The 72,089-nt window shown below is 40.2% G+C and overlaps 2 non-coding genes across 2 annotated transcripts; one reads left to right on the forward strand and one right to left on the reverse strand.

Annotated features, from left to right (window-relative positions):
* Positions 1–20,464: 20,464 nt before the first annotated feature.
* On the forward strand, positions 20,465–20,572 carry LOC130937319 (small nucleolar RNA R71). The gene has a single exon (XR_009068541.1). It is a non-coding gene; the product is annotated as a small nucleolar RNA R71 (small nucleolar RNA).
* A 27,992-nt stretch (positions 20,573–48,564) lies between these two features.
* Positions 48,565–48,668, reverse strand: LOC130938325 (small nucleolar RNA R71). Its single transcript, XR_009069495.1, has one exon. It is a non-coding gene; the product is annotated as a small nucleolar RNA R71 (small nucleolar RNA).
* Between the last annotated feature and the right edge of the window lie 23,421 nt (positions 48,669–72,089).

Consider the following 72,089-nt stretch of genomic DNA (forward strand, 5'->3'; position numbering starts at 1 on the left):
TAATCTTAAAACAAAGGAATATAAAACCTGGATCGAGAGTCACTCTTAAAAACAAAGAGAAGTCCTAAATCCTAAGAGAGAGAGGAGAGAACCTCCCTCAAAACTAAATCTAAATCATGAAAAGTGAATTATGAAAAGCCCTCCTCATGAATGGATGCATTCCCCCACTTTATAGCCTCTAGTCTATGCTATCTGAACTTGGATCTGGGCCAAAAAGGGCTTCAGAAATTGCTGGGGCGTATTCTGTAAATTCTGATTCGTGGCCTCTGTCACGCGTCCGCGTGGGTCACGCGGTCGCGTCATTCGGAGCTTTTCCTTGCCACGCGGTCGCGTCAGTCACGCTTCCGCGTCGTATGCGTTCTGCTTAAGGCGCGCAATCGCGTCAGTCCTGCGGCCGCGTCGCTGCATCTTCGCTTCTGGCACGCGATCGCGTCGTCCATGCAGTCACGTGGATGCCAGTTTCCTTAAAGCTCCTTTTTGCTTTCTCCTTCCATTTTGTATGTTTCCTTTTTCATCCTTTAAGTCATTCTGCCTTAGAAAATCTAAAACTACTCAACACACTAATCACGGCATCGAATGGAAATAAAGGTAATTAAAATAATTAATTTTAAAGCCTAGGAAACATGTTTTTCGCATACATCACGTAATAAGGAAGGAAAAGTAAAACCATGCAATTAATGTGAATAAGTAGGTGAAGGATTGTATAAATCACTAAAATTAAGCACAAAAGAACTCATGAAATACGGGTTTATCAACCTCCCCACACTTAAACACTAGCATGTCCTCATGCTAAATCCAAGGTAAATAATTAAGGTTAAAGTGATGGAGTGTCATGCAATGCAACCTAATTTAAATGCAACTACCTAAATGAATGATGCATCATGCAACTCTAACTTATTCACTCATATATAAAGCTTACATGTAATCAAGTTAGTTCACATTCTTAAGGAGTCATGTATATATATATGGCTAACCCTTAAATAATGAAGAATTTTAGTAAATGAGATGGGAAGGGAAACATCGTACAAACTTGCAAAATAATTAGTAAATATAAGCACAGATATATGTTGATGAGTTATAGAACCCTCACTAGATTTTGTGTTTACTCTCTAGTCACTCAGTGTTTATTGGGTTTATCCACTCTATTTTTCTTTTCATTCTTACTTCCTATAGCTTTGTTCTTCATCTAGCCAATCAACAATTATAGAATATAGTCATACCAAAAAGTCATGAGGTCTTTAATTGAGGTTGTAATGGGGTCAAGGTAAAGGTAAGGATTTATGTATAGGGTCAAGTGAGCTAATAAGCGAATCCTCAATTAGACTAAGATCTCACCTAACATACATATTTAGCAAGATAAAACTTCTTTACCTATTCTCCCATATTACCCCACTTATTGTTACATGCTCATGTTTCACCTTCTCTTTTCTATTTTTTATATATATATATTTTTTTGACTTTTCTACCTTTTGTTTCTGTCATTCATGTTCCCAAGAGGTTTTCCACAATTTACTCTATTTATAATTTTCTATCTTAAGCTAACCAGGGATTCACTTGGGGTTTTCTTTTGTTTTTCTGCCTAAGGCTAGTAGTTTGGCTAAATAGAATAAAGGGATTTTAAAAGGCTCAAGGGGGGCTAACAAGGGTGATGTAAAAGGTAGGCTATTTTTGGGGAAGTGAGTTAAAATCAAATAAGGCCTCAATCACTCTCTTGGTATGTATCTATATTCTATAACTGGACATATAGATTAAAACAAAGCAAAGAACATCAGAATAAAAAAAGAAGGGTGGAACACACAGGAACAGAATATTATGGTTTAAATGTAACCATACAATTAAGCTCAAAAACTCGCAGGCTGTATGTTCTCTAACTCAAGCATCATATATCATTTATAAATTGTATGCAGGTTTAGTTAAAAATTCCCATTATTCTCATAAAAAAAATTATTTAGGGTAGCTTTTAAAGTTTTAATGTTCCTCCTTGATGAAATGTTGTCAGCTTAACTACATCATGTAATGCTATATACAAGGTTTATGGATTGGAATCTGTTATGTTCACTTTCTTAGCTTACTTCCTTTTTATATTTTTCAATTTAGACTATGCTATCTTATATGTAAAAAAAGTAAACTATACTAATTAATCCACTAATAAGTTAGAATTGCAAACTAAACTAAATAACTAAAATATGAACTAAAAATGCAAAATGCAGAAATAGAGTAGAAATACATCAAAGTAGCAATGTATAAGTACTCATAAAATAACAATAAAAAGGAAGAATACAGAAAAATATCCAAAATAAAAGAAAAGAGATGTAGTGGTTCACCAAAATAAAAAACGCCAGAGATGGCGACCTCCCCACACTTAAAATGAAGCATCGTCCCTAATGCTCAATCAAGCTGGGTGTGAAGGGGTCTCATCACTGGTAGGGATGGTAGCTGTAGGCTCTGTGGAGGTGGTGGGCTGAGGGTCTGGCTGCTCTAGAGGAGGCGGACTGGATCAGGATCTCCGAAGTTGCAGCCTCAATCTGATGGAGAACCTCTGCCTGGGGAGCGGCCCGCTTTGTGGCTGCCTGCTGATGGATCTCCTCCTGGGAAGGAATCGCATCCTCGTGCTCATCCTCCTCCTCCTCTGATGGCTCTGATGGTGTGTCGGTGGTGCGCGAAATTATGATCACTACAACTTCGCACAACTAACCAGCAAGTGCACTGGGTCGTCCAAGTAATAAACCTTACGCGAGTAAGGGTCGATCCCACGGAGATTGTTGGTATGAAGCAAGCTATGGTCACCTTGTAAATCTTAGTCAGGCAGACTCAAATGGGTATAGTGATATACGAATAAAGCATAAAGATAAAGATAGAGGTACTTATGTAATTCATTGGTAGGAACTTCAGATAAGCGTATGAAGATGCCTTCCCTTCCGTCTCTCTCTGCTTTCCTACTGTCTTCATCCAATCCTTCTTACTCCTTTCCATGGCAAGCTTATGTAGGGTTTCACCGTTGTCAGTGGCTACCTCCCATCCTCTCAGTGAAAATGTTCCTATGCTCTGTCACAGCATATGGCTAATCATCTGTCGGTTCTCGGTCAGGCCGGAATAGAATCCAGTGATTCTTTTGCGTCTGTCACTAACGCCCGCCTGCTAGGAGTTTGAAGCACGTCACAGTCATTCAATCATTGAATCCTACTTAGAATACCACAGACAAGGTTAGACCTTCCGGATTCTCTTGAATGCCGCCATCAGTTCTCGCCTATACCATGAAGACTCTGATCTCACGGAATGGCTGGCTCGTTTGTCAGGCGAGCACTCGGTTGTCAGGCGATCAACCATGCATCGTGTATCAGGAATCCAAGAGATAAACACTAGAGCCTTGTTTGCTTGTAGAACAGAAGTGGTTGTCAGTCACCTTGCTCATAAGTGAGAATGATGATGAGTGTCACGGATCATCACATTCATCAAGTTGAAGAACAAGTGATATCTTGGACAAAGAACAAGCGGAATTGAATAGAAGAACAATAGTAATTGCATTAATACTCGAGGTACAGCAGAGCTCCACACCTTAATCTATGGTGTGTAGAAACTCCACCGTTGAAAATACATAAGAACAAGGTCTAGGCATGGCCGAATGGCCAGCCTCCCAAAGAGGGTTCAATCATCAAAGCATGATCAAAAGCTCTTAATACAATAGCAAAAGGTCCTACTTATAGAAAACTAGTAGCCTAGGGTGTACAGAGATGAGTAAATGACATAAAAATCCACTTCCGGGCCCACTTGGTGTGTGCTTGGGCTGAGCAATGAAGCAATTTCGTGTAGAGACTCTTCTTGGAGTTAAACGCCAGCTTTTATGCCAGTTTGGGCGTTTAACTCCCATTTTGGTGCCAGTTCCGGCGTTTAACGCTGGAATTTCTGAGGGTGACTTTGAACGCCGGTTTGGGCCATAAAATCTTGAGCAAAGTATAAACTATCATATATTGCTGGAAAGCCCAGGATGTCTACTTTCCAACGCCGTTGAGAGCGCGCCAATTGGGTTTCTATAGCTCCAGAAAATCCACTTCGAGTGCAGGGAGGTCAGAATCCAACAGCATCTGCAGTCCTTTTCAGTCTCTGAATCAGATTTTTGCTCAGGTCCCTCAATTTCAGCCAGAAAATACCTGAAATCACAGAAAACACACAAACTCATAGTAAAGTCCAGAAAAGTGAATTTTAACTAAAAACTAATAAAAATATACTAAAAACTAACTAGATCATACTAAAAACATACTAAAAACAATGCCAAAAAGGGTACAAATTATCCGCTCATCACAACACCAAACTTAAATTGTTGCTTGTCCTCAAGCAACTGAAGATCAAATAAGATAAAAAGAAGAGAATATGCAATGAATTCCAAAAACATCTATGAAGATCAGTATTAATTAGATGAGCGGGGCTTTTAGCTTTTTGCTTCTGAACAGTTTTGGCATCTCACTCTATCCTTTGCAACTCAGAATGATTGGCTTCTTTAGGAAATCAGAATCCAGATAGTGTTATTGATTCTCCTAGTTAAGTATGATGATTCTTGAACACAGCTACTTTATGAGTCTTGGCCGTGGCCCAAAGCACTCTGTCTTCCAGTATTACCACCGGATACATACATGCCACACACACATAATTGGGTGAACCTTTTCAGATTGTGACTCAGCTTTGCTAGAGTCCCCAATTAGAGGTGTCCAGGGTTCTTAAGCACACTCTTTTTCCCTTGGATCACAACTTTATTCTTTCTTTTTCTTTCTTTTTCTCTTTCTTTTTTTTTCGGTTATTTTTTGTATTCACTGCTTTTTCTTGCTTCAAGAATCATTTTTAATGATTTTTCAGATCTCAGTAACATGTCTCCTTTTCATCATTCTTTCAAGAGCCACATTCATGAACCACAAATTCAAAAGACATATGCACTGTTTAAGCATACATTCAGAAGACAAAAGTAATGCCACCACATCAAAATAATTAAACTGCTGTAAAATTCAAAATTCATGCAATTCTTTCTCTTTTTCAATTTAAGAACAAATTTTTTTTATTTAAGAAAGGTGATGGATTCATAGGAAATTCATAACTTTAAGGCATAGACACTAAGACACTAATGATCACAAGACACAAACATAGATAAACATAAGCACTAAAATTCGAAAAAAACAGAAAATAAAGAACAAGGAGATTAAAGAATGGGTCCACCTTAGTGATGGCGGCTCATTCTTCCTCTCGAAGATCCTATGGAGTGCTTGAGCTCCTCAATGTCTCTTCCTTGTCTTTGTTGCTCCTCTCTCATGATTCTTTGATCTTCTCTAATTTCATGGAGGATGATGGAGTGTTCTTGATGCTCCACCCTTAGTTGTCCCATGTTGGAACTCAGTTCTCCTAGGGAGGTGTTCAGTTTCTCCCAATAGTTTTGTGGAGGAAAGTGCATCCCTTGAGGCATCTCAGGGATCTCATGATGAGAGGGGTCTCTTGTGTGCTCCATCCTTTTCTTAGTGATGGGCTTATCCTCATCAATGGGGATGTCTCCCTCTATGTCAACTCCAACAGAATAACAGAGGTGACAAATGAGATGAGGAAAGGCTAACCTTGCTAAGGTAGAGGACTTGTCCGCCACCTTATAGAGTTCTTAGGCTATAACCTCATGAACTTCCACTTCTTCTCCAATCATGATGCGATGAATCATGATGGCCCGGTCTAGAGTAACTTCGGACCGGTTGCTAGTGGGAATGACTGAGCGTTGGATAAACTCCAACCATCCTCTAGCCACGGGTTTGAGGTCATGCCTTCTCAATTGAACTGGCTTCCCTCTTGAATCTCTCTTCCATTGTGCGCCCTCTTCACATATGACTGTGAGGACTTGGTCCAACCTTTGATCAAAGTTGACCCTTCTAGTGTAAGGATGTTCATCTCCTTGCATCATGGGCAAATTGAATGCCAACCTTACACTTTCCGGACTAAAATCCAAGTATTTCCCCCGAACCATAGTAAGATAATTCTTTGGATCCGGGTTCACACTTTGATCATGGTTCTTGGTGATCCATGCATTGGCATAGAACTCTTGAATCATTAAGATTCCGACTTGTTGAATGGGGTTGGTAAGAACTTCCCAACCTCTTCTTCGGATCTCATGTCGGATCTCCGGATATTCACCCTTTTTGAGTGAAAAAGGGACCTCGGAGATCACCTTCTTCAAGGCCACAACTTCATAGAAGTGGTCTTGATGCACCCTTGAGATGAATCTTTCCATCTCCCATGACTCGGAGGTGGAAGCTTTTGCCTTCCCTTTCCTCTTTCTAGAGGTTTCTCCAGCTTTGGATGCCATAAATGGTTATGGAAAAATGAAAAAGCAACGCTTTTACCACACCAAACTTAAAAGGTTTGCTCGTCCTCGAGCAAAAGAAGAAAGAAGAGAGTAGAAGAAGAAGAAATGAGGAAGAGGGAGTGGCTTTGTGTTCGGCCAAAGAGGGGGAGAAGTGGTGTTTAGGTTGTGTGAAAATGAAGGGGTGAAGAAGGGTTTATATAGGAGAGGGGGGTCATGGTTCGGCCATTGATGGGTGGGTTGGGAGGGAAAGTGGTTTGAATTTGATGGTGAGGTAGGTGGGGTTTTATGAAGGATGGATGTGAGTGGTGAAGAGAAAGATGGGATTTGATAGGTGAAGGGTTTTGGGGAAGAGGAGTTGAGGTGATTGGTGAATGGGTGAAGAAGAGAGAGAGAGTGGTGGGGTTGGTGGGGATCCTGTGGGGTCCACAGATCCTGTGGTGTCAAGGAAAGTCATCCCTGCACCAAATGGCATTCAAAATCACGTTTTGAGCCATTTATGGCGTTAAACGCCGGGCTGGTGCCCATTCTTGGCGTTTAACGCCAGGTTCTTGCCCTTTTCTGGCGTTTAACGCCAGTCTGGTGCCCTTTTCTGGCGTTAAACGCCCAGAATGGTGCCAGACTGGGCGTTAAACGCCCAACTGCTAGCCTCACTGGCGTTTAAACGCCAGTGGGTTCTTCCTCCATGGTGTGCTATTTTTCTTCCTGTTTTTCATTCTGTTTTTGCTTTTTCAATTGATTTTGTGACTTCTCATGATCATCAACCTACAAAAAACAAAATAACAAAGAAAATAGTCAAAATATAACATTGGGTTGCCTCCCAACAAGCGCTTCTTTAATGTCATTAGCTTGACAGAGGACTCTCATGGAGCCTCACATTTTCTCAGAGCAATGTTGGAACCTCCCAACACCAAACTTAGAGTTTGAATGTGGGGGTTCAACACCAAACTTAGAGTTTGGTTGTGGCCTCCCAACACCAAACTTAGAGTTTGACTGTGGGGGCTCTGTTTGACTCTGATTTGAGAGAAGCTCTTCATGCTTCCTCTCCATGGTGATAGAGGGATATCCTTGAGCCTTAAACACAAAGGATTCTTCATTCACTTGAATGATCAGTTCGCCTCTATCAACATCAATCACGGCCTTTGCTGTGGCTAGGAAGGGTCTGCCAAGGATGATGGTCTCATCCATGCACTTCCCAGTCTCTAGGACTATGAAATCAGCAGGGATGTAATGGTCTTCAATCTTCACCAAAACATCCTCTACAAGTCCATGAGCTTGTTTTCTTGAGTTGTCTGCCATCTCTAATGAGATTCTTGCAGCTTGCACCTCAAAGATCCCTAGCTTCTCCATTACAGAGAGAGGCATGAGGTTTACACTTGACCCTAAGTCACATAGAGCCTTCTTGAAGGTCATGGTGCCTATGGTACAAGGTATTGAAAACTTCCCAGGATCTTGTCTCTTTTGAGGTAATTTCTGCCTAGACAAGTCATCCAGTTCTTTGGTGAGCAAAGGAGGTTCATTCTCCCAAGTCTCATTTCCAAATAACTTGTCATTTAGCTTCATGATTGCTCCAAGGTATTTAGCAACTTGCTCTTCAGTGACATACTCATCCTCTTCAGAGGAGGAATACTCATCAGAGTTCATGAAAGGCAGAAGTAAGTCCAATGGAATCTCTATGGTCTCATTTTGAGCCTCAGATTCTGATGAGCGGATAATTTGTATGCTTTTTGGCATTGTTTTTAGTATGTTTTTGGTATCTTTTAGTTAGTTTTGAGTATATTTTTATTAGTTTTTAATTAAAATTCACTTTTCTGGACTTTACTATGAGTTTGTGTGTTTTTCTGTGATTTCAGGTATTTTCTGACTGAAATTGAGGGTCCTGAGCAAAAATCTGATCCAGAGACTAAAAAGGACTGCAGATGCTGTTGGATTCTGACCTCCCTGCACTCGAAGTGGATTTTCTGGAGCTACAGAAGCCCAATTGGCGCGCTCTCAACGGCATTGGAAAGTAGACATCCTGGGCTTTCCAGCAATATATAATAGTCCATACTTTTGCCCAAGATTTGATGGCCCAAACCGGCGCTCAAAGTCACCTACAGAAATTCCAGCGTTAAACGCCGGAATGGCATAAAATTTGGAGTTAAAACGCCCAAACTGGCATGAAAGCTGGCGTTTAACTCCAGAAAAGGTCTCTACACGAAATTCCTTCATTGCTCAGCCCAAGCACACACCAAGTGGGCCCGGAAGTGGATTTTTCTGTCATTTACTCATTTCTGTAAACCTTAGGACACTAGTTTACTACTTATAGGATCTTTTGACATTGTATCCGGACCTTATGACCTCATAACATTTTTTACACGTTCTTGTATACTTCCACAGCATGAGTCTCTAAACCCCATGGTTGGGGGTGAGGAGCTCTGCTGTGTCTTGATGGATTAATGCAATTACTACTGTTTCCTATTCAATCATGCTCGCTCCGATTCTAAGATAACACTTGTTCTTAATCCGGATGAATGTGATGATCCGTGACAATCATCATCATTCTCAACTATGAACACGTGCCTGACAACCACCTCTGTTCTATCTTAGATTGAGTAGTTATCTCTTGGGTTCTTTAATCGGAATCTTCGTGGTATAGGCAGGACCTGATGGCAGCATTCAAGAGAATCCGGAAGGTCTAAACCTTGTCTGTGGTATTCTGAGTAGGATTCAATGATTGAATGACTGTGACGTGCTTCAAACCTGTAACCTACTGGGCGTTAGTGACAGACGCAAAAGAGGGATTCTATTCCGGTAGGGGAGGGAACCAAACCGGTGATTGGCAGTACTGTGACAGAGTGCGTGCATTAGCTTTCACTGCGAGGATGGGAGGTAGCCATTGACAACGGTGAAACCCTACACGAGCTTGCCATGGAAGGAGACTTGCGTGTTTGATGAAGAAGACAGTAGGAAAGCAGAGATTCAGAAGATGGAGCATCTCCAAAACCCCAACCTATTCTCCATTACTGCAAAACAAGTAACCATTTCATGTTCTTTTACTTTTTACAATCAATCCTGATAATTTCTGATCTCCTGACTAAGATTTACAAGATAACCATAGCTTGCTTCAAGCCGACAATCTCCGTGGGATCGACCCTTGCTCACACAAGGTATTACTTGGACGACCCAGTGCACTTGCTGGTTAGTTGTGCGGGATTGCAAAAGTGTTATTGCAATTTCGTGCACCAAGTTTTTGGCGCCGTTGCCGGGGATTGTTCGAGTTTGGACAACTGACGGCTTATCTTGTTGCTTAGATTAGGACTGTTTTCTTTTTGTTGGTTTAGAGTCTTTTAGTTGAGTCTAGTTTCACATTCTAAGTTTGGTGTCAATTGCATACTTTTATTTTTCTTTTAAAATTTTCGTTTTTGCATAGTCTTAGTCCCTTTTTGATTCATAAAAATTCTAAGTTTGGTGTCCTCTTTGTGTTTTTCTCTTAAAATTTTCGAAAAAATTAGTGTTTGATTTCTAAAAATTTTAAGTTTGGTGTCTTTTTGTGTTTTTCTCTTTCCACTTTTTAAAAAAAATCAAATCTTTTTCATAAAAATTTTTCAATCATATCTTTTTAATTGCTGTTTTCAAAATCTTTTTTTTTTACTAATTGATTCAGTTCTCAATTTGCTTTGATCTCATTTTCCCTTTGATTTTCGAATTTTTTTTATTTTAGTTTCCTTTTGTTTTATTTTATTTTATTTTAATTTTTTCGGTTATTTCAAAAAAAAAAATAAACAAAATTTATCTCTTTGCAATCATTCTCATTTCCCTTTTGTCCATTATGGACTTAAGTGGAATTAATCAGTCCAAGAGGACTCTGGGGTCTTATGCTAACCCCATTACAGCTGCATATGGGAGTAGCATCTGTATACCTCCCATCAAAGCAAGCAGCTTTGAGCTAAATCCTCAACTCATTATCATAGTGCAGCAAAATTGCCAGTATTCCGGTCTTCCACAGGAAGAACCTACTGAGTTTCTGGCACAGTTCTTACAAATTGCTGACACAGTACATGATAAAGAGGTAGATCAGGATGTCTACAGACTATTACTGTTTCCATTTGCTGTAAAAGATCAAGCTAAAAGGTGGTTAAATAACCAACCTACAGCAAGCATAAAAACATGGAAACAGTTATCAGACAAATTTCTGAATCATTTTTACCCTCCAAAAAGGATGACACAGCTAAGGCTGGACATCCAAGGCTTTAAACAAGAGGATAATGAATCCCTTTATAATGCCTGGGAGAGGTATAGAGGTATGCTAAGAAAATGTCCCTCTGAAATGTTTTCAGAGTGGGTACAGTTAGACATTTTCTACTATGGGCTTACAGAAAAAGCTCAGATGTCTTTAGACCACTCAGCTGGTGGATCTATACACATGAGGAAGACAATTGAAGAAGCTCAAGAGCTTATAGACACTGTTGCTAGAAACCAATATCTGTACTCTAGCAATGAGTTCTCTCCAGAAGAGGAAGTCATGACAGTAGTCACTGACTCTAATCCTCAAGAACAGATAATGGAGCTTAATCAACAACTACTCCTGATGACAGAACAGTTAGCAGAATTTAAAGAGATGCTCCATGAAACTAAAGTTGCTAATAAAAGCATAGAACTACAGTTGAATCAAGCAAAACAGCAAATATCTAAACAGATAACAGAGGAGTGTCAAGCAGTTCAATTGAGGAGTGGGAAGACCTTGAATAACAATGCTCAAAAGAGCAAAAAGCCAAACAAGGAACAATTGACAGAGGACAACCAACCCACTGTTCAAAATCCCTCTGAGGACAGCAAGAGCCCAGAGAGGAATATTGGCGTTCAAACGCCAGAAAGGGAAGGAAAGCTGGCGTTAAACGCCCATTCCTTGCCCAGTTCTGGCGTTCAAACGCCAGAAAAGGGGGAAAAGTTGGCGTTAAACGCCCATTTTCCACCCATTCCTGGCGTTCAAACGCCAAGGGAAGATCAGACACCTGAGAGTGCTGACAGTAATCCCTCTAAAAAGGCTTCTTCAACCACTTCTGTAAGGAATAAACCTGCAGCATCTAAGGTTGAAGAATATCAAGCCAAGATGCCTTATCCTCAGAAACTCCGCAAAGCGGAACAGGATAAGCAATTTGCCCGCTTTGCAGATTATTTAAGGACTCTTGAGATAAAGATTCCGTTTGCAGAGGCACTTGAGCAAATACCTTCTTATGCTAAGTTCATGAAGGAAATCTTAAGTCATAAGAAGGATTGGAGAGAAACTGAAAAAAGTGTTCTCACTGAAGAATGCAGTGCAGTCATTCTAAAAAGCTTACCAGAAAAGCTTCAAGATCCTGGAAGCTTTCTGATACCATGCACATTAGAAGGCACTTGCACCAAGACAGCTTTATGTGATCTTGGAGCAAGCATCAATCTAATACCTGCATCCACTATCAGAAAGCTTGGGTTGATTGGAGAAGTCAAACCAACCAGGATATGCCTCCAACTTGCTGATGGCTCCATTAAACACCCATCAGGCATAATAGAGGACATGATTGTTAAGGTTGGGCCATTTGCCTTTCCAACTGACTTTGTGGTGCTGGAAATGGAGGAGCACAAGAGTGCAACTCTCATTCTAGGAAGACCTTTCCTAGCAACTGGACGAACTCTCATTGATGTACAAAAGGGGGAAGTAACCTTGAGAGTCAATGAGGATGAGTTCAAGTTGAATGCTGTAAAAGCTATGCAGCATCCAGACACACCAGATGACTGCATGGGCGCTGACATTATTGACTCTCTGGTAGAAGAGATCAATATGGCTGAAAGCCTAGAATCAGAGCTTGAGGACATCTTCAAAGATGCTCAACCTGATCAAGAAGAACTAGAGGAAGTAAAGGAATTTTCGAAAATTCCTCAGGAGGAGGATAAACCTCCCAAACCTGAACTCAAACCTCTACCACCATCTCTGAAATATGCATTTCTAGGAGAGGGTGACACTTTTCCAGTGATTATAAGCTCTGCTTTAAATCCACAGGAAGAGGAAGCACTGATTCAAGTGCTAAGGACACACAAGACAGCTCTTGGGTGGTCCATAAGTGATCTTAAAGGCATCAGCCCAGCTAGATGCATGCACAAGATCCTGTTGGAGGATAATGCCAAACCAGTGGTTCAACCACAGAGGAGGCTAAATCCAGCCATGAAGGAGGTGATGCAGAAAGAGGTCACTAAATTACTAGAGGCTGGGATTATTTATCCTATTTCTGATAGCCCCTGGGTGAGCCCTGTCCAAGTTGTCCCCAAAAAGGGAGGCATGACAGTGGTTCATAATGAAAAAAATGAACTGGTTCCTACAAGGACAGTCACAGGGTGGCGCATGTGTATTGACTACAGAAGACTCAATACAGCCACCAGAAAGGATCATTTTCCTTTACCATTCATAGACCAAATGCTAGAAAGACTAGCTGGTCATGATTACTACTGCTTTTTGGATGGCTACTCAGGCTACAACCAAATTGCAGTAGATCCTCAAGACCAAGAGAAAACAGCATTCACATGCCCTTCTGGCGTGTTTGCCTATAGGAGAATGCCTTTTGGTCTGTGCAATGCACCTGCAACCTTTCAAAGGTGCATGCTCTCTATCTTCTCAGATATGGTAGAGAAATTTCTGGAAGTCTTCATGGATGACTTTTCAGTATATGGAGACTCATTTAGCTCCTGTCTTAACCACCTATCACTTGTCCTGAAAAGATGCCAAGAGACTAACCTGGTTTTAAACTGGGAGAAATGTCACTTTATGGTGACTGAAGGAATTGTCCTTGGGCACAAAATTTCAAGCAGGGGAATAGAGGTGGATAAGGCAAAGGTAGAGGTAATCGAAAAATTACCACCACCTGCCAATGTTAAGGCAATCAGAAGCTTTCTGGGGCATGCAGGATTCTATAGAAGGTTTATCAAGGATTTTTCGAAAATTGCTAAACCTTTGAGTAACCTGTTAGCTGCTGACACGCCATTTGTGTTTGACACACAGTGTTTGCAGGCATTTGAGACCTTGAAAGCTAAACTGGTCACAACACCAGTCATCTCTGCACCAGATTGGGCATTACCATTTGAACTAATGTGTGATGCCAGTGATCATGCCATTGGTGCAGTGTTGGGACAGAGGCATAGCAAACTTCTGCATGTCATTTATTATGCTAGCCGTGTTCTAAATGATGCACAGAAGAATTACACAACCACAGAAAAAGAATTACTTGCAGTGGTCTATGCCATTGACAAGTTTAGATCCTACTTAGTGGGATCAAAGGTGATTGTGTACACTGACCATGCTGCTCTTAAATACTTACTCACAAAGCAGGATTCAAAACCCAGGCTTATAAGATGGGTGTTGCTTCTGCAAGAGTTTGATATAGAAATAAGAGACAGAAAAGGGACAGAGAATCAGGTAGCTGATCATCTGTCCAGAATAGAACCAGTAGCTGGGGCGTCCCTCCCTTCTACTGAGATCTCTGAGACTTTTCCAGATGAGCAACTCTTTGCCATCCAGGAAGCTCCATGGTTTGCAGACATTGCAAATTATAAGGCTGTAAGGTTCATACCCAAGGAATACAGCAGTGTGCAAAGAAAGAAATTAATTTCAGATGCCAAGTACTACCTTTGGGATGAACCATATCTCTTTAAGAGATGTGCTGACGGAGTGATCCGCAGGTGTATACCCAGAGAAGAAGCACAAAGGATCCTATGGCACTGCCATGGATCACATTATGGAGGACATTTTGGAAGTGAGCGAACAGCCACTAAAGTTCTCCAGTGCGGCTTCTACTGGCCTACTCTCTACAAAGATTCCCGAGAGTTTGTGCGTAACTGTGACAGTTGCCAAAGAGCTGGTAATCTGCCTCACGGATATGCCATGCCTCAACAAGGGATATTAGAGATAGAATTGTTTGATGTATGGGGAATTGACTTCATGGGGCCATTCCCACCATCATACTCAAACACTTACATTCTGGTGGCAGTGGACTATGTATCTAAGTGGGTAGAAGCAATTGCTACACCCACTAATGATACCAAGACCGTGCTGAAATTCCTCCAGAAAAACATTTTCAGCAGATTTGGCGTCCCCAGAGTGCTAATCAGTGATGGGGGCACTCATTTCTGCAATAAACAGCTATACTCTGCTATGGTTAGATATGGAATCAGCCATAAAGTGGCAACTCCGTATCATCCACAGACAAATGGGCAAGCTGAAGTCTCTAACAGAGAGCTAAAAAGAATCCTAGAACGGACTGTGATAGCCTAAAGAAAGGATTGGGCAAAGAGCTTGGATGATGCTCTGTGGGCATACAGAACAGCATTCAAGACTCCTATAGGAACCTCTCCATACCAATTGGTGTATGGGAAGGCCTGTCATTTGCCTGTGGAACTGGAACACAAAGCCTACTGGGCAACCAGATTCCTAAACATGGATGCACAGTTAGCTGGTGAGAAAAGACTGCTCCAGCTAAATGAGCTAGAGGAGTTCAGACTCAATGCCTTTGAAAATGCAAAAATTTATAAGGAAAAGGCAAAGAAGTGGCATGACAAGAGATTGTCAACCAGAGTCTTTGAGCTAGGACAAAAAGTTCTGCTCTTCAACTCCAGGCTCAAATTGTTTCCAGGAAAACTCAAATCCCGGTGGAGGGGTCCGTATGTGATTACAGGAGTATCACCATATGGATATGTTGAGCTTCAGGATATTGATTCTGACAAGAAGTTCATTGTTAATGGACAGAGAATCAAGCACTATCTTGAAGGAAATTTTGAGCAGGAATGCTCAAAACTGAGACTTGAGTGATTCTCAGTGAAAGACCAGCTAAAGACAGTAAAGAAGCGCTTGCTGGGAGGCAACCCAGTCATTAGAAGGTTGTATGAATTGTTCTTACAAAGGCAAGTATCAAAAATGAAGGAATTCACAGAGTTACAGAAGGATTCAGCTCAAAAAGCAGAGAAAATGAGCTTACTGGCGAAAAAATGCCAGTAAGGGGCATTTTGGGCGTTAAACGCCATAATGGGTACCATTCTGGGCGTTTAACGCCAGGAATGGTGCCATTTTGGGCGTTAAACGCCAGAATGGGCACCATTCTGGGCGTTTAACGCCAGGTGTGCAGCATCCTGGGCGTTTTGGAAAAACGCCCAGTGACAAAGGATTTCTGGCGTTTAACGCCAGCCAGGGCACCTGGCTGGGCGTTAAACGCCCAAAAAGGGTAGCAAATGGGCGTTAAACGCCAGAATGGGTGCCATTCTGGGCGTTTAACGCCAGAAAGGTGGGGGGACCACATTTTTGTTTTCAACTCAATTTTTTTCAAACTTTCCTCTTTTTAACCATACTCTTCTACATAAATGCACTTCAACCCTTCATCATTCACTTTCAAATCTTCACAAATCAAAACCATTCTTCAAATCTATTTCAAATTAATCCCAAATCTTCTTCAAAAACTCACCCTTTTCTCAATTTCTTTCCATATCTTTTCAAATCTCTCTCTCTTTTTTCGAAAACTCCCCCTCCCCACCTTATAAATTCTCGTTTGGCTCCCTCATTCCATCACACCATTCGAATTTCCTCTTCCTCCCCCTCTCTTCTCTCTTTTCTTTTGCTTGAGGACAAGCAAAACCTCTAAGTTTGGTGTGCTTTTCCGTGATCACTAAGCCAAGATTCATCAATATCATGGCTCCTAAGGGAAAACAAACCAATTTAAGAGGCAAGAAAGAGAATAATCCAAAGAATCTTTGGAATGAAGAGAAGTTCTTAACCAAAGAACATGAAGACCATTATCATAAAATAATGGGTCTGAGGTCAGTGATCCCGGAAGTTAAATTTGATCTGAAAGAAGACGAATATCCGGGGATCCAAGAGCAAATTCGAAACAGAGGATGGGAAGTTCTAACCAATCCTGAGACAAAGGTTGGAAGGAACATGGTTCAGGAGTTCTACTCTAATCTGTGGCTGACAGATAAGCAGAGAATGACTGGAACCGCTTACCATACCTATAGAACCATGGTCAGAGGGAAAGTTATGTACTTCCATCTGGACAAAATAAGAGAAATCTTCAAGTTACCTCAACTGCAAGATGATCCTGATTCCTTTAATAGGAGGATGGTGAGAGTAGATAAGGGGTTGGATCAAGTTCTAGAGGACATATGCCTCCCTGGAACTAAGTGGATAACCAATTCTAAGGGTGTACCAAACCAACTCAAGAGGGGAGACCTCAAACCAATTGCAAGAGGTTGGCTAGACTTCATTGGGCGTTCCATATTGCCCACTAGCAACCGTTCTGAGGTCACCATCAAGAGAGCAGTGATGATTCATTGCATTATGCTTGGAAAAGAGGTGGAGGTCCATCATGTGATTGCTTGTGAGATCTACACAATTGCAAATAAGAATTCCACTGAAGCCAAATTGGCTTATCCAAGCTTGATTTCCTTGCTCTGTAAAGAGGCTGGGGTGAAGATGGGAGTAGATGAGTTCATACCCATTGAACACCCAATCACCAAGAAGTCAATGGAAGGACAAGTGCAAGACAACTCCATCAAGAGGAGGGCGCAGGAATTCCTCTCTGAATTCCCAAGAATTGACTACTGGTCCAGTCTAGAAGCATCTATCACCAAGTTGCAAGAGACTATGGAGCAACTGAAGGAAGAACAGTAGAATCAGAACTGCATGCTCTGCAAATTGCTGAAGGAACAAGAGAAGCAGGGGCGTGAAATTCAAGAGATGAAACGCCAAAAGTTCTCCTCTCAAGCTGAGGGAGCATCCACTTCTCAAAATCAAGGTTGTTGAGTCCTAACTCTGTGAAAACCTCTATCATTAGGAGCCTATTTTTTTTCGTTTTCTTGTTTTGTTTTCTATTTCTATTTTTTTTTAGTCTCATCTTATATCTATATTTGAGTCTTATTCTTAGTTCATAATTAATAAAATTTATGCCTTAGAGTTATGAATGTCCTATGAATCCATCACCTCTCTTAAAAGAAAAAATGCTTTAATCACAAAAGAACAAGAAGTACAGGGTTTCGAAATTTATCTCTGAAACTAGTTGAATTAGTTTGATGTGGTGACAATACTTTTTGTTTTCTGAATGAATGCTTGAACAGTGCATATGTCTTTTGAATTTGTTGTTTTAAGAATGTTAAAATTGTTGGCTCTTGAAAGAATGATGGAAAAGGAGAACTGTTATTGAGGATCTGAAAAATCATCAAAATGATTCTTGAAGCAAGAAAAAGCAGTGAATAAAAAAAAAATTTCGAAAAAAAAAAAGAAAAAAAGAAAGAAAAAGAAGGAAATAAAAGGTGTGAACCAAGGCAAAAAGAGTGTGCTTAAGAACCCTGGACACCTCTAATTGGGGACTTTAGCAAAGCTGAGTCACAATCTAAAAAGGTTCACCCAATTATGTGTCTGTGGCATGTATGTATCCGGTGGTAATACTGGAAGACAGAGTGCTTTGGGCCACAGCCAAGACTCATACACAGGCTATGTTCAAGAATCACTATACTTAACTAGGAGAATCAATAACACTATTTGAGTTCTGAGTTCTTATAGATGCTAATCATTCTGAACTTCAAAGGATAGAGTGAGATGCCAAAACTGTTCGGAGGCAAAAAGCTACTAGTCCCGCTCATCTAATTGGAGCTATGTTTCTTTGATATTTTGGAGTCTATAGTATATTCTCTTCTTTTTATCCTATTTTGATTTTCAGTTGCTTGGGGACAAGCAACAATTTAAGTTTGGTGTTGTGATGAGCGGATAATTTGTATGCTTTTTGGCATTGTTTTTAGTATGTTTTTGGTATCTTTTAGTTAGTTTTGAGTATATTTTTATTAGTTTTTAATTAAAATTCACTTTTCTGGACTTTAGTATGAGTTTGTGTGTTTTTCTGTGATTTCAGGTATTTTCTGACTGAAATTGAGGGTCCTGAGCAAAAATCTGATCCAGAGACTGAAAAGGACTGCAGATGCTGTTGGATTCTGACCTCCCTGCACTCGAAGTGGATTTTCTGGAGCTACAGAAGCCCAATTGGCGCGCTCTCAACGGCATTGGAAAGTAGACATCCTGGGCTTTCCAGCAATATATAATAGTCCATACTTTGCCCAAGATTTGATGGCCCAAACCGGCGCTCAAAGTCACCTACAGAAATTCCAGCGTTAAACGCCGGAACTGGCATAAAATTTGGAGTTAAACGCCCAAACTGGCATGAAAGCTGGCGTTTAACTCCAGAAAAGGTCTCTACACGAAATTCCTTCATTGCTCAGCCCAAGCACACACCAAGTGGGCCCGGAAGTGGATTTTTCTGTCATTTACTCATTTCTGTAAACCTTAGGACACTAGTTTACTACTTATAGGATCTTTTGACATTGTATCCGGACCTTATGACCTCATAACATTTTTTACACGTTCTTGTATACTTCCACAGCATGAGTCTCTAAACCCCATGGTTGGGGGTGAGGAGCTCTGCTGTGTCTTGATGGATTAATGCAATTACTACTGTTTCCTATTCAATCATGCTCGCTCCGATTCTAAGATAACACTTGTTCTTAATCCGGATGAATGTGATGATCCGTGACAATCATCATCATTCTCAACTATGAACACGTGCCTGACAACCACCTCTGTTCTATCTTAGATTGAGTAGTTATCTCTTGGGTTCTTTAATCGGAATCTTCGTGGTATAGGCAGGACCTGATGGCAGCATTCAAGAGAATCCGGAAGGTCTAAACCTTGTCTGTGGTATTCTGAATAGGATTCAATGATTGAATGACTGTGACGTGCTTCAAACCTGTAACCTACTGGGCGTTAGTGACAGACGCAAAAGAGGGATTCTATTCCGGTAGGGGAGGGAACCAAACCGGTGATTGGCAGTACTGTGACAGAGTGCGTGCATTAGCTTTCACTGCGAGGATGGGAGGTAGCCATTGACAACGGTGAAATCCTACACGAGCTTGCCATGGAAGGAGACTTGCGTGTTTGATGAAGAAGACAGTAGGAAAGCAGAGATTCAGAAGATGGAGCATCTCCAAAACCCCAACCTATTCTCCATTACTGCAAAACAAGTAACCATTTCATGTTCTTTTACTTTTTACAATCAATCCTGATAATTTCTGATCTCCTGACTAAGATTTACAAGATAACCATAGCTTGCTTCAAGCCGACAATCTCCGTGGGATCGACCCTTGCTCACACAAGGTATTACTTGGACGACCCAGTGCACTTGCTGGTTAGTTGTGCGGGATTGCAAAAGTGTTATTGCAATTTCGTGCACCAGATTCCCATGGTTCCTCATTGGGGAACTTAATGGAGGTCAGTGCATGCCCACTGAGGTCTTCCTCAGTGGCGTTCACTTCCTCTCCTTCCTCTCCAAATTCGGCCATGTTGATGGCCTTGCACTCTCCTTTTGGATTTTCTTCTGTATTGCTTGGGAGAGTACTAGGAAGGAGTTCAATAACTTTCTTGCTCAGCTGTCCCACTTGTGCCTCCAAATTCCTAATGGAGGACCTTGTTTCAGTCATGAAACTTTGAGTGGTTTTAATTAGATCAGAGACCATGGTTGCTAAGTCAGAGGGGTTCTGCTTAGAATTCTCTGTCTGTTGCTGAGAAGATGATGGAAAAGGCTTGCCATTGCTAAACCTGTTTCTACCACCATTATTGTTGTTAAAACCTTGTTGAGGTCTCTCTTGATTCTTCCATGAGAAATTTGGGTGATTTCTCCATGAAGAATTATAGGTGTTTCCATAGGGTTCTCCTAGGTAATTCACCTCTTCCATTGAAGGGTTCTCAGGATCATATGCTTCTTCTTCAGATGAAGCATCCTTAGTACTGTTTGGTGCATTTTGCATTCCAGACATACTTTGAGAAATCAAATTGACTTGTTGAGTCAATATCTTGTTCTGAGCCAATATGGCATTCAGAGCATCAATCTCAAGAACTCCTTTCTTCTGATTAGTCCCATTGTTCACAGGATTCCTTTCAGAAGTGTACATGAATTGGTTATTTGCAACCATTTCAATTAGCTCTTGAGCTTCTGTAGGCGTCTTCTTCAAATGAAGAGATCCTCCAGCAGAGCTATCCAAAGACATCTTGGATAGTTCAGAGAGACCATCATAGAAAATACCTATGATGCTCCATTCAGAAAGCATGTCAGAAGGACATTTTCTGATCAATTGTTTGTATCTTTCCCAAGCTTCATAGAGGGATTCTCCATCCTTCTGTCTGAAGGTTTGGACTTCCACTCTAAGCTTACTCAATTTTTGAGGTGGAAAGAACTTTGCCAAGAAGGCATTGACTAGCTTTTCCCATGAGTCCAGGCTTCTTTTAGGTTGTGAATCCAACCATGTCCTAGCTCTGTCTCTTACAGCAAAAGGGAATAGCATAAGTCTGTAGACCTCAGGGTCTACCCCATTAGTCTTGACAGTGTCACAGATTTGCAAGAATTCAGCTAAAAACTGATGAGGATCTTCCAATGGAAGTCCATGAAACTTGCAATTCTGTTGCATTAGAGAAACTAATTGAGGCTTAAGCTCAAAGTTGTTTGCTCCAATGGCAGGGATAGAGATGCTTCTCCCATAGAAGTCGGGAGTAGGTGCAGTAAAGTCACCCAGCACCTTCCTTGCATTGTTGTTTTCGGCTGCCATGTCTTCTTTTTCTTTGAAGATTTCTGTTAGGTCCTCTATAGAGAATTGTGCCTTAGCTTCTCTTAGCTTTCGCTTTAAGGTCCTTTCAGGTTCAGGGTCAGCTTCAACAAGAATGCCTTTGTCTCTGCTCCTGCTCATATGAAAGAGAAGAGAACAAGAAAATGTGGAATCCTCTATGTCACAGTACAGAGATTCCTTTAGGTGTCAGAAGAACAGAAAAATAGAAGAAAGAGGTAGAAGAATTCGAACTTAATCAGATAGAGTTCGAATTGTGCATTGAGAAGGAGTGGTACTCCATAAATAGAAGCATGTGGGAAGAGGGGAAGAGAATTTTCGAAAATTAAGTTAAAGAAATTGAAAACATTTTGAAAAACACTAATTAATTTTCAAAAATAAGAGTGGGAAAGAAATCAAGTGATTTTTGAAAAAGATTTTGAAATTAGAAGTCAAAAAGATTTGATTGAAAGCTATTTTGAAAAAGATGAGGTTAAGAAGATATGATTGATTTTTAAAAAAAATGTGATTGAGAAGATATGATTTGAAAACAATTTTAAAAAGATTTGATTTTAAAAATTAATAACTTGGCTATCAAGAAAAGATATGATTCAAACATTAAACCTTTCTCAACAGAAAAGGCAACATACTTGAAATGTTCAATCAAATCATTAATTGTTAGCAAGTATCTTTGAAAAAGGAAAGAAATTGATTTTGAAAACATTTGATTGAAAAGATATGATTTGAAAAAGATTTGATTTTGAAAAACTTTGAAAACTTGAAAAAAAAAATTGATTTGAAAACAAAATTCTCCCCCTTGTGCCATCCTGGCGTTAAACGCCCAGAATGGTATCCATTCTGGCGTTTAACGCCCAAAATGCTACCTTTTTGGGCGTTAAACGCCCAACCAGGTACCCTGGCTGGCGTTTAAACGCCAGTCTGTCCTTCTTCACTGGGCGTTTTGAACGCCCAGCTTTTTCTGTGTAATTCCTCTGCTGCATGTTCTGAATCTTCAGTTCCCTGTACTATTGACTTGAAAATAGACCCAAGATCAAATAAACAATACATGCAAGACACCAAACTTAAAATTAGACACTAGACTCAAACAAGAAACATAAAATCTTTTTGGTTTTTATGATTTTGAAATTTTTTTGTGTTTTTTTCGAAAATTGTATGGAAATAGAAAATAAAAGTTTCAGAATTCTTAATTTGGATTCCAGGAATCATTGCAATGCTAGTCTAAGACTCCGGTCCAGGAATTAGACATGGCTTCACAGCCAGCCAAGCTTTCAAAGAAAGCTTCGGTCCAAAATACTAGACATGGCCAATGGCCAGCCAAGCCTTAGCAGATCATTGCTCCAATAGCAAGATTGATAGAGATCAACAAGCTCTTGTGATGATCAGTTGAAACCTCGGTCCAATAAGATTAGACATGGCTTCTCAGCCTGCCAGATTTCAACAGATCATCTTGAAACACTAGAATTCATTCTTAAGAACTCTGAAAAAAAATACCTAATCTAAGCAACAAGATGAACCGTCAGTTGTCCATACACAGAACAATCCCCGGCAACGGCACCAAAAACTTGGTGCGCGAAATTGTGATCACTACAACTTCGCACAACTAACCAGCAAGTGCACTGGGTCGTCCAAGTAATAAACCTTACGCGAGTAAGGGTCGATCCCACGGAGATTGTCGGTATGAAGCAAGCTATGGTCACCTTGTAAATCTTAGTCAGGCAGACTCAAATGGGTATAGTGATATACGAATAAAGCATAAAGATAAAGATAGAGGTACTTATGTAATTCATTGGTAGGAACTTCAGATAAGCGTATGAAGATGCCTTCCCTTCCGTCTCTCTGCTTTCCTACTGTCTTCATCCAATCCTTCTTACTCCTTTCCATGGCAAGCTTATGTAGGGTTTCACCGTTGTCAGTGGCTACCTCCCATCCTCTCAGTGAAAATGTTCCTATGCTCTGTCACAGCATATGGCTAATCAGCTGTCGGTTCTCGGTCAGGCCGGAATAGAATCCAGTGATTCTTTTGCGTCTGTCACTAACGCCCCGCCTGCTAGGAGTTTGAAGCACGTCACAGTCATTCAATCATTGAATCCTACTTAGAATACCACAGACAAGGTTAGACCTTCCGGATTCTCTTGAATGCCGCCATCAGTTCTCGCCTATACCACGAAGACTCTGATCTCACGGAATGACTGGCTCTTTTGTCAGGCGAGCACTCGGTTGTCAGGCGATCAACCATGCATCGTGTATCAGGAATCCAAGAGATAAACACTAGAGCCTTGTTTGCTTGTAGAACAGAAGTGGTTGTCAGTCACCTTGTTCATAAGTGAGAATGATGATGAGTGTCACGGATCATCACATTCATCAAGTTGAAGAACAAGTGATATCTTGGACAAAGAACAAGCGGAATTGAATAGAAGAACAATAGTAATTGCATTAATACTCGAGGTACAGCAGAGCTCCACACCTTAATCTATGGTGTGTAGAAACTCCACCGTTGAAAATACATAAGAACAAGGTCTAGGCATGGCCGAATGGCCAGCCTCCCAAAGAGGGTTCAATCATCAAAGCATGATCAAAAGCTCTTAATACAATAGCAAAAGGTCCTACTTATAGAAAACTAGTAGCCTAGGGTGTACAGAGATGAGTAAATGACATAAAAATCCACTTCCGGGCCCACTTGGTGTGTGCTTGGGCTGAGCAATGAAGCAATTTCGTGTAGAGACTCTTCTTGGAGTTAAACGCCAGCTTTTATGCCAGTTTGGGCGTTTAACTCCCATTTTGGTGCCAGTTCCGGCGTTTAACGCTGGAATTTCTGAGGGTGACTTTGAACGCCGGTTTGGGCCATCAAATCTTGGGAAAAGTATGGACTATCATATATTGCTGGAAAGCCCAGGATGTCTACTTTCCAACGCCGTTGAGAACGCGCCAATTGGGCTTCTGTAGCTCCAGAAAATCCACTTCGAGTGCAGGGAGGTCAGAATCCAACAGCATCTGCAGTCCTTTTCAGTCTCTGAATCAGATTTTTGCTCAGGTCCCTCAATTTCAGCCAGAAAATACCTGAAATCATAGAAAAACACACAAACTCATAGTAAAGTCCAGAAAAGTGAATTTTAACTAAAAACTAATAAAAATATACTAAAAACTAACTAGATCATACTAAAAACATACTAAAAATAATGCCAAAAAGGGTACAAATTATCCGCTCATCAGTCGGGCTCGGAGGGGATGTCAGTACCCTGTCAGATAAGCAGCTTCAGATGCGAATAGCGTCACCTGCTGCGACGCTCCAACCTCTCATACCGGCGCCGGTTACGGCGCTCCATCTGATCAAGTTGTCGGAATAGGCGGTGCACGAGGCGGTAAACGGGCTCTGAGGCAAGTAGAGGTGTAGTGGTGGCAGCAGGGGCAGCTGTGGATGAAGAGGGACCGGCAGACGGTGGGGCTGTCTCATCAGTAGCAGTGAAAGGTGGTGGTCTGTAGCCCAAAGCGAGGAAGTTCCTGCTGTGAGGAATGATCTTCCTGCAGTCCGCCACTGGTGGTCTCGCATCGGCATCCTCCCATGGCACGTCAGCTCGACAGCCTAGCTGTGTAATCAGATAAGGAAAGGGGAGAGTGCCGCGGACATGGACCCTGACCATATAATGCTGGATGAAGCGTGGTAGATAAAGGTCCTTACCCTCCATCACACACCATAGGAGGGTGATCATGGCAGCTGAAATCTCTGTCTCATGAGTACTCGGCATCACATAATTGCTCAAGATCTGATGCCATAACCGAGCCTCATCATTTAGGTACACCCGCTTGATACCTTTGGGTAGGGTGGTGTCCTGACCCATCTCCCAAGGAACAGTCGGGTCTAGAGCTATCCTGGCCTTGACAGCGTCCCAGTCAAATCTCAAGAAACGCATGTCCTCCTCAGCCTGTTTGTAACCATCCGGCTGGTCGGACTTAAGTGGGAGCTGTAGAATGTCCTCGATGGCCTCCTCAGTGACCAATATCTTCTTCCCTCTCAGGTTCACTGCATCTAGGGTAGTGAGGTAGTAGTTGCAGTAGAATTCCCTAACCCAAGATGCATTGACCTCTGTCAGTGCCCTTTCCTGAAAGAACCAGCCTCTTTGCTTGATTTACTCAGTGGTGTACTGCTGGAGTGCTTCTGGAATTTTCAAAGTTCTTTCCAGGTATAGATTTCTGGAGACTGCAAATGCCGGATACTTCAGCTCACAGTACCAGTTTGCAAATTTGATAGAATCGTTTGCAGGGAGCAGCTGGTTAGCCTTTTCCTGCTGTGTAAATTTCTTCTCCCGCCATGAAGAATCATGCATTAGGTCAATGATGGACTGGGAGGAATTGCCTCTTTTACGCTTGCCAGTAACCTTGCCTTTTCCCTTCCTCTGTGAGGTAGACATCCTGAAAGATGGAAAAGCAGAATATGGATAAAAATAGGAAAGCAGATAGGCAAATAAACAAAGGAAACTGAAAGCAGCAAAGGAGAATAAGAATGAGGTAAATGAGTTAGGAAATGTGCATTAAGGATTGTATAGCAGTTGAAAAATTTGAAAGGAATAATGTACAATCCAAAATCTATTAGAATTCAAGTTAAATAGAAAAATTGTCATTATGCCATGGTTAGAAAGTTAGAGGAAATTGAAAAGTCAGAAAAGAAATTTTAAAAAGTTAGTATGGGTATAATTTGAAAAAAAAAAGAATTTAGTAAATTGAAAGTAGTGGGTCAATAAGAAGTGAGTAAAGTAAGTGGCATAAAGAAAATATTCCATGTAACAAGGATTCACATGTAGGAAAAGAAGTAACTCATAGCCAAAGAAGGAAAACATTTGGAAGCTGATTCAAAGGGACATAAAGAAGAATTGGAATCAGAACATCACAGAAGCAGTTTATAAACCAAGAAATCAAAGAGGATAAGAAAGCACGCCCTAGCATTCATGAAATGGTTTGGGTAAAGCAGAGCAAAACAGAGTTCAAAATGCCAAACCAAAACATGAATGAAAATAATATATAGAAATTTGGGCAGTATTCCGGCTAAATATGGATTATCCCGGAAAATAAATAGCAATTAAAACAGTGCATATGAATTAAAAGGCAAGCTGCAGGTGCGGACATATAAGATAAACATGAAAGTTCAGAGTAAAAAGCAGCAAATACAGGAAATCACAGCATATGAACAAGGTCACAGCAACAGAAGAATAGCAGATTTGATAAAACAGAAACATGAACAGTGCAAGTAAACAGACCTAAATCCACTAACCACATCCTAGGCTACCTAACAACCTAAATCCAATACAACATGCATATCTAACTAGCCTAAACATGAACAAAAACGGAAAAATTAACAAAAGCTACGAATGGAAAAAGGGTGCGTGTTGCGGAACCTGGTAGGCTAAGAAGGAGATTGGGGTAGAGAATGGCTGGGTGGTGGCGGCGGCGGCGTCCGGTGCGGTGGTGGCGGTGGTGGGCACGGCGGCTGGAACGATGGTGGCGTAGAGGGGAAGCAATGGCGGAGGAGGGGGGAAGGAAGAAGGAGGAAGAAAGAAGGGGGAAGGAGGGAGGGAGGTGGTTGGCGGTGGCGTCTGGGTGGTCGGCGGTGGGCAATGGTGGCTGGTGATGGTGGAGAACAAAGGAGGGAGAGAGGGGGAGAAGGTGGGGGGGGGGCGCGCGACTGCTAGGTTTCGCGTGGCTGGGGGGATATAGTTTCGAACTCACGCGGCCGCATGGGGGACGCAGTCGCGTGGTTGGGGTGAAAGTAGGAGTGACACGATCGCGTGGGGCGCGCTATCGCATGAGTGAGGTAGAAGAGGGGTGACGCGATCGCGTGGGTCGTGCGATCGCGTCGCTGGAATTTGTGCTAAACGCATGACTCCAGCGCCGTTCCAGCGCAACTCTCTGTCTCCTTTTGGGGTGATGTGCAATCCATGCGACGTGATCGCGTCGCTCACGCGGTCGTGTAGGATTGGTATTGTGCAAGTGACGCGATCGCATGGGGCATGCGATCGCGTGGGCCAATTTGTGCGAAACGCACAAAGGCCGCATGATTCCAGCCTAACTTTCTGTTCGTTGGATTCTTACACCGATATATATATCACGCGGCCGCGCGGGTCACGCGGTGGCATGTGTGGTGTTTTTCGCGATATGACGCGATCGCATGGGGCATGCGGTCGCATCGTGCACCCCTTTTCTCTTTTTTTTTTCTAACTGAAAAATGCAGGATGCAATGATTAACATGAATGCTATGCATCATTCCAGGTTAATATTAAAACGAAAAAGAGAAAAAAAATGAAAGCAATAAACAAGAAATAAATTGAAAAAGAAGCGACCATACCATGGTGGGTTGTCTCCCACCTAGCACTTTTAGTTAAAGTCCTTAAGTTGGACATTTGATGAGCTTCCTGTCATGGTGGCTTATGCTTGTACTGATCCAGGAATCTCCACCAATGCTTGGAATGCCAATAGCCTCCGGGGTCCCAAACTAGGCATGTGAAGCTTCTGAGCAGCTTCAGACAGATTTTCAGGTTCCCGGGGTGATGAATATCAGAATATTTTCCAGGATCCTAAACTTTGGTTCCAAATCCACTTTCGTTTTGATCTATACTTTTCCATCTGGGCGGTTTGGAAATTAGATTCTCACCATGGTGACCAAACGTTCTCCGTGATCCACTCAATTGAGCATGATACCAATCCTTGCACTTCGAGTTGAAGCGTGGAACCTTATTGGACCTCGTGCACCGGCTCTGAGTGTGAGCCATTTCCCGCTTACTCTTAAAGCCGCAGAGAGCTCTAAGCTGGCCATCTGTTTCAAGCAAACCATATTCAAGTGGAATATTGAAGATAAAAGACAAGGATTTTACCCACTTGTAGTTTGTGGTGGGCGGTAACGGCCTTGGGATAGGTGTTTCCAGTGGTTCTGTAAGTTTTACTCCCTTATAATCTTCTGTGAATTCTTCCACTTCAACCATCTCTTGATCAGAGTCTTCAATTTCTTCCTCATCATCGCTCAAGTCATATATTGGAGGTTGAGAAAAATCTGCCTTAGCATCTTCTTCATATTCACTTGGGGAAGATTCTTTTGTCTCAGAGAAATCTATTGCGGATGCAAGGTCGTCACTAAGAGAATAAGTCTTGTGATCAGCATCATCAAGGAAACCTGTGACCTGGGTTATTCCGTTCAGTTCTTCATAAGATATTTGCATTGGAGGTGGTGCAAAATCCTCCTCAGCGTCAATTGTAACATCCTTGATGGAGTTCTCCACAACAACCGACTCTTCTTCTTCTACAATGACAGCTTTATCTACTTGTTCTGGTGCGAAGTTGTGCTCTATGTTGTTCACTGGAGCTTCCTGCATCTCCTGCGTACTGCTTTCTTCATTGGATTCTCTGCATAAAGCCATGGGGGTCTGTTGAGGGGCTGAGCGTCCGGAAGAAAATTGTTTTAGCCTCTCCACCATTGCTTGCTCCAGTTGATAAAGGACTGTAGTACATTGTTTTAGTAATTCTGTGAGGCTACCATGTGATTCTGACTTTGATGGATATGGGTACTGTGTATGGGGGAGCGGTGGTTCTTGGGGGTAACTGGATTGGCATTGGGGCGGATAAGGATCGTATGGTGGCGAATGGCGAAAAGAAGCTTGTGAGTGTGGTGGTTCGAGGTCATGTTGAGAGGATGGTCTATAGGCACGAGGTGGGGCTTGTTGGTAGTTACAAGGTTGTCCACCATATCTTTCAGCTGGGTATGCATTGTAGAATGGTCGTTGTCCATGATATCTTGGAGGGTATTGTTGCCTAAAGGGTTGATTAGATCCTCTTGGCTCCATCCATCCTTGATTGGTCTGACCTTGATGCATATTCCTGCTGTGGTTTCTATTTCCTTCAACAAAGTTAGAACCAAACTCAAAGCGAGAGGGGTGAGAGTTCATAGTAGCAAATAAAGATAAAAAGGAAAAATAAAATAAATAAGTAAGCAAAAAAGAAAAAATATTTACAATAACCAATAATAAGGCACACGTTTGCAATTCCCCGGCAACGGCGCCATTTTGACATTGGGATTTTTGCCAGTAAAGAATTTCATAAAAACAGTCGCGTTGTAGATATAATCTCTAAATCAACAGAAATCCCTTCGTACAAACGTTTTGGTTGTCACAAGTAACAAACCCTTAAATAAATTGTTAACCGAGTATTTAAACCTCGGGTCGTCTTCTCAAGGAATTGCAGGGAGGTATGTTCTTATTATTGGTAATGAAAAAGGTAAATTTGGGGTTTTGAGAGTGAAGAATAAATATGGCAAATAAATTAAATTGCAATTAAAATAAATAAATACTGTAAAGCAACTTTTGGCAAGATGAGAGAAATTAGAAGTCCAACTTAGTTATCCCTCTCAACAATAATGAAAGTTGTATATTAATTCCACTTTGTTAACCTCTGAATCAGGTAAGTCAAAGGACTAATTAGTTTGACCTTCGAATCCTATTTATTTCCTAAGAAAAAGTTGGGATGATTGAAGTTCAGTTCAATTAGCAATATAACGATTATCAATTACGCTGAGTTAGATAACTATTGAGTTACTGATTTCTTAACCAAGACCAAAAGGGGAAAAAGTAAATTGCTGGAATAAAATATCTTCAGATTGGAAGCAATGGTAACGTAAATAAGAGCAATCATAAACTGAAAATACCTCAATTATCATTAATTCAAACAATAATCTGTGACATGGAAGAATTCATAAATTAAATTATAAAAGTAAATAATTAACTCAAATGCTGGAATAACTAAATAAAGTGAAAAGTAATCTTAAAACAAAGGAATATAAAACCTGGATCGAGAGTCACTCTTAAAAACAAAGAGAAGTCCTAAATCCTAAGAAAGAGAGGAGAGAACCTCCCTCAAAACTAAATCTAAATCATCAAAAGTGAATTATGAAAAGCCCTCCTCATGAATGGATGCATTCCCCCACTTTATAGCCTCTAGTCTATGCTGTTTGTACTTGGATCTGGGCCAAAAAGGGCTTCAGAAATCGCTGGGGCGTATTCTGTAAATTCTGATTCGTGGCCTCTGTCACGCGTCTGCGTGGGTCATATGGTCGTGTCATTCGGAGCTTTTCCTTGCCACGCAGTCGCGTCAGTCACGCTTCCGCGTCATATGCATTCTGCTTAAGGCGCACAGTCGCGTCAGTCATGCGGCCGCGTCGCTGCATCTTCGCTTCTGGCACGCGATCGTGTCGTCCATGCGGTCGCGTGGATGCCAGTTTTCTTAAAGCTCCGTTTTGCTTTCTCCTTCCGTTTTGTATGTTTCCTTTTTCATCCTTTAAGTCATTCTGCCTTAGAAAATCTGAAACTACTCAACACACTAATCACGGCATCGAATGGAAATAAAGGTAATTAAAATAATTAATTTTAAAGCCTAGGAAACATGTTTTTCACATACATCACGTAATAAGGAAGGGAAAGTAAAACCATGCAATTAATGTGAATAAGTAGGTGAAGGATTGTATAAATCACTAAAATTAAGCATAAAAGAACTCATGAAATATGGGTTTATCAACCTCCCCACACTTAAACACTAGCATGTCCTCATGCTAAATCCAAGGTAAATAATTAAGGTTAAAGTGATGGAGTGTCATGCAATGCAACCTAATTTAAATGCAACTACCTAAATGAATGATGCATTATGCAACTCTAACTTATTCACTCATATATAAAGCTTACATGTAATCAAGTTAGTTCACATTCTCAAGGAGTTATGTATATATATATATGGCTAACCCTTAAATAATGAAGCATTTTAGTAAATGAGATGGGAAGGGAAACATCGTACAAACTTGCAAAATAATTAGTAAATATAAGCACAGATATATGTTGATGAGTTATAAAACCCTCACTGGATTTTGTGTTTACTCTCTAGTCACTCAGTGTTTATTGGGTTTATCCACTCTATTTTTCTTTTCATTCTTACTTCCTATAGCTTTGTTCTTCATCTAACCAATCAACAATTATAGAATATAGTCATACAAAAAAGTCATAAGGTCTTTAATTGAGGTTGTAATGGGGTCAAGGTAAAGGTAAGGATTTATGTATAGGGTCAAGTGAGCTAATAAGCGAATCCTCAATTAGACTAAGATCTCACCTAACATACATATTTAGCAAGATAAAACTTCTTTACCTATTCTCCCATATTACCCCACTTATTGTTACATGCTCATGTTTCACCTTCTCTTTTCTATTTTTTATATATATATATTTTTGACTTTTCTACCTTTTGTTTCTATCATTCATGTTCCCAAGAGGTTTTCCACAATTTACTCTATTTATAATTTTCTATCTTAAGCTAACCAAGGATTCACTTGGGGTTTTCTTTTGTTTTTCTGCTTAAGGCTAGTAGTTTGGCTAAATAGAATAAAGGGGTTTTAAAAGGCTCAAGGGGGGCTAACAAGGGTGATGTAAAAGGTAGGCTATTTTTGGGGAAGTGAGTTAAAATCAAATAAGGCCTCAATCACTCTCTTGGTATGTATCTATATTCTATAACTGGACATATAGATTAAAACAAAGCAAAGAACATCAGAATAAAAAAAGAAGGGTGGAACACACAGGAACAGAATATTATGGTTTAAATGTAACCATACAATTAAGCTCAAAAACTCGCAGGCTGTATGTTCTCTAACTCAAGCATCATATATCATTTATATATTGTATGCAGGTTTAGTTAAAAATTCCCATTATTCTCATAAAAAAAAATTATTTAGGGTAGCTTTTAAAGTTTTAATGTTCCTCCTTGATGAAATGTTGTCAGCTTAACTACATCATGTAATGCTATATACAAGGTTTATGGATTGGAATCTGTTATGTTCACTTTCTTAGCTTACTTCCTTTTTATATTTTTCAATTTAGACTATGCTATCTTATGTAAAGAAAAGTAAACTATACTAATTAATCCACTAATAAGTTAGAATTGCAAACTAAACTAAATAACTAAAATAAACTAAATAGCTAAAATATGAACTAAAAATGCAAAATACAGAAATAGAGTAGAAATACATCAAAGTAGCAATGTATAAGTACTCAGAAAATAACAATAAAAAGGAAGAATACAGAAAAATATCCAAAATAAAAGAAAAGAGATGTAGTGGTTCACCAAAATAAAAAACGCCAGAGATGGCGACCTCCCCACACTTAAAATGAAGCATCGTCCCTGATGCTCAATCAAACTGGGTGTGAAGGGGTCTCATCACTGGTAGGGATGGTAGCTGTAGGCTCTGTGGAGGTGGTGGGCTGAGGGTCTGGCTACTCTAGAGGAGGTGCGGACTGGATTGGGATCTCCGGAGCTGCAGCCTCAATCTGATGGGGAACCTCTGCCTGGGGAACGGCCCGCTCTGTGGCTGCCTGCTGATGGGTCTCCTCCTGGGAAGGAATCGCATTATCCAATAGAAGTCGAGGAAGGGTCTCCCCGAGTAGTCCACTACAATGAACAAACCAACTCTCAACTTTAAAGAGAAGAGCTCGACCTACTTCCGGAAATCTAAGAAAGAGCTCGGATCAGAGAAGAAGCACTAAACCGGTGAATGGCTGCCAGGTATAATCAAAAGGTAGTGCCAAGAGGTTTTGCTGAGAATGATCTCATCTTAATCTGAAATGATATTGGAACAACTCGACCCGGAGAAGGAAAGCTGGCAGCCAACTGGAAAGGACCCTACCGAGTCACAGAAGTACTTGGGAAAGGCTACTACAGACTGTCCAAGAACTCCCCAGATCATGGCACGCCTGTAACCTAAGAAGGTACTATAGCTAGGACAGGTAAAAGATCTCATCACAAGATGCACTCTTTTTCCTGAAAAGGTTTTTTAATGAGGCGTCAAGATTGAGATTTAATCCGACTTAAGGGTACGGAAAACTCCCGCATGTATATATTTGCACTTTCTTTGAATAAAATACATTTCAGATATTCTACAAATTCCCAAGATGCATTAATCTGAAGCATTCATCGTCCGATTATAAAGCAACGGATCGACAGAAAGTGAAGAACAGATTCACTGTACGATCTTGATAGGAATGATCGACCGACAAAGGTGAAAACGCGATTCACCTAAACGACGATCAAACCGGGACAAAAACCACCATCTACAAATCGGCAAAGATGAACACAGAAATAATGCAAGAAGTTATCGTAAGTGATCCCAAAAAGAACCTGACGAGGTCTTATGGATTGCTATATAATAACTTAAAAAGACTGGCCGACACTAAAAAGTTGGACCAAGTCAACCCAAGTTATCAGCAAATCCCTGGAAAGAGGTCTGGCCAACCCTATTAAAGAGGAATTGCTATAACTTAGAAGAGATCGACCTAACGAAGTCGGTCTCCTACAAGACAAGTTATAAAAGTAATCCCTGAAAGAGACCTAACAAAGGTCCAAGAAAGAGGATTACAAAAATAACTTAGAAGAGATCGACCTAACGAAGTCGGCCCCCTACAAGACAAGTTATAAAAGTAATCCCTAAAAGAGACCTAACAAAGGTCCAAGAAAGAGGATTACAAAAATAACTCAGAAGGGGACCAATACAAAGAAATCGGTTATGGGGCGCTAAAAATACAAGCAAAAGCGAGAAAACCGACAAACAAGTCGGACCCATACAAGTCACGACCTCAAAGGATCCAAGTTACAAACAATAAAGTACAAAGCAATCCAAAGAGGTCAAGCAGCAAGATTCTAACACCCTCAGAAACTAGAAGAGATACCATGTTAAAGCGCAATAAAAGCATAGTATAATAAAGCTTCAAGAGGCCACCAAAATCTACCTCAGAAAGTTACTTTTGTTTTTCAAAGTAAAAGTTTCCAGGCAGGCAACTAAAAAGCGTCAGCAGTTAAACAAAACAATAAAACAGTTCAAAAGCCCACAAACTGGGCTATTTACACAAATACTTAAAAAGAAGATCAGCAAAGATCGGAAGCCTTCCTGGAAACATCAGTACGGGGAGAAGGAGGACAAGTCTGAATAGGTACAGTATCTACAGTTTCATCATCCCGGTTCAGAATCTGACAATCCAGATCAAACGTAACTAGAGGAACCGAGGAGGTCGACACCTTGATAGAAGGCACTGGGGGAGGTTCAACATCATCATCGGGATCATCTGGGACAATCTTGCCATCCTTTATTACATTATTAAGACTAACGAGAGTCAAGTCGGCATCAGGAGCAACAATCCGGAACTGCTCCATCAGGTTCTCAGAGGCGGCAGTTACGCTGCCCACAAGGTGACCCTGAAGCTCGGCATAATTAACTCAAGCAGTTTCCAAATCATCCCGGAGATGCATTAACTCCCTATAAGCTGAGACATAGCTATCCTTGTGCTTCAGTGCCATGTCCTCAGCCAACTTCAAAGAAGCAGCCAAAGCAATAGAGCTGGCCTTCTCACCCTCCAGTTCCTTCTCTACTTTCGCCAACTTCACCTCCAACTCATCCTTCAAACCCTTGATCCGCTCAAATTCTGATTTGGCCTCCTCCATGAAGGATTTTGTGGCATGAATCAGGATCCCCTGAACAGTTCGGAAAATAGCCGCTCCCATATGTGCCATTTTCACACTACTTTTGGTGATAAAATCCAAATGCTGAAGAAGACATACATCGTTCATGGAGAGCCCACCATAGGGGGCAATTTGCTGGTCAACAAACTCGACAGCAACAAAATCTGGGGCATCCAGGTTAAAGGGCTCGGATGTTTTTTGCTTTTTTAAGGGAGGAACACCGGAAGCAACGGCAGAAGTCTGTGGAGGATCGACCTGACGAAACCGAGGATTAAGAATTGCTTTCCTCGGCCCGGGAGAACTCGGCACAGGAGGCTTCACCGGGACCTAAGAAGATCCCTCTCCGGCCACTTTGGCCGAGATGTTCAGAGCAGCAGTTGCCATCTTTTCCTATTTAAAGGCCTTCATGGAGTCGTTGTTCTTTGACATCTCTGCAAATACAGAATCAGCCACAGCAAAGAGTTACAATCACAATAAGAGGAAGAAAAAATTAAGAAACATGTGTAGAAACAAGTCAGACAAGTACCCAAAACAGTCCGAACCAAGGACGGGCCATTCAAAAACCTTTTTGTATCAAGATGGGGTGGTGCCCCCCATAGATCCTCAAGAACAACAACAAAGGCACGCTCAATATCATCAAGCATCTCCCAGCTATAGCGAGACACTCTCACATCCCTCTGCGACTCTAGAGGGAAAGAAGGCTCATCATTTTCATCAAGGAAAAAGGGGCAGGCCCCCTCGATAGCACGAACCCTAAAGAAGTAATTCTTAATGTCCTTAAAAGACTCATCATACATAGCAAAAACTTTATGGCCCTGGGCGGACCTGAAAGAAACCCAGGAAGCTTTCTTTTTTGAAGAACTGCCAGGCTTGGCGGAAACAAACAAATAAAGGAAAAGAGTCTGAGAGGGTCTTACATCTAATTCTCGGCAGAGAAGCTGAAAAATTTTAATAAAACCCCAGGAATTTGGGTGAAGCTGGGATGGGACAATATTACACGACCACAACAGGTCGGTCTCGAAAGCAGTAAAAGGAAAAGTAATGTTCAACTGACTGAAGAAGTATTCATAGGCATAGAAGAAGGGACGCTCCCTCTCGATGGAAGTCAGAAAACAAACTCTCTCATCAGAATCAGGAGCAACAAGCTCATAATCCTCCTCACGAGCACTGTTACTACAAATCCTATGGCGCTTCCTCAGCTCTGTGCAAAATTCAGCATCCACAACAGAAACACACAACAAAACAAGGGAGTCTAGCCAATCGGACATCACCTCGGAAACTCTGGAAGACATCTCTACAATGTTATTTCGAGAAGACATGAGGCCAACTAATCCTACAAGTAAGAAAAGAAGATGGGGTTACTAAAAACATCTCGGACAAAGGAGAAAACAACTCAATACGACACAGGCGAACACACAGAAAAGGAAAACCCCAAGACTCAAACCAAAGTCCTAGGGCATCCTTTGGAGGCAATAATAATGTAAGGTTTCTAGGAAAAACCTACTTCTCGCATCCCAGCACCTCTCAAAACAAGAAAAGAAGGCTTCAAACAGCAAGCATTTTTCCATCAAAGCAAAACACAAAACTTCATCAAAAACATTGCCTTACAGTCTAAACCAGCAAAAACCATCCACATCCAACACGCCAAGCAGAGGCCATTAAAGATGCAACCTTTTTCAGAATCAGACAAAAGCAACCCTCAAATAAAATGAGGAACAGATGCGGACAGCGGTATCAGAACAGAAATAACAAAGAACATGCAAAAGCAAAAAGGATCATGCAAAAGATGGAGAAACTCCTAGAACGCACATTTCAACAAATCTAGGACACAATGGAAACAGAAAGATCCAAACTTTCTCTAAAAGGAGGATCAAAATCAAAACCTCATCACAAAAACAAAAACAAAGAGAAAGCACGAAATGGGACTAACCTGGAGACGAAAGAAGCTTCGAAAAAGAAATATGGAGGCACAAAAATGAAAGCTGCCCAGAAAATCACCAAACAAAAGCCACAACACAAGAAAGCAGAAGCGCAAGCAAAAAACAGAGAGCGAAGAGAGTGATATCAGGGCATCCTGGCTAGTTTTACTAGCCATTTTTTGTATGCTTTAGGTTGGTTTCATGCATTTTCTTAGGCAATAAGCAAGTATTTGGATGAGAATTGTATGCATGCCTTGATTCAATCAAACATTGTTAAATATGTGCATTTTCATGAGATTTATGCAAGAATTGTTTGATGTTTTGAATGATGCATAATCTTGTGATTTAGCAAGGCTTTGATGCATGTGTTTGGTTGATGATAGGTGAAGCAAAGAGCCCTTAGAGCAAGAAAGATTGGGGACATAGCAAGATTGGCAAGGAGGAAGAGACATGGGAGTTGCCAACGTGCATTATCACTTGAGTGTTTGGCAATAACGCCAAGTAGTCCTGGAAGGTGAATTTGAAGCCCCAAGCAAGTTACCAACTTGAATTTACAAAGGCGTGTTCCTTGGCAACGTAGCAAGTAACTTTGGCACCAAAGGGGAGCTCGAGCACGTTGTTGAGCTAGGAACCATTGGCGTGTTCTAAGGCAACGCCAGGAATGGTTGCTTGGCTAGGCACCAAGTCTTGGGTGCCAACCAAGTTGCCAATGCCAGGGAGGAGTGCCATTCACGTTGCCAACGCCAGGGAGGAGTGCCATTCACGTTGCCAACGCCAGGAAGGAGTGCCAACCAAGTTGCCAACGCCAGGAAGAGCTGCAACCACGTTGCCAACGCCAGCTTCTATAGGCGTGTTCAATGGCAACGTGGGAAGCAATATTTGGAGCCTTGAGGAAGGCTCGAGCACGTTGCCAACTTGGGATTCATTGGCGTGTGTAGTGGCAACTCCAGGAAGCTTTGGATGGTGAAGAATGGAGGTAGCACGTTGGCAACTTGGAAATACAAGGGAGTGTTTGTCAAAAACGCCGGCAACCTTGGCAGCCTGACCTTACCTCCTTCAATGGAGTATATCTTGAGCTACAAAACTCCAAATGAGGTGATTCCAACGGCATTTGAAAGTAGACATCCAGAGCTTTCCAACCATATATCATAGTATGGGGTTGTCATTCATTTGGAAGCTTCAAAAGCTGGCGTTACCAACGCTGGAAACAAGGGCGTTTTCACCAAAAACGTGTGCGATTTTGGCAGCCTGACCATGTCTCCTTCAAACAAGCATAACTTGAGCTACAGAGATCCAAATTGAGTGCTTCCAGTTGCGTTGGAAAGCTAACATTCAGAGCTTTCCAACCATATATAATAGTCTAGGGTGGAGCACAAAATTGAAGCCAAATCAGAGTCATCTTTAGGCCCCAAAAAACAAGAACATGAAGTTGAAATTCAAGAAGGCTAGAAGGCAGCCCATGAGGAAGCAACGAGCACGTTGCCAACGTGCCAACAAGGGGGCGTGTTCAGCAACAACGCCAGCCCCATGTCTCAGCCTTGGGAGGTTTGGCACGTTGCCAACTTGGAAGAGAGGGGCGTGTTCAGCAACAACTCCAACAAATCTGGCAGCCTGACCTTGCCCTCTTCCATGGAGTATATCTTGAGTTGTAGACCTTCAAATGATGCACTCTCAATGGAATTGGAAAGTAGACATCTGGAGCTTTCCAATGATATATAATAGTATGGGTTTGACATTCGTTTGAAGCTTCAAAAGCTGGCTTCATTTGGAACCTCTTAAACTAACCACGTTGGCAACTTGGAATCTAAGTTGGCAACGCCCTTGCTAAAATTTGGCTCCCTGGGAAGCATAACCCACGTTGCCAACTTGGAGAAGGTGAAGGCGTGTTTGTTAGCAACGCCTGCGAAGCTCAGAAGCAATAGAAGGTAACCCACGTTGCCAACTTGAGAATGTGAAGGCGTGTTTGTCAAAAACGCCCAACCAGGGCAGCCTGACCTTGCCCTCTTCAATGGAGCATAACTTGAGCTAGAAAAGTCCAAATGAGGTGATTTCAGTGGCATTGAAAAGTAGACATCAAGAGCTTTCCAATGATATATCATAGTTCATATTTAGGCAAAGGATTGACACTCAAATTCTGGGCAACATTAAGCATGAAAGTAAAGTCAAGAAGAAGAAAAGCAAGTTGTTAGCAACAACTTGGGCTAGTAACGCCCAAGCACCAAGCTACCAGCCTAGGAAGTGTATTGGCACGTTGCCAACGTCCTTTGAACTGGCGTCTTTGCCAGTAACGCCAGGCCATTGGGCCAGAAGCAATGTGAATGAGCTCTTCTTCCTCTGTTTGACAAGAATTCCTTCATGAAGCTAATCCAAATCAAGCAAGCAAAGCCCATAAATCTCAACCAATCAAGGCCACAAGAATCATCTAGAATAGTTAATTTTCATTTTGTTTGTAATTTTCTTTTAATTTCATTTCAATTTGTAATTTAGAAGAGCCTATATAAAGGCCATAGTCTCATAGCATGAGGAGGTTGGATTGGAGGGGGGACGGAGGAGACCAATTTGAAATTCTGTGAATTGGCACACTCCATTGAGAGTGGGTCTTCGGACCCCTCCCCTTCATACACTCTTCTTCACTTCCCCTTCTCTTCTTCCTTAGTAGTAGTGTAGTTTAATTTGTAGTTTTCATTTATGAATTCTTGAATTTTCAATTTCTGTTTTGAAGTCTCACTCTTTATTTTCATGCACTTTAATTTCATGCAATTTAGTTTTCAGTTGAGAGCAATGATCACTTAATTCCCTTTTCATTAGGGGGAAGAGCTCTGCTTGTTTGAATGCATTGATGAACTCCTCTTTTCCTCCTCAATTCAAGTGGTTAATCCAAAGAGGAAACTCTTGTTCTTCAAAGATTCAACCACCATCGAGAGAGGGGTTAATCTATGTGAATTGTGTGGTGAATTTGAGGAATGAGCCACATAATTCAGTTTAGAGTTCATCCTTTCATGATTTCCTTAATCAATACACCTTGGTTGGTATGTGAGATGTAACTTTCCTTGGTTGAGATTATGGGAGTTGTGTGGCTGGATTAGAATTGAGCTTCATCTCTTCTCATGAACAACTAGATCACGAGAGTGGCAATTGGTTATGTTGAGAGAAATTGAATCACCAAGAGATTGGGATTCAATTACCCACTTGCCATGGATCTATACCCATGATTGAGAAGGATTTGACTAACATCAATTCATGAAAATTGCATCTCTGATCCCTAATGATTCTCTCTATCATTAATTCTCATTTCTTTTGCTCTTAGTTGTTTGACCACCCATTACCCCATTTCCCTTCTACATTCTTGCAATTTATTATTCTTGTCATCTACATTCTGTCTCTTTATTTCTTGCTCTTTGCTTTTATGCCATTTAAATTCCTGCAATTATGTTCAAAAATCACAATGCTCATGAAATCAAAACCATGTTTGCTTGACTAAATCTATCATTTAACTAAAGTTGCTTAATCTACCAATCTCTGTGGGATCGACCTCACTCTTAGTGAGTTTTATTACTTGATACGACCCGGTATACTTGCCGGTTATACGTGAAATCTAAATTTTTACGTATTAGAGAGCGGAGAAAAGAAGCTACGAAAAGGGCGAAGGAGAGAAACCGTTTCTGGGTTTTCAAAATCAAAATAAAGAGCCTAAGGGAAACGGGGCAATTAATGTTAAAATTAATGAAGGCATTAAACCATCGCCCGTTCCCAAAGCGCCGATACAAAAGCACGCGCTTTTAGAGGAAAAACGTTCTACATTCAAAAGCTCCTACAAAGGAATCGACAAAATGCTTGAGTTCGGCTTCATTAGAGAAGGACCGAAGTCCAGGACTCGACCTCAACAAAAAAACCGAGCTCAAGCAGGGGCATTGTTCATACCCTGGGTCGAGCTGTCTGACCCGGGATGTTCTACAGACAAAGCGACCGACCTCTTTAGGTCAAGCGGACCGACTTCTTTACAAAGAACTCGGTCCAGATCGACAAGAAAGTCCAAAGAAGGGCCCAACCGATCCAAGGGCAGCCCAAGCCTATAGAGATAAGGGCGGTCCTATGGAAGATAAGCTGACCTCGACAAAAGATAAGATAAGATAAGATAACTAAACTTATCTTATCTAAAGAAGGTCACATCTCACCATTATAAATACACTGGAGCACCCAAGTATAACTCATACTCTGATTCTACTCAATACCTATTTAATACCCTTGCTAACTTAAGCATCGGAGTCCCTTGTAGGTACCCCCCACCCCTCGGTGACAAGGGATCAGCAGCATTCTCAGTTCCACAAGTCGGACACACCAGCTCCGGCTGCTACACACCTACCAGACACGTTGGCTCTGACCAGCACAAGAAGATCTTATCCGAGATCTACTTACAGTTTCAAGTAACCCTCGGAACAATACACATGGGAAATATTGGATGAGGCTGAGCAAGCTTTTGTGAATGTTCTGGAAGAAAACTGGGGTCAGCCTCCCCATCTCGACACAAAGAGATTTTCAACCAATCCCTCTCTCCTCCAAGCTGAGCTGGGTAATTATGTTTTTTATTTTTCCTCTGTCGTCTGCTCCTATGTTATTTGCAAGCTCTGATTTGTAACTTGGTGCCTTACTGTTGTGTTTTGTTTGCAGAGATAATTAAGAACAATGAATCTATAAAGGCTTTCAAAAGGGTAAAGAGAGCTACCGCAGCCCAGAACGCCTCAGCCAAGGCAGCTGGGGAGGGATCGTCCCAGGCTCAGTCGAAGCCAGCCGTTCTGAGCTCACCTGGCGCGAGGAAGATTATCCCGACTCCTCAGGTTCGTCTAATTGATCCTCCCCAAGCCTCTGTTGCTGCTTCTGGTGCTCCTCCCAACAAAAAGCAAAAAGCTATTGAGCATTTCAATCTTGATGCCCCTGATTTTGATGCGGTTCAGTTTGTAGATCAGTAGATCGGTCCTTATGGTATCCTCCCTATGGATGATGTATCACTCCTTCGCCATTTGGAGTTTATAACTCAGAGTAGTGTTAAAATGGCACATATGGGGGCTGCCATGTACCGGACTGCTCAAAACCTTCCTCTCCACGCCACTAAAGCCTTTATGGAGGAGGCGAAACAGGAGTTCGATCGTATGAAGGGTTTGAAGGAGGAGCTTGAGGTGAAGGTGGCAAAACTGAAGAAAGAGCTGAAGAACGAGAAGGCGAGCTCCGTTGCTTTGGAGGCTTCTGTAAGGTTAGCTGAGGACACTGCATTAAGGCATAAAGATAGCTACGTTTCCTCTTATCGGGAGGTAATGGGTCTGAAGGAGGAGTTGGAGTCTTCTTGAGCTGATTACTCTAAGCTCCAAAGCCACCTTGTCGGCAGCGTGGATGCTGCCTATGAGAACCTAAAGGAGCAGGTTCGAGTTCTGGCTCCCGAGGTTGACCTGTCTCTCTTCAGTTTGGACAACGTTGTGAGGGATGGTAAGATTGTCCCTGACGACCCGGATGATGATCATGTCGATCCTCCCTCTGCGCCTGCTGTCAAAGTGTCGACTTCTTCAGTCCCTTCAGTTGAGGTTGGTCATTCTGTGTCTGATCCGGATTGTCAAGTTTTAAATCTGGATGATGGGACTGTGGATGCTGTGCCTATTCAGACTCGTCCTCCTTCACCTCCTTCAGATGCTGTCGAGAAGGCTTCAGATCTTTAGCTGAATTTTTCCTTTTTATGTAGATAACCCGGCTTGTGGGTTTTAAAAACTCTTTGTTTTGTGATTGATGTTTTGCTGACTGTTGATGCTCATATTGGTTGCTTGTTTAGCACCTTTTTTGAAAAACAACAAGTAGCTTTCAAGTTTTTGGGGCTGACTTCGGTGGCCTCCAAAACTTGTTATAATATTGTATTTTATGTTATGCTTGTTTGCACACGACTTGGCACCTTTCTAGATTTTGCCCTTGTCGCTTGACTTCTTTGGATAACTTTGTTGATTTGATTCCTTTGAGGCAACGGAGGGCCTTTTTTTAGAAATCTTGTTTTGTTTGGCCCCCTATTGAGATCTCAGCTAGGTATTACTTTTTTATAGCCTTGGTTTTCTTATGTGGGCCGACTTCATCACGTCGGACTAGCTTCGTCGTGTCGGGTCTTTCTAAGTTATTTTTGTAATCCTCTTTCTTGGACCTTGTGCAGGTCTCTTTCAGGGATTACTTCTATAACTTTATGTTTTGGGCCGACTTCATCATGTCGGACCCTTCTAAGTTATTTTTGTAATCCTCTTTATTAGACCTTGTGCAGGGCTCTTCCAGGGATTACTTCTATGACTTTATGTTTTGGGCCGACTTCATCATGTCGGGCCCTTCTAAGTTATTTTTGTAATCCTCTTTATTGGACCTTGTGCAGGTCTCTTTCAGGGATTACTTCTATAACTTTATATTTTGGGCCGACTTCATCATGTCGGGCCCTTCTAAGTTAAAGTAATCCTCTTTTATAGGGTTGGCCAGACCTCTTTCCAGGGTTTACTTGTAAATTTGGTTGACTTGGTCCGATGTCTTAACGTCGGCCAGTCTTTTTTTAAGTTATTATTTAGCAATCCATTAGGACCTCGTCATCTTTGCCGATTTGTAGAAGGTGAGCTAAATCCTCGTTTTAGTCGACCTTTAGATGAATTTGGTTTTCATCTCGATTGGTCTTTATCTTGATTGTGCAGTGAATTTATTTTCCACTTTCAGCCAATCTTATTGCTTTATAATCGGACGATGAATGTTTCAGATTAATGCTTCTTGGAGACTTGTAGAATCGCTTAATATATTTTATTTAGAAGACAATGAAAAAATATGTACGCAACGGTTTTTGTATCTTTTTGAGTTGGATAACTTCTGGATCTCAGTATGGTGCCTTATTAAAAAACATTTTCAGGAAAAAGAGTGCGTCTCATGCTGAGATCCTTTATTATTTCTAGCTATAGTACCTTTTTAGGTTGCAAGCGTGCCATGACCTAGGAAGCTCTCGTCCGTCGAGTTCGGAAAGCTTGTAGTAGCCTTTTCCCAGCACTTCTATGACTCGGTAGGGTCCTTTCCAGTTCGCCGCCAGCTTTCCTTCTCCAGGTCGAGTTGTTCCGATGTCGTTTCGGATTAGGATGAGGTCGTCTTCAGTAAAGGCCCGCCATATTACCTTTTGGTTGTATCTGGAGGACATCCGTTTTTTCAACGCTTCTTCCCTGATCCGAGCTTTTTCTCGGATTTCTGGGAGTAGGTCGAGCTCTTCCCTTTGAAGTTGGGAGTTGGCTTTTTCATTATAGTGGATTACTCTAGGTGATCCTTCTTCGACTTCCACTGGGATCATTGCCTCCATTTCGTAAGCTAATCGAGAAGGTGATTCTTTTGTTGTGGAGTGTGGCGTTGTTCGATATGCCCAAAAGACTTGTGGGAGCTCTTCGGCCCAGGCTCCCTTCGCATCTTGTAACCTCCACTTCAGCCCTGCCAGTATGACTTTATTGGCAGCTTCGGCTTGTCCATTAGCTTAGGCATGTTCAACAGAGGTCAATTGTTGTTTTATGTTTAAATCAGCTGCTAGCTTTCTGAAGCCTGCATCTGTGAACTGGGTATCGTTATCTGTGGTTATGGAGTGTGGAACCCCAAATCTTGTGATGATGTTTCTATATAGGAACTTTCTACTTCTTTGAGCAGTGGTGTTAGCTACAGGCTCTGTCTCAATCCATTTTGTGAAGTAGTTTATTCCCACTATGAGGAATTTGACTTGTCCCGGTCCTTGAGGAAAGGGTCCGAGAAGGTCGAGTCCCCATTTTGCGAATGGCCAAGGTGAAGTTACGCTGATGAGCTCCTCTGGTGGGGCGATGTGAAAGCTGGCATGTTTCTGGCATGATGAACATGTCCTTACAAATTCTGTGGCTTCCTTTTGTAGAGTTGGCCAGTAAAATCCTGCCCGAAGTACTTTTTTGGCGAGTGCATGCGCTTCAAGGTGATTGCCATAAATGCTACTGTGTACTTCTTCTAGGACTTCCTTTGTGTTGGAAGTCGGCATGCATTTTAGTAGTGGTGTTGAAATTCCTCTTTTGTACAAAGTATTGTTTATGATAGCGTAATATTGCACCTCCCGTTTTAACCTATTTGCCTCTTTTTCTTCTGCAGGAAGTGTTTCTATTTTGAGGTAGTCAATTATGGGAGTCATCCATCCTTGATTGCTTCCTGTTATGGCCAGTATTTTATCTTTTTCCGAGATTGATGGGTTCTGTAGAGTTTTTTGGATGAGGCTTCTATTGTTGCCCCCTGGTTTGGTGCTGGCTAGTTTCGAGAGTGTGTCGACTTGGGCATTCTATTCTCGGGGTATGTGATGAATCTTATATTCCTCGAATTGTTCGAGCTGTTCCTTGGTTTTGTCTAAGTATTTTTTCATAGTGGGATCTTTGGCTTGGTAGCTTCCTGCTATTTGTGAAGTAACTACCTGTGAGTCGCTGAAGATGATAAGTTTTTGGGCTCCGACCTTCCTAGCCAGCTTCAAACCAACTAGTAGCGCCTCATATTCTGCTTGATTATTTGAGGCAGAGAACCCGAATTTGAGGGTGAGTTCGACTTGAGTTCCTTGGTCATTTTTAATTATTACACCTGCGCCGCTTCCCGTTTTGTTTGAGGAACCATCTACATAGAGATTCCATTCTGTGGGGATTTCCGGTGTGTCCGTGAACTCCGCAATAAAATCGGCCTGATATTGTGATTTGATGGCCATCCGGGCTTCGTATTGAAGATCGAATTCGGCAACTCGACTACCCATTGCAAGATTCTACCTGCCAAGTGATGCCAAGGCATCTTAGGCTAGTTTCACTAGCATTTTTCTGTTAGTTTTAGTTGTTTTATGCATTTTCTTGAGCTTAAAGTAACCAAGAATGGTTAATTGAACAACAAAGCAATGAACCATCCAAACAGTATGATTTTGATGCAAATTCCATGAGTTTTTAGTCATATTACTTGAATGCTATGAATGGATGATTTCTCATGAAATTTTGCAAGACTTTGATGTAATTGTTTGGATGATTTCAGGGAAGAAGAGGCTAGGCAAGGAAGCAACAAAATCAATAAAAGAAGCTTGAAATATCAAATGTGGAGTTTAAGCTCCAGTTTAAGCCTAAACTGGAGCTTAAATGCTGTAACTGGCGTTTAACCTCCAGTTTAACCTTAAACTGGAAGTTAAACGCCAGAATGAGAAAGGCACTAAGAAGCATTTCCACGTTTAACCTCCAGTTTAACCTTAAACTGGAGGTTAAACGCCAGAATGAGAATAGAACCAAAGGAGCATTTCCACGTTTAACCTCCAGTTTAACCTCAAACTGGAGGTTAAACGTGTTCGACACTTTTTCTCACCAAGGAGCAATTCCACGTTTAACCTCCAGTTTAACCTTAAACTGGAGGTTAAACGCCAGAAGCATTATGCACCAGGAAGCCATTTCCACGTTTAAGCTCCAGTTTAAGGTTAAACTGGAGCTTAAACGTGTTCGACATTCACACTCCTGGGCCACTTTCTTCATTCTCACGTTTAACCTCCAGTTTAACCTTAAACTGGAGCTTAAACGTGGAAATGGCTTCCTGGTGCATAATGCTTCTGGCGTTTAACCTCCAGTTTAAGGTTAAACTGGAGGTTAAACGTGGAATTGCTCCTTGGTGAGAAAAAGTGTCGAACACGTTTAACCTCCAGTTTGAGGTTAAACTGGAGGTTAAACGTGGAAATGCTCCTTTGGTTCTATTCTCATTCTGGCGTTTAACCTCCAGTTTAAGGTTAAACTGGAGGTTAAACGTGTTCGATTCAATTTGCCTCCAGGGTTGCTTTCTTCAATTCCACGTTTAAGCTTTAGTTTAACCTTAAACTAAAGCTTAAACGTGTTCGACCATACCACAACCCATAGTTGCTTTCTTCCATTTCCACGTTTAAGTTTCAGTTTAACCTTAAACTGAAACTTAAACTTCAACTTAAACGCCACTTTTTGAAAGGGTTTCTGGGCCAAATATATTGAAGTTTAAGTTAGCTTTTGAGCACAAAGTTCAACTTAAACGTATTATGGTATGAAACCCAATTGAATATCATGGTTTATGGGATTGGGCCTGAAGAATTGATGAGTCTGGAACTTCAAATTGTTGAGTCTTGTGTCATTACTTGTTTATCACTAAGTTTGCTCAATGAATGTTACAGAATGGGATCACAGCCTCATCAGGATTATGGACCATAAACCCAAAGCAAAAGGAAATCAAGGAAAAGCCTCAAAGCCCAAGAAACACAACAGAAGCTCAATTTAGAAAGTGTATAAATAGGATAGAATTTAAGTTAGAAAGAACTTTTTTGACACGGGGAAACTTTTGATCATTTTGCTATTTTTCATACTTTGTAATTGAATTCAGAGCTATGACACACTAAACCCCTTTCATTGGATTAGGGAGCTCTATTGTAATTCAATGAATCAATAACAGTTTTTATCTTCTTCTTCAATCTTTTCTCTTGAATTTTGTTAGAAAGCTTCTCGATCTAATTCCATTGGGTAGTTGTCTTGGGAAAGAAACTACCCATAATTGGAATCCTTCGGAACCTTGGGAAAGGAATGATGGATTCATGCTAGAGAAGCTTTCTCACAGTGAATTGGATTGGGGTTTGGATGGATATTGTGACATGTAATCCTACCAAATTGTGGTTCATGAAACTGTGTGGTATAATCAGTGATCGAGCATCATCTCTTCTTATGAACATTTAAACCAAGGGATTGGGAATTTGTTTGTTTTTAGAGAGAATTGGTGAGCCAAGGAATTGGGATCCAATCATATAAGATTGCCAAGCAAGATTCAATGAATGCATTGGTTGAGGAAGAGATGAAAATATTTTGATTCGGAGATTTCAATATCTCCTAACACCCAATGAACTCCCCATTTCTGATCTACACTTTCTATTTACCTTCTGCAATTTCAATTCATGCAATCACCCCCAATTCCCTTTTAATTTCAGCAATTTACTTTCTCGCACCTTAATTCTCGCAATTTAAGTTTATGCAATTTCAATTCCTTGCAATTTACGTTTCCTGCCACATTTACATTATGCAATTCACATCCAAAAGTTGATTCTGCTCAACTAAACAAACTTCTAATTCGAATTGCTCATTCAACCAATCCTTGTGGGATTCGACCTCACTCTACTGTGAGTATTTACTTGACGATAACCGGTGCACTTGCCGGAAGGAATTTTGCCGTTCGTGCAATTTCCTAAAATCGTAGCATAACAAGTTTATGCGCATCAAGTTTATGGCGCCGTTGCCGGGGATTGGTTTTCGATTGACAATTCTCAAATTGGAAGTTAACTAGATTGAGCATTGTTCTTGTTTTGTTAATTTAGTTCAAATTACTTGTTGAATTTTTAATTTCTGCACTCTGTTACTTGCTTTTTCTTTCTTATGCCTTTCATTTCAAGCAACTAACTCACTAACCCACTAACTATTTGAATTAATTCCTCAACTGCTCTAACCATACTCTTCCATTAACCAAGAGTATTCCACTTGTTTGTTGCTTGTGGTGTGTTCTTGTATGACAGGTAGGAGAGGAGAGACATCAACTCCTCCATATACCGAACCAGAGAGGACCCTTCATAGACTTAGAAGGGAAGCAAGAGGGAAGAGAGTACTGAGAGAAGAAGAATCTGAAGGAGAATCTGAGGATAACTTTGAGGAAGCTCTAGATCTCAACATGGATAGAGAATTTCACAACCATGAGAGGGCTGATGGAAACAATGCCATTCCTGAGAGGAGGGTTCTTGGTTCATACATAAACCCAACCTCTGGGAATTGTGGTAGCAGCATTCAGAAACCACCCATTCAGGCCAATAATTTTGAACTCAAACCACAATTAATATCACTGGTGGAGGACCATTGTTCATTTGGTGGGAGTGCTAATGAAGACCCAAACCAACATCTCACAAAATTCCTGAGAATTTGCGACACTGTGAAGTCCAATGGAGTCCAGGAAGATGCCTATAAACTGCTCTTGTTTCCATTTTCACTTAGGGACAAGGCAGCTAAGTGGCTGGAATCATTCCCAAGGGACAGCCTAACAACCTGGGATGAGGTAGAGAGTAAGTTTCTGGCACGTTTCTACCCCCCACAAAAGGTCAATAGGCTTCGATCTGAGGTTCAAACTTTTAGACAACAAGATGGTGAGACGCTCTACGAGGCATGGGAGAGGTTCAAAGAATTGACAAGGAAGTGCCCACCAAACATGTTCCCTGACTGGGTGCAATTGCATATTTTCTATGATGGACTTTCTTATGAATCAAGGAAGGCTGTAGACCATTCATCAGGAGGTTCATTGAACAGGAAAAAGACTGTGGAGGAAGCCATTGAAGTGATTGAGACAGTGGCTGAGAATGAGTACTACTATGCTTCAGAGAGGCACAACACTAAGGGAGTCATGGAGCTGAACCATGTTGATACAATTCTAGCCCAAAACAAGGTGTTTGCCAAGCAACTAGCAGAGCTCACCAGGAAATTAGACACAAAGCAAGTAGCTGCAATACACACACAAGATCAAGAGGAAATAAGCACTGAAGGAGGTGATTGGGAAGAGGCCAACTATGTGGGAAATCAACAAAGGCAACCATATGATCCACATTCCAACACTTACAACCCAGGATGGAAAAACCACCCAAACTTTGGGTGGGGAAACCAGCAAACCCAACCACAAAACCACAAACCTTACAACCACAACCAACATAACAATTCCACATACCAAAACTCCAACCAAAGATCATACCAAGCCACACAAAACACTTACTCCCAACCACCATATCATGGCCAAAATAACCAACCTGCCCAATCTAATCCGAACCAACAATTTCAAGATCAATTAAACAGGATAGAAGGAATACTAGCAAACATGGGTCAGGACATAAATGAGTTGAAAAGCTTTAGGGAAGATGTGAGATCGACCTTAAGGAACCATGGTGAAAAACTCAAGTGGATGGAGTCTCAAGTAGGAGAGCTATCTCAACAGGCTCCCAAGTCAACTGCAGTGTTCCCTAGTGACACAGAAAAGAATCCTAAAGGGGAACAAAAGGGAGTGAGATGGGAAGAATGCAAGGCCATCACCATATTGAAGGAAGTCTCAGAAGAAGAAGGAATCAGACCCTCAGAAAAGGAACCAGAAATCTTGAAAGAAGGTGTGGAAGAAGCTAAGCAGGAAAGTGAAACTGAGCAAGACAAGGAAATGCAAAAGGAAGGCATGCTGGAAACATACCAACCAAAAGCACCATTTCCTCAGAGGTTAGGAGGAGGTGAAAAAGGGAAAATATATTCAAGGTTTTTAGAGACATTTAAGTCTCTCCATATCAATATTCCCTTTCTTGAGATGCTCCAGCAGATGCCTACACATATCAAGTATTTGAAGGAATTGCTGAGCAAGAAAAGAGTTTTGAAGGGAGGACAAACTGTAATAATGAACAAAGAATGCAGTGCACTCATCAAGAAGGATATGGTCTCTAAGAAAACAGACCCAGGAAGTTTTCATATCCCCTGCATCATAGGAGAAACAAAAATTGACAGAGGATTCTGTGATCTAGGAGCTAGCATAAATGTGATGCCTCTGACTCTTATGAGAAGGCTACAACTGAATGAGGTGAGATCCACTGATGTAATCATACAACTGGCTGACAAAACTCAAAAGCAAGCTGAAGGGGTAGTTGAGAATGTGCTGGTGAAAGTGGGAAATTATTTTTTCCCCACAGACTTTGTCATTTTGGACATGGAGGAAAGCTACCTACACCCTATCATTCTGGGAAGGCCATTTCTAGCCACTGCTAGAGCGCTCATAGATATAGAACAAGGAGAGCTAATTTTGAGAGTACATGATGAACAGCTCATTTTCCATGTTTTTAAACCTGCATCTGAGCCTGAACTAGAACCTGAAAAGCCTAAGGATGATAGTAGCAATCTGTGTTTGGAGGAAAGCAATTCAGCAGCTGAAACTCTAAAACAATCCTTTGAAGGCAAACAAGAATTACAAGAGTTAAAGCCACAAGAATCAATAGAAACAAATCAGAAGGGTCCTCCTAGCATAAGGGTCAATAAAAAAATCCTCAAGAGAGAGGGAAGAATTGTAAAGAAATCGCCAAGAGGGTGGAGAAACAAGAAAATTCCCACTGAAGGTTTCTCTCCGGGAGATAAAGTGATATCAAGTCATTATCTGCCAATCCCACCTGGCCTCAAACCCATTCCTTCTCAGCTCCCTCAAGTGTTCACAATCAGGAAAGTTCTTTCTATGGAACATTTGGAAATCATGAAGGAATCAAATGGGGATGTTTCCATAGTGAGAGGAGAGGACATCAAGCACTACAATCCACCCTAACAAGGGACAACCGTCAAGCTAGTGACGTTAAAGAAGCGCTTGTTGGGAGGCAACCCAACCTGAGGTAATACTCTTTTGCTGTTTTTTTTATTTGTTTCAATAAAAAGGTGAAGTAGTTTCTGTGCATTGCAAAGAATTAAGTTTGGTGTTTCACACCAAACAATGAATTTGTGGATCAATAATTCAAAGGGGAATGTGTGACTCTAAGTTTGGTGTTCCACCATACAGATTAACTGAACACAACAACCTTTGAATTATATGAAAGGAACAACCATTCTAAGCAATCACAGAAATGCTTAAAATCCTTAGCAGCAACTTCATTCCAAGGAGAATTCAAGGATTCAAAGAGCAGAGGAGTAAGTAGGAGACTAAGTTTGGTGTTCACACACCAACTTAAGACTCAGACACTTGCCCATATATAGTGAGCTAACCATTCAAGTGCTTGAGAAACAAGCAACTTCGTCACTCTTTGCAGGAAAGGAAACAAGGATCTTAGAAAGAACATGATGCAATAACTAGTAGAAGAAGGAGAAATCAAATTGTTTCCTGGCAACAAAGAGAAAACAAGAAATTTCACATGGTGGTGTTGTTCCTTGACCTTTCTTTAAAAGGCAAACAAAAGCATGCTTGTTCTGGTTTAAACTGAAATTGTTGAATCTTTCTGGAATGTGATGTTTTTAGTATGTTTGCTGGTTTACTGCTTTGAATAAAGTGAATGCCTAGATGTTTGGATATAACTCCACCTTCTTAAACAAATGCTTGCCATGCTTGTTCTGTTTCCAGAAATTAAAAAGAAAAGTTTGAACAAAAGTAACTTGGCTCAATTAGTGACAAATCAAGTAGAATTAAGTGGTGGTATGCATGCTTGATTGTTTAGTTAGCTCACTGGAAATTGAGTGTAGAATTATCATTTTTTGTGTAGAAGTTGAATAATGTCTATGGATCTTGATGAATAAATGTCCTTGGCCATGAAAAAGAAAGAAACAGAAGAAGAAAAGCCACTGAAAAAGGGCAACCAAAAAGCAAAAGAATTAAGAAAATAAAGCTAGGCACCAATGGTTTGAACTTTTGAGACATATGCCTGTGGTGTTTATGTACTAGGATCTGCTTGGATGAATAGGTTCTGTGGAGTGTTTCAACACTTGGTAACTTGGGTTAACTAACCCGGGATTATCAACCAAAAGTCCATTATCAAGAGCAACCTAGCTACAAAACATTTAGTTACACAAAGAGGTGCTGGGCACCAATGTCTCAAAAAGAAATGTGAACTAAAATGCCTGTAGTGGATATGTGTACTGCACTGATAAGAAAAAGAAAATGCCAAAGGCTTATGCAACACATGACACTGAGCAAACAAGGAGCAAATGAGCTCTAAGAAAAAGAAAAACAAAGAAAGAAAAAGTGCCAAGGACATAAGAATAATAAGAGGCTATAGCAGTGTTTGATGGATGCAATAAAAAAGTGATAATCCTACCTGATAAGAATGAAAAAGTGATGCTGCAACTTTCTGCATAAAACCCTTCTGATGAACTTCAATTGCTTGCTAATATAGCCAATGTAATTGCTTTTTGTTTCATACTTTCTTCTCAAATAACTCAGGACTTGCTTAGGGACAAGCAAGTATTAAGTTTGGTGTTGTGATGCCAAGGCATCTTAGGCTAGTTTCACTAGCATTTTTCTGTTAGTTTTAGTTGTTTTATGCATTTTCTTGAGCTTAAAGTAACCAAGAATGGTTAATTGAACAACAAAGCAATAAACCATCCAAACAGTATGATTTTGATGCAAATCCCATGAGTTTTTAGTCATATTACTTGAATGCTATGAATGGATGATTTCTCATGAAATTTTGCAAGACTTTGATGCAATTGTTTGGATGATTTCAGGGAAGAAGAGGCTAGGCAAGGAAGCAACAAAATCAATAAAAGAAGCTTGAAATATCAAATGTGGAGTTTAAGCTCCAGTTTAAGCCTAAACTGGAGCTTAAACGCCAGAATCATGAGAAAGGAGGAAATGCTGTAACTGGCGTTTAACCTCCAGTTTAACCTTAAACTGGAAGTTAAACGCCAGAATGAGAAAGGCACTAAGAAGCATTTCCACGTTTAACCTCCAGTTTAACCTTAAACTGGAGGTTAAACGCCAGAATGAGAATAGAACCAAAGGAGCATTTCCACGTTTAACCTCCAGTTTAACCTCAAACTGGAGGTTAAACGTGTTCGACACTTTTTCTCACCAAGGAGCAATTCCACGTTTAACCTCCAGTTTAACCTTAAACTGGTGGTTAAATGCCAGAAGCATTATGCACCAGGAAGCCATTTCCACGTTTAAGCTCCAGTTTAACCCCATTTCCACGTTTAAGCTCCAGTTTAAGGTTAAACTGGAGCTTAAACGTGTTCGACATTCACACTCCTGGGCCACTTTCTTCATTCTCACGTTTAACCTCCAGTTTAACCTTAAACTGGAGGTTAAACGTGTTCGACCCATTCACACTCCTGGGCTACTTTCTTCATTCCCACGTTTAACCTCCAGTTTAACCTTAAAGTGGAGGTTAAACGTGTTCGACTCAATTTGCCTCCAGGGTTGCTTTCTTCAATTCCACGTTTAAGCTTTAGTTTAACCTTAAACTAAAGCTTAAACGTGTTCGACCATACCACAACCCATAGTTGCTTTCTTCCATTTCCACGTTTAAGTTTCAGTTTAACCTTAAACTGAAACTTAAACTTCAACTTAAACGCCACTTTTTGAAAGGGTTTCTGGGCCAAATATATTGAAGTTTAAGTTAGCTTTTGAGCACAAAGTTCAACTTAAACGTATTATGGTATGAAACCCAATTGAATATCATGGTTTATGGGATTGGGCCTGAAGAATTGATGAGTCTGGAACTTCAAATTGTTGAGTCTTGTGTCATTACTTGTTTATCACTAAGTTTGCTCAATGAATGTTACAGAATGGGATCACAGCCTCATCAGGATTATGGACCATAAACCCAAAGCAAAAGGAAATCAAGGAAAAGCCTCAAAGCCCAAGAAACACAACAGAAGCTCAATTTAGAAAGTGTATAAATAGGATAGAATTTAAGTTAGAAAGAACTTTTTTGACACGGGGAAACTTTTGATCATTTTGCTATTTTTCATACTTTGTAATTGAATTCAGAGCTATGACACACTAAACCCCTTTCATTGGGTTAGGGAGCTCTATTGTAATTCAATGAATCAATAATAGTTTTTATCTTCTTCTTCAATCTTTTCTCTTGAATTTTGTTAGAAAGCTTCTCGATCTAATTCCATTGGGTAGTTGTCTTGGGAAAGAAACTACCCATAATTGGAATCCTTCGGAACCTTGGGAAAGGAATGATGGATTCATGCTAGAGAAGCTTTCTCACAGTGAATTGGATTGGGGTTTGGATGGATATTGTGACATGTAATCCTACCAAATTGTGGTTCATGAAACTGTGTGGTATAATCAGTGATCGAGCATCATCTCTTCTTATGAACATTTAAACCAAGGGATTGGGAATTTGTTTGTTTTTAGAGAGAATTGGTGAGCCAAGGAATTGGGATCCAATCATATAAGATTGCCAAGCAAGATTCAATGAATGCATTGGTTGAGGAAGAGATGAAAATATTTTGATTCGGAGATTTCAATATCTCCTAACACCCAATGAACTCCCCATTTCTGATCTACACTTTCTATTTACCTTCTGCAATTTCAATTCATGCAATCACCCCCAATTCCCTTTTAATTTCAGCAATTTACTTTCTCGCACCTTAATTCTCGCAATTTAAGTTTATGCAATTTCAATTCCTTGCAATTTACGTTTCCTGCCACATTTACTTTATGCAATTCACATCCAAAAGTTGATTCTGCTCAACAAAACAAACTTCTAATTCGAATTGCTCATTCAACCAATCCTTGTGGGATTCGACCTCACTCTATTGTGAGTTTTTACTTGACGATAACCGGTGCACTTGCCGGAAGGAATTTTGCCGTTCGTGCAATTTCCTAAAATCGTAGCATAACAAGTTTATGCGCATCACCAAGTCATCGTGATGTTAGTACGAGAGCATAAGCAAACTTTTCTAGTTTCTGGTAGTTCAGTTCGGATCCTTGTAATGCTTTGCTGATAAAGTATATGGACTGTTGCCCGCTGTCATCTTCTCGGACCAGTGCTGAGGCCACTATCTGACTTCCTACTGCGAGGTATAATATGAGTGGTTCTCCTTCCCGTGGCCGAGTCAATATAGGTGGTTTTCCCAAGAATCTTTTGAAGTCTTGAAAGGCTTGCTCGCATTCCGCTGTCCATTCAAATTCCTTTCCTTTTCTTAAAGTGGCATAGAATGGGAGAGATCTTATTGCTGATCCGGCCAGGAATTTGGATAAGGCCGCCAACCTTTCGTTGAGTTGTTGTACCTCCTTGATACAAGTTGGGCTCTTCATGTCGAGTATGGCCCGGCATTTATCCGAGTTTGCCTCGATTCCTCTTTGTGTGATCATAAAACCCAAGAATTTTCCAGCCTCTACTGCAAAGGTGCATTTTGCAGGGTTAAGTCGCATGCCATGCCTTCTTATGGTGTTGAATACTTGGGCCAGGTCAGACAATAATGCTTCTTCAGTTTGTGTTTTTATTAACATGTCGTCCACATAGACTTCCATTATTTTTCCGATATGCTCTGAAAAGACTTTATTCATTAGCCTTTGATAAGTAGCTCCCGCATTTTTAAGACCGAACAGCATTACGATGTAGCAGTAATTTGCTTTTGGTGTTAGAAACGAGGTTTTTTCCTTATCAGGTAGATACATGGGGATTTGGTTGTATCCAGAATATGCGTCCATAATGAGAGGTATTTATATCCGGATGAGGCATCCACCAGAGCGTCGATACTCGGGAGTGGATAAGGATCTTTTGGGCAAGCTTTATTGAGATCAGTGTAATCAGTGCACATTCGCCACTTCCCGTTAGATTTTTTTTCCAAGACGACGTTAGCTAACCATAGTGGATACTTGACTTCTCTTATGAATCCTGCCTCCAGTAGTGCATGTACCTGTTCTTCCACAGCTTGGGATCGTTCTGGCCCAAGTTTTCTTCGTCTCTGCTGTACTGGACGAGATTCTGGATAGACCGCCAACTTGTGGCACATTAGTTTTGGGTCTATTCCTGGCATGTCTGCAGCTTTCCATGCGAAGAGATCAACGTTATCTCGTAAGAACTGTACTAGTGAATCCTTTGCGTCTCCTTTTAGGATCGTACCAATATTGGTTGTCACCTTGATTCCATTAGATGCCTTGATATATTTTTTAAGTGATTTAAGGTTTAGGAGGCAAAGATTGGATCAAGGGAATGAAGAAAGAGAGCATGAAAAGTTGGAGAACTCATGAAGAAATGAAAGAACCGGAAAGCTGTCAAGCCGACCTCTTCGCACTTAAACGACCATAACTTGAGCTACAAAGGTCCAAATGATGCGGTTTCAGTTGGGTTGGAAAGCTAACATTTGGGGCTTCGAAAAGATATAAGATTTGCCATAGTTGTATCGCGCATAGGGGTGCGCACGCGCACGGTACGCGGACGCGCCGATGGTGGCACATGACCCACTTAATGCAACACGTGGCCAGCGATTTTAGAAGCCCTGTGGGCCCAATCCAACTCATTTCTGATGCTATTTAAGCCAAGGATTAAAGGAAGAATGAACATACTTTTCATACTTTTGATCATTAGTCATAGTTTAGTTTTAGAAGGAGTTAGAAGTAGTTTCTAGAGAGAGAAGCTCTCACTTCTCTCTAGGATTAGGATTAGGATTAGGTTTAGTTCTTAGATATAGATTTTAATTCCTCTTCTTATACCTCTATCTTCTCAATTCCTTGTAGTTACATTCATTCTTCTTCTATTCCTTTGTTGTAATTTTCTTTATGTTGTTCTTATATTTTGTTGTAGATCTACTATTGTTTCTTCCATTTTCTTTCAATTCAATAAGAGGTAATTCATAATAATTGTTCTTCTTTGCTTTTCTATTGTTGATCTCTTGCCTTTGTAGTTAGATCTCTCTTTAATTCTTGCAATTTATGTTGTTTACTTTTATTGCCTTTTATGTGTTTGTTGAAATGCCTCTTCTAGATATAGTATAGATTTTGTTCCTCTTGGCCTAGGTAGAGTAATTAGTGACACTTGAGTTATCTAATTCCTTTGTTGATTGGTAATTGGAGAGATTGCTAATTGGTTTGGAGTGCACTAAAGCTAGTCTTTCCTTGGGAGTTGGCTAGGACTTGTGGCTCAAGTCAATTCATCCACTTGACTTTCCTTTATTTAGTAAGGGTTAACTAAGTGGTAGTAATGAACAATTCTCATCACAATTGAGAAGGATAACTAGGATAGGACTTCTAATTTTCATACCTTGCCAAGAGCCTTTTATAGTTGTTAGTTTATTTTCATTGCCATTTACTTTTCATGCTTCTTATCCAAAACCCCAAAACACATTTCTAACCAATAACAAGACACTTTATTGTAAATCCTAGGGAGAACGACCCGAGGTTTAAATACTTCGGTTTATAGATTTTAGGGGTTTGTACTTGTGACAAACAAATTTTGGCATGAAAGGATTATTGTTTGGTTTAGGAACTATACTTGCAACGAGAATTCATTTGTGAAATTCTAAACCGTCAAAAATCCCAAATCATCAAAATGGCGCCGTTGCCGGGGAGGTGCAATGGTGTTATGTTATTGGTTATTGTACATATGTAAATATTGTGAATAGGTTTATCTTTTGTTTGTTTCTTAATTTTTGTTAGTTTTATTTTGTTCTCTCACTATGAATTCTCACTTTGGCTATGAGTTTGGCTCTAATTGTGTTATAGGGAATGTGAACTTCAATGATAACATGTACCAAGGATGGAACACTCCAATATGGGAGGAGCCTCAAGGAATTGATCATTCCTATTGGCAACAACCTCCAGATGCTTATAGGTATAATTCCCATCCTAATGCATGTCAATTTAACGGCTATGATGACTCTTTTTGTGACACTCAACAACCACCATCATATGCCTATGAATCTCATCCTCAACATGAACCTCAACCATTCTCACAAGCCTTTCATTACCAAACACCGTCCTATGATCCATATCCATCATATGACCAATCATCCATACCATATTCTCATGATCATTATGAGCAAGAACCCTTAGAACCACCACAACCCTATCAAGATTACCTGACCTGAAGTGGTCAGTTGCTTTGTCTGTATAACATCCCGGGTCGGACAGTTCGACCCAGGGTATGAACACGAGGGTTACCTGAAATTGTAGGTCGATCTCGGACGAGATCTTCTGTGTTGGTCGGAGCTGTTGTGTCTGACTTTGTTGGACTTGATGGTGGTGCCGATCCTTCATCTCCGGAGGGTGGGGGGTACTTGCAAGGGACTCCGATGCTTAAGTTAGCAAGGGTATTAAGTAGGTATTGAGTAGAATCAAAGTATGAGTTATACTTGGGTACTCCAGTGTATTTGTAATGGTGTAGAGCGACCTTTCTTAGATAAGATAAGTTAGTTATCTTATCTTATCTTTATCTTTGAGCAATGCCATCTTATCTTTAAGGGAATCGGCTTTATCTTCTACGGGCTTGGGCTGCCCTTGGATTCGGGTCGTGTTCCTCTGTTTGGGCCCTTTATTGGGATTTCCTGGTAGTTTGGCTGAGCTCTTTGAGAAGAGGTCAGATTGTCCTGTCCTGAGGAGGTCGGTTACTTTGTCGATAGAACATCCCGGGTCGGACATCTCGACTTAGAGTATGAACATATTCAATCACAGTTTCATTCAAACTTAATAAAAATCATGCTCATTTTGCAAACCCACACTTTATCTCCTCAATACTCAATCATCAACCAACATATATCACAATTTCCACTAAACCAAATAATCAACCACAATAATTCAACAATAATTCTAATGCCATTAGCCTAGGACTTCATGTCATATTACATGGTATTTAACCGAAACCTAAACCCATACATTATTATCGAAAATCTCAAGCTTCTAAGATTTACTTTCCAAACTTTCAAAGCCTCAAATGGGTTCACACCAATGTCCAAACTCAAATTCCACAATTCCACCAAACCAAGCTTCTAATTACTAAATCTAACACTATATCATACAATTTGGCACAATGTCGTAACTAGGGCTCATATAAATTGATGAACCAAGTGGAAAAAAGGGGTTCTTACCTTTACCTACTGAAGTTGTTAATGAAAACTACCAAGAACACAGGCTAGAGAACTCCTATAAAATCAAAATTACAAAAAATCCTCAATACCCAAGCTCAAAACACAAAATCAGATTTGAATAAACAATTGGAGATAGGATTTTGAGTTACTGGCCAAGTTAATCATATATAATTGGAGAGGAGGAGATAAGCTTTCAATGGCCACAAACGGTGCAGCAATCGGAGGTCCGTAGCAAAAGTTATCATGATTTGAAGCTGATGAAAGCTAGGATTTTTTTCTTCCCCTTTCTCTCTTCTATCTGCCCCTCTTTCTCTTGGAAGTGACAAATGTGGCTGAAATGAGTGTTGAAGGAGGGGTGTTAGTGTGTGGGTTTGGGCCTTGCACCCAAGTGAGGCCCAATCTTAATCTTAGCCCATTTGGCCTAACCTTGGGACAAATCCTTTAAGATAAGTACTCGAGTTTATGTTCATAGTATTATTCCTTTTTGTTTTCACAGTTTTAGTTTTTCTCACTTGCAGTACCAGACAGATTTAAGTCGGTATAGACAATTTTAATGCTAGTACACATTTTTTTTAAAATAATTATATTTTCGCGCTCAATTTAATTTTCTTAATTCAAATTTTGATGTTAAAATTTTAAATTATAAATTCTAATATTTTTACAAATTCCGGGCATCATAATCGCAATTAATGTAGTTTTAATTAATCAATTTTCTTAATTTAATTTTCTCGGATTTTACAAGGATGAGATTCACTTTAATCGATTTAGAATTTTAGTGAGAATTGTGGTAGTGAAGTTAAGCTAACATCAAGTTGGGAACCATGGAAGTTTTTGGCGTAGATATTCTATTCTTTTTCTTTTCTTAACTGTCGTAAAGAAGGTGAGTTTCTTTAAGGAGGTGGTGGCTTTTACTATGAAGCCATGGCACTTAAATGGGAGTTATAAGGATGGTTTTATTAAAATATTATTTGGTAGATAATTTCTAAAGTTAGATATATTAGATTTCACGTATTTATTTTATTAGAGTAAATATGAGTTACTAATATATTTGATACTAGAAATATAATTATCTCGACCATGAAAGATTTATTAGAGTGCCTTAGCATATCTAAGTTCATCGAAAAGTGCCGGCCCTAATCTGTACCAGTAGATTTTGGACTCGATTATTATATTAATGAACTTATCTCAGCTTGTACTAAATCCAGTAAAATAATATTATATTATTATTAGTTGAGATGTATGTTCCACTGTACTTTCAATAAAAAGTTGCTTCATCACAAAATTTGGCTGTTAGAATCATGATCATTATAGTAAGAAGATGAAAGAAGAATATCTGAATTGCTTGTAATGTGATGGCTTGCTCCTGCATCAGGTAGCCATGAAGCGTATGAAAGAGTTGAGGGAGTAGCTAGATAGGCATGTGGATTGTGCTATGTAGAAGGTGGTGATATAGTCTGAAAAAAGATGAAAATGATGCTCTTGAGGATGTATTGCTTTAAAAACTTTCATCAAATCTATGAAAGAAATTAAGAGCAGTATGGCCATATTCACTACAAACCTGATATTGAAGTCGAGATCCATTTGAAGAGAAGCATCATCCTTTAAAACCACATCCTTTATAGCCTCTTCAGCCGCCATAGTTGGAATTGAATTGAGAGCGACCAAAGTGAGATGAGGATGCACGAGTAAAATTGGGTTGAATTGTGCCTAATTCAATTTTCTTGAATCTTTCTATCATATCTGGTGCACGAAACTGGCTCCACAGAATTTGCACAGATAGACCGGCAAGTATACCGGGTCATCAAAGTAATACCTCAGGTGAGTGAGGGTCGATTCCATGGAGATTGTTGGTTTGAGCAAGTAGTAGTTACCTTGCAGATTTTAGTTAGGCGAATAGAAATTATAGTTATCACGAGAAAAAGCATAAAATAGAATAAATAAATAAAACGTTACTAGATAAATGAGAAATCAATGGTAATAAAACGGTTGAGGCTTCGAAGATGCTTTGTCTTTCCGGATTAAGTTTTCTTACAGTCTACTTCAATAACTTTCTGATTCCTTCAATGGCAGCCGTAAGTGATTAACTCATGTCCTCTCATCAAGTTAACCTCCTCTACTGCAGCAATCCACCATGTTAAGATGACTCATGTCCTCTCATCAAGCCACCTCTAGGTTTCTCACTGTAGCAGAGGATGAAGCTCTAAGCAATTCACCCCCCTTCACGATCCTACTCAAGGTGCCACAGACAAGGCAGATCTTCTGGATCATAAAGTGCTGCTTCTCTGACTCTAGCCTTAACGCCACATAGACCTCACACACCCATAGTCAACGAGATTTCATGTCACGTATCCAAAGTTGTTCTGATACTTTATTAGAATCTTTAATGCAATCTCTAGCTTTAGTTTAATACTATCTGGGTCAGGACTCGCACGGAACCCATGTAGAACAAGGGTGATTGTCATGGTTCACCCTCAATTTATGAGATGAAGAGCGAGAATGCATAAGAGAATAGAATCAGACATATTGAACTAGAACGGTAATATTATTAATCCATGAAACTCAGTAGTGCTCCTAACCTTAACCTTAGGAGGTTAGTGACTCATGCTGTTCGAAAATACAATGGAAAATGTAAAAGTAGGCAAGAGTCCACTAACAAGGGTGAGCTCTTGTATATATATAGTAATCTGCTAACTAAGAATTACAGAAATAAGATAAACTAGTCTTGTGGTGCAAAAATCCACTTCTGGGACCCACTTGGTAAGTGTTTGGACTGAGCTAAAGGTGTCTCCACGTGCTAGTACCCCTTAGGGGCGTTGAACGCTGCCTAAGGACTCTCTTTTGGGCGTTGGACACCAACTGCTCCCCTGTGAGCACTCGATGCCAAGAATGGGGCTGGTGGCTGGCGTTGAACACCAGTTTTTGGACTTAACTTCCGAAGCAAACTATAGACTATTATATATTTCTAGAAAGCCCTAGATGTTAGCTTTCCATAGATTTTGAGAGCGTACCATTTGGACTTCTGTAGCTCCAGAAAAGCTCCTTTGAATGCACGGAGGTCAGATTCTGACAGCATCTGCAGTGCTTTCTCTGTCTCTGAATTAGATTTTTACTCAAATTCCTCAATTTAAGCCAGAAAATACCTGAAATAAAAAAAATATACAAACTTAAAGTAGAATCCAAAAATGTGAATTTAGCACTAAAACCTATGAAAACTTAATAAAATTTAAACAAAACCTAATGAAAACTATATGAAAATGATGCCAAAAGCGTATAAAATATTCGCTCATCAATATCCACATGAACTAATAAGAGAGCTTTAACCTCAACTAGAGTGATACTGTCAAATTAGACATATTCATTTCATACTCTTCAGTGCAGCCTTCGGTTATGGTAGTAATATGATCTCCCATTGTGAGTGAATGGCCAATTGCAGTGAAAGCATCGACAATGGATCTTATGTTTTTTGAGATATTAAGTGGTTGAACTAAATTTTGAGTTGCTAAATCTTGATCTTCAAAATCTTGGTAAAATACTCATTAATTGTGGTCAATACTTGATGCGGATATTGACACTCGGGCATTCTATTCTTGTCGGTACCATCCATGGAAGAAATAAGTCGTGTCATGAAACAATAGTCCTTTCTCTTCCACTCCTTGTAAGGCTTCGATTCTGTCCCAACTACCTAATTTATTCCCATTACATACAATGCTAGTTTTTGCTATGTTTTATGGGTGTTTTTAGTAAGCTTATTAAGTACCGGTACCAAAAAATAATTTATGGAAGAAAAAGAAAGAAAAAAAAAAACTAAAAAGGGATCACTGCAGTCACTGCAGCATGTACTTAAGCTCTTGATATCATGATGAAAACAAAAACAATTAATTCTATTATAAAACTTAGAGACTAAGTATCAGTTGTAGCTTACTTTGTATGACCTAATTTTTTATCACTTTTATTTATGTATGGATTATCTCTATTATTCATATAAAAAATTAGAGATCTATAATTAGTCCATAAGTTGGGATTTTGTAAATTTATATTTGTCAGAGAGCTTTTATAATTAGAGTTTCATATATATATATATATATATATATATATATATATATATATATATTGTAATTAAAATTTACTATATAAATTATACTTTTAAGATGGATAGTTAAACATATGTTACATTACTTTTCAATTTCCACTTCAATGTCAATTTCTGTAGATTGATGCCAAAACAATTATATTAGATGTATAATAAAATTAGTTATTAAAATTAGTCATTAATATAAAATACATGTTGAAATACAAAATACACATTAGAAATAACTTAATAATATATATATATATATATTTATACCCAAATACATGATAGTTAATTTTAGGGTTAAATATTTTTTTCATCCTTAAGATTGTGTTTGGTTGTTGTTTCAACATAATAGTGACATAGACTTTTAAATACACAAGAATATAAAGACACAAGAAGACACTTAATTTTACAAATTGTTTGGTACCTTAGACAAAACAAAACACATTTTTCATACCAATACTAAAATGTTAATTTTACCCTCACAATTTCAGTAGTATCACCACCACCACTTCTACCTTTTTCACTCTTCTTTTAGAGTTATCAAGAACTACCACCATCTTCAAATCAAATCCAGAATTAACAAAACCCCAAATCTAAACTAAATTTAATATTATAAAATCAACAAAGAAAAAATTCAAACTTAACCCAACTGGAAAAACAATACCCAAATTCAAATTAAATTCAATATTTATAAAATTAATAAAAACATTTTAATTTCATCTCAAATAAAAAAATACATATTTAAGTTTTTTAACAAAAATAAAAATAAAAAATTCAAATAGGTGCAAAGTGAATCAGGAGGAAAAAGAAGGCGGAAAAAATCACATTGGAGCACAAGAATGAGACACGAAACTACAGGTTGAGGGAAGGAGAAGACAAAAAAGATACATATAAAGGAGGAGAGATAGACGTGATATGGAAGAAAGATGAAGCAGATGCATACAGTACAGATCTACCTCTGGTGGCATCGAGTCCTCTTTGTCGCCATTGATCTGTGGTGGTTCCTCGGCGCTGAATTAGTGGTTGTTCCCCATCGTTGCGAAGATCTTGAAGAAGAACAAGAACAACAGAGACACATGAGGGAGGGTGAAGTAAAGGGGACGTTCTCCTTGGAGAAGACAAACAACTAAAGAGAGGTTAAAGGATGGGGTCGTCGATGCCCGACGCCAACGGCGCTAGAAGACAGATAAAGCTACCTGATGTGTGAGCATCTTGTACCCATTTTTCTTTTGTTTTCTAGTCATTTTTAGTTAGAATTTATTAAGTTTTATATTATTTTAATCTAAAAACTCTCTTTGGATGCTACTTTGAGCATTTTGGTGTTTTTATTTATTTCACGTGAAATTCGAAGCAATATGGCAAAGTTTTGTTCTTAAAAGAGAAGATTTAAAGCTGCCTCTCTATGCGCTAAACGCCCAGTTGGCGTTTAACGCCAGCAAGCCTTGCGAAACAAGAAGCTTTCTGCCTCTTTGGGCGTTAAATGCTCAGGCAATGAAGCCTCATGAATGAAGCATCTTCGAGTGGATTTAGCTTTTATAAGTTATCTTTTATTTTATTTTTATAATTTTTATTTACAAGCAATATCTTTTAGTTTTAGGATTTTTTATTTTATTTTAGTTTCAAATCAAATTAGGTTAGATATAAAAGAAAAAAGATTCACCTTTTAAGGAGATATTCTCACTTCTGCACTTTGACACTTTTTCAGAACCCTTGTTTTTTCTGTGAGTCATGAGCTACTAAACCTCCTTGGTTAAGGTTAGGAGCTCTGTTTATTTCTATGGATTAAGACTATTGCTTTTCTATTTTAATTAATGTATTGATTCACTTTCAAGGATTACTTTCGTCCTTCATTTTATGAATCTGGGTGGAACGAAAGTATGACACCTTATTCTATATGCGTTCTTATGATCCTTAGAAGAGGTCTCTCACATACATAATAGCTTGAAATTAAATTCCTCCTGAACTGCTAATTACTTGAACTAATCGGAATATGTGACATATAATCCTCTTAGCTTTAGGTAATTAGGGTTTTTGTGGCCATAAACTAGATTTGAACTTAACCACATAATTGGACTCAAGTGACCAAGATATTGGTGGTTGATGAAGGTTAGAGGAGACTAAATTACTAAGACATTAGGGTTTTATCAATTACAATTTGGCATGAAATGAATCTTGTATGATTAAAATAGTTGGTAAGAAAACTTAACCCGAAAAAGTAAACATCTTCGATACCTTAACTGTATTCTCTCATTGATTTATCACCAATTCTCCTAATTTCTTTCTTTACTGTTTAATGCTATTTCAAATTACCAAACCAACTTTTCTTCCTGCCTAACTAAACCAATCAACCGATCATTTTTGCTTAATCCATTAATTCTAGTGGGATCGACTCTCACTCACCTGAGGTATTACTTGGACGACCCGGTGTACTTGCTGGTTAGCTTGTGGGTATTCGAAATCCTACACTACTAACTGCCAGAGAGAAGATGATGAAGAAAGGCTAGATAAGAAATTAGATGGAAGACGAGAAAGGCATGGTTGGAATTATTGAAATATTAAGGGATGAAGATGTAAAAAGAGTTAGTGTCTCAAGCTGAAAATTTATGCCTAAACATTTTTTAGTAACACAAAATACATATTTTTTATGGGTAAATGTGTGTAACCGTGTCCTTCATAATTTTGTGTCTCAGGAAACAAACGTTAGACATGTACCACAGTGTCTATGACTTGATGAACATGTACAGCAAAACAAACGCACTATAACGTCTTAGGTAATAAAATTTTTTCTGACCTATTTTTCTTATTAATATCATCCTTGGTGCACGAAATTGCAATCACACTTTTGCAATCCCGCACAACTAACCAGCAAGTGCACTGGGTCGTCCAAGTAATACCTTACGTGAGTAAGGGTCGATCCCACGGAGATTGTCGGCTTGAAGCAAGTTATGGTTATCTTGTAACTCTTAGTCAGGATATCAATAATTATCAGGGTTGATTGTAAAAAGCAAAAGAACATGAAATAAGTACTTGTTTTGCAGTAATGGGGAACAGGTTGAGGTTTTGGAGATGCTCTGTCTTCTGAACCTCTGCTTTCCTACTGTCTTCTTCTTCAAACACGCAAGGCTCCTTCCATGGCAAGCTGTATGTATGGTTTCACCGTTGTCAATGGCTACCTCCCATCCTCTCAGTGAAAATGTTCAACGCGCTCTGTCACAGCAAGGCTAATCATCTGTCGGTTCTCAATCGGGTTGGAATAGAATCCAATGATTCTTTTGCGTCTGTCACTAACGCCCAGCCCTCAGAAGTTTGAAGCTCGTCACAGTCATTCAATCCTTGAATCCTACTCAGAATACCACAGATAAGGTTTAGACCTTCCGGATTCTCTTGAATGCCGCCATCAATTCTAGCTTATACCACGAGGATTCCGATTAAAGAATCCAAGAGATATCTACTCAATCTAAGGTAGAACGGAGGTGGTTGTCAGGCACACGTTCATAGTTGAGAATGATGATGAGTGTCACGGATCATCACATTCATCAGGGTTAAGAACAAGTGATATCTTAGAATGGAAGCAAGCATGATTGAATGAAAAACAGTAATAATTGCATTAATCCATCAAGACACAGCAGAGCTCCTCACCCCCAACCATGGGGTTTAGAGACTCATGCTGTAGAAGATACAATGAGAAACGTGTAAAGTGTCATAAGGTACAGATACAATGTCAAAAGATCCTATTAATAGTGAACTAGTAACCTACGGTATACAGAAATGAGTAAATGACGTAAAAATCCACTTCCAGGGTCCACTTGGTGTGTGCTTGGGCTGAGCATTGAAGCTTTTATGTGTAGAGACTTTTTCTGGAGTTAAACGCTAGCTTTTATGCCAGTTTGGGCGTTTAACTCCAATTCTTCTGCCAGTTCCGGTGTTAAACGCCGGGAATTCTGAAGCTGATTTGCAACGCCGGTTTGGGCCATCAAATCTCGGGCAAAGTATGGACTATTATACATTTCTGGAAAGCCCAGGATGTCTACTTTCCAACGCCATTGAAAGCGCGCCAATTGGGCTTCTGTAGCTCCAGAAAATCTACTTCGAGTGCAGGGAGGTCAGAATCCAACAGCATCTGCAGTCCTTTTCAGTCTCTGAATCAGATTTTTGCTCAGGTCCCTCAATTTCAGCCAGAAAATACCTGAAATCACAGAAAAACACACAAACTCATAGTAAAGTCCAGAAAAGTGAATTTTAACTAAAAACTAATAAAAATATAATAAAAACTAACTAAAATGTACTAAAAACATACTAAAAACAATGCCAAAAAGCGTATAAATTATCCGCTCATCAATCCTCAACGTTAAAAATTGTCTTAAAATCATCATTTTCACATAAAATGTTAATTACATGACAATTTTTTCCCTAATAAAACACCATCTTCCACCTACTAACCATCCCATTATCATCATCTTCTTATCATTATCACCATTACCACCATCACTACTCTCTCTCTCTCTCTCTCCCTCCCTCCCTCCCTCCCTCCCTCCCTCTCTCTCTCTCTCTCATTACAACGCAATTCAAGCCAAGAACTCAAGAAAGAGAACACATAGATGATGGAAGTAATTTGGATGAGCACTCCCATGGAAACGACAATTGCGATGGAATCTGTAGATAGGGGTGGCAGGAGCACCCAAACCCACGAGTACCTGACCCGCCCTTACCTGATCGTGGCAGGTTTCGAATAGGGCAAGTGTTCGAGCAGGGCGGGGCGGGGTCAGGGTCAGGTGAACCTATCATGGAATACTATATATATATATATATATATATATATATATATATATATGTATACATATGTGTGTGTGTGTGTTTATGGGTTAGAATTTTTCATTTGTACCTTCATTCGGGGATTCACTCATCTAGGGTTAGAGAAACCAAAGTCTTCTTCTTCTATTGAGCCCAGCCCCTTGCCGTCATTGACTCGCTATAGTGAGCCCATTTTCTCTAACTGCGTCGGTGTCTTCCTCCGCGGCTGAGTCCCTCGCTATCGCTGCTCAGTCCCTCTCTGTCGTTGCTTATTCCCTTACCCTAGTTGTAAGTTCCTCTCTCTCTCTCTCTCTCTCTCTCTCTCTCTCCCCCATCACAGTTTGAGTCTGTACTAGATCGATCTAAGTTCTTTTCTTCTTCTCCTATAGTTGCATCGCTTGGTCGTCGTCGCTATGAGCCTGGCCATCGCCGTTGCATGTGAGCCCGTCACCAGAGCCCATTTTCTCTGTCTCTCTGACCACTGGTAAATTCTGCAATTTTTTATAAAATTTTGTTAATATATGTGCTATGAAGTAAGTTTATATGTGTCTATTTGAGAATTTTGTTACAATTTTGTTGATTGAGAATCAGAGACTTTGTTTATTGTAATTTTATTAATATATGTGTTGTGCAATGGGTTTATGTGTTTGATTGAGAATTTTGTTGCAAATTTTTTATTAAGAATTTTGTTGCAATTTTGTTGAATAAGAATTTTAATTTGTTGCAATTTTGTTGATTAAGAATCAAAGACTTTATTGATTGCAATTTTGTTTATATATGTTGATTGAGAATCAGAGACTTTCTATAGTTCTTGTGATTGTAGTTTTACTATAGTTTATTCTAGTATTTGCAACTTTGTGATTGTAGATTTTCTATAGTTTATACTGGTATTTACAATTGAATACTTACCTATGCTATCATGCTTCCCTGTAAAGTTTTTAAAGTGCTTTCAACCTTTAACAGAACTTCAAGTTTTATTTCTCTAATATATGAAACATATGTATTCATCAATTTAATTACCTTGGGGAAAACATTTTTTTTCCTGGTGATGTTTTTCTTATGTCCGAGGACTCATCAAAAAACACGATTCTTACAATAATACAAAATAATTTCTTATGAAATTTAAATTTGTTAATTTTGATGAACAAAAGCTAATGATACATATGAATAATGTTGATAACTTTTTTTGATATGGATGTATAAAGCCTAACGTTTTGTTAAAGATTATATATGGTTTGTTTAGTTTTTTAAAATTTTTTAATATAGGTTCTTTAAGGCTATTTCATGGCTAGTAATGATAGAGATGACTGATGCGTGAGCATCTTTTCTATCTTTTTCTAGTGAATTTGCATTTGAATTTGTTAAGTTTAATCAAGATTTAAATACCTTTTAGCCACTATGAATACTGCTTTGAGTTGGGTGCAATTCGGTTTATTTCAGGTAGCATTCGGACATATTTGACAGGGTTTGAGTAGAAGAAAAGGAAGAAAGTGGAAGATGCTGTCAACCCTGACCTTTTTGCACTCCAACGAACATAAATTGAGCTACAAAGGTCCAATTGTTACAGTTCTAACAGCATTGGAAAGCTAACTTTCTAGAGCTTTCTAGCGATACATAATAGTCTATATTTTTTTTTTCGAGGGTTACCTGAAACTGTAGGTCGATCTCGAACGAGATCTTCTATGTGGGTCGGAGCTGTTGTGTCCGACTTGTTGGACTTGGTAATGGTGTTGATCCTTCGTCCCCGAAGGGTGGGAGGTACCTGCAAGGGACTCCAATGCTTAAGTTAGCAAGGGTATTAAGCAGGTATTTAGTAGAATCAGAGTATGAGTTATACCTGGGTGCTCCAGTGTATTTATAATGGTGTAGTGTGACCTTTTTTTGGATGAGATAAGTTAGTTATCTTATCTTATCTTTATCTTATCTTTGACTGGGGTCCTCTAATCTTCAAGGGAACCGCCTTTATCTCTACGAGCTTGGGCCGCCCTTGGATTTGGGACGTGTTCCTCTATTCGGGCCCTTTGTTTGGAACTTCCTGTGACTTGCCCAAGCTCTTTGAGAAGAGATCGGATTGTCCTGACCTGAAGAGGCCAGTCGCTTTGTCTGTAGAACATCCCGGGTCAGACAGCTCGACCCAGGGTATGAACAGTGCCCCTGCTCGTGCTTGGTCTTTTATCTGGAGGCCGAGTCTTGGTTTTAGGACTTCGAGCCTTCTCGGGTAAAGCCGAACTCAAGAACTTTGTCGCTTTATCTTCCATAGAGCTTTTTCTTGAATGCGAAACGTTTCTGTTCCGTTTCTTCTGAAAGCACGTGCTTTTGCCTTTAGCATTTTTTTCCTTGGGAATGCGCGAGGGTTTTTGATGCCCCCATTAATTTTTTTTGTTCCATTTCTCTTGGTTTTCTTTATTCAAATTTTGTATCCAAGAGACGGTTTTCCTTTCCCTGTAACTTCCCTTCTTTTTCGCCGTTTCCTGTCCTGCACCTCTCATTTCTTTGTGACGCTTTGGCCTTCGCTCGGTGCTTTCCGCTTTGTGGTTGATTCTCTGCTACTCCTTTTTCAAAGTTTTCTTCCTTCTTCCAGGTTGGTTTTGCTTTGCTCTTCACCTTTTTATTTCTGCTACTTTTGTTTTTGATCCTTTTGATGACGCCTTGATTTTGTATGCTTGGAAAGCTTGAACCTTTTCCTTGTTTTTGTTCTTACTTTTGGAATGTGATTCTTCAATAAAGTTTTGATTTTGCCTAAGTTGTTGTTGGAAAGCTTGAATCTTTTCATACTACCATGCTTGACTGTCACTACGATGTATGTTTTCTGATTTTCTTTTCGTCTTTCTGTGTGCTTTCGGCTGGATTTCCTGGTAGTTTAGTGCCTTTAGGGTTTTGCATGTTGCTGCATTTCGAAAAAAAGGTTGCTCCTTTGATGGCTTTGTTCTGTCGGTATTTTTTTTCTACGAAATAGAGACAATGGTTTCTTGGTGATTTCTGGTTTAGAGAAAAAAAGGGGTCGTTGCTGGGGTGTGAACTTGTAGGTCCATTTGGGTTCTTGTTCTGTGGTTGCCTCCAAAGGATGCCCCTGGATCTTTTGTGTAGGTCCTGGGGTCTCCTTTTGTTCCTCATACTATGCTGGGTTGTGTGGTCAAGTTGTTTTGCTGTTGTCCGAGATGTTTTTTAGTAATCCAATATTCTTTTTCTTATTGTAGGACTAGTTGGCCTCATGGCTTCTCGCAAAAATATTGTTGAGACGTCTTCCCAGGTCCTTGAGGGCACGGCTGATTGGGTGGATTCTATGGTTCTTCTGCGTATTTCTGTGGTGGACTCTGAGTTTTGTATAGAGTTGCGAAAACATCATAGGGTTTGTGGTAGCGGTGCCCAGGAGAGGGATTATGAGCTTGTAGCGCCTGGTTCTGACGAAAGAGTTTGTTTTCCCACCTCAGTCGAGGGGGAACGTCCCTTTTTCTATGCTTATTGATATTTCTTTAGTCAGTTGAACATTACTTTTCCTTTTTCTGCCTTTGAAACCGACTTGTTGTGGTTGTGTAACATTGCTCCATCCCAGTTTCATCCCAATTCATGGGTTTTATGAAAATTTTTCAATTACTGTGTCAAGAGTTAGGTATCAAGCCTTCTCTAACTCTTTTTCTTTACTTGTTTGTTTCGGCCAAGCTTGGGGCTTCTTCCAAAAAGAAAGCTTCTTGGGTTTCCTTTAGATCTGCTCAAGGGCACAAGGTCTTTTCCATGTATGACGAGTCCTTTAAGGACTTTAAAAACTATTTCTTTAAAGTTCGAGCTGTTGAGGGGGTTCGCCCCTTTTTTCTTGATGAAAATGATGAACCTGGTTTTCCTCTTGAGTGGCAAAAGAATGTCATGGTGCCTCGGTATGCTTGGGAGATGTTAGATGAGGTCGAGCAGGCCTTTGTGAGTGTATTGGAGGATATTTGGGGGGAGCCTCCGCATCTGGATACTAAAAATTTTCTGGGGGACCCATCTTTGGTCCGAAAAGTGTTGGGTACTGACTGACGTGTTTTCATTTTATTCTATTTGACCCCTATGATCCTTAACTTTTGTTTGTTGATTCTCTCTTTTTTGGATTTCAGAAATGTCGAAGAATAACGACTCCATGAAGGCTTTCAAAAAGGTCAAGAAGGTAGCCGCTGCATAAAATATCTCGGTCATGGCGGCTGGGGAGGGGTCCTCCCAAACCATCATGAAGCCGCCCGTACCGAGTTCCCCTG

This window comes from Arachis stenosperma, chromosome 6 (assembly GCF_014773155.1).
Source record: "Arachis stenosperma cultivar V10309 chromosome 6, arast.V10309.gnm1.PFL2, whole genome shotgun sequence".
Lineage (NCBI taxonomy): Eukaryota > Viridiplantae > Streptophyta > Magnoliopsida > Fabales > Fabaceae > Arachis > Arachis stenosperma.